General features: G+C 38.3%; 1 long non-coding RNA gene and 2 pseudogenes across 1 annotated transcript; 2 read left to right on the forward strand and 1 right to left on the reverse strand.

The window, feature by feature from the left end:
* Positions 1-16,324: 16,324 nt before the first annotated feature.
* Positions 16,325-16,424, forward strand: LOC113325481 (annotated as a pseudogene).
* Positions 16,425-30,214: 13,790 nt separating this feature from the next.
* LOC113324274 lies at positions 30,215-40,777 on the reverse strand (annotated as a pseudogene).
* Positions 40,778-58,900: 18,123 nt separating this feature from the next.
* On the forward strand, positions 58,901-61,818 carry LOC113320200. Its single transcript, XR_003345954.1, has 3 exons — positions 58,901-60,247; positions 60,957-61,041; positions 61,588-61,818. It is a non-coding gene; the product is annotated as an uncharacterized LOC113320200 (long non-coding RNA).
* The last annotated feature ends 10,271 nt before the right edge of the window (positions 61,819-72,089 follow it).

Here is a 72,089-nt window from a genome sequence, read left to right on the forward strand (position 1 = left end):
TACGCTCCATGTCGCTGCATTTTTGGCTATGTGGTTATCCAGAGATATTCTTGATGATGGTTTTGGCAAGAAGGAGATAAGACAGGAGCTCATCAAACTGGATATCAAATTGGCGAAAGGTGTTGTCCTCCCCATCGGCGACTTGTTTCTTGGATCTTTGTACACCCATCTGGATCACTTGATTGCGGACATGTATGCTTCTAATGGTCATATGAAAGTATACTCGTATGTCCACATCACTTTTTTAAACGTGGTTGTGGGAGCATTTCAAAAATTATGCTTCTAAGCCGCTAACTTCATTTCCTGACTCCTATGGTGGCTCCAGGATACTCCGCTGGTTGAACAAGCGTCCAAAATCTGGATCGAAGCTCATCGACTTCCTCGACAATGTGTATGCAGTTAAATTTCGTCCTTGGGCTCCGGTCCATGCGTCCATAGTTCAGCCGAACACTTTTGCTGATGCCCCAAATATGACTTTGCTTTCTGCTGGAGAGAATATGAGCGTTGGAGAAATCATATTCATGCGAAGCTGTATACCTGGACACGTGCCATATTTCTTCAGGGGATCTTATGACGCGGTTCCTTATAATATTGACAGGGCTGCTCGGCATATGGGTTTTGACCAATGAGTCTCATTTCTTCGTCAGTAGGCGAATCCGAAAGAATTGTTGTCAGCTGCTCATGACGCCAGTGTTCTTGCGCCGGGTAAAAGCCTCCCTTTCCTGCTCTCAGAACGAAATCCATCGACGACCTCCAAATACAATGTGTTCTGGCAGGATGAGTTTCTCGTCCTCCATGGATTTGTGAATGACGTGGTGAAAGATCCCTGTGGCAAGCCTTCCCCTGCGATTTTGGAGAAACATCCATTGTTGCGGGAGCTTCCTACGGCTAAGAGGAAATCTCCCATCCCGGATGTGGACAGTCACCAGGAAAAGGAGCGAAGGTCGAAAAACCGTGTCGGAGGCTTTCAGTCGGGTACGACAGCTCTGGTGACCTTTAATTCTTCCAACATACAGGTACATACCACCTTCTTACTGACTTAGCTGAGTTGCACAGATCTTTTGTTCCGTTGCTGAACGTCTTTCTTTGTTCTTATAACTTAAGGTCTTGACAGCACGAATGCCTTTGCCAGACTTGCACGTAGTCAAAAACCGACGACTAAGTTTTTTGAAGGTGAAGAAGAATTCGAAGAAGAGGAAAATTCGGGATCCAGTAATGATGATGGAAGTACTTCTAAAAGTAGCGCCGAGTCTTCCTCTAGTGAGTCCGCGAATGAGTCGGTAAGTTTCCACATGTTTCTCCCTTTTTTTTTGAACAAATACCTAAACCGTGACATTACAAGAAGAAGCCGTTCCTGAGAATGTCCTTGAGATGAAGACTCATCACAGTGAAGATGTAGCCTTATCCCCAACCTTGGAAGCCGCGCCTGCTGGTGGTTTGGAAATGGAGGTTGATCATCATGAAGATGTTGTTACGACCCAAATGGTGGAAAGTACTTCGGCGACTGTTGGCGCAATGGTAGTCAAGAATCCTCTGTCGGTCGTAGATTCAGTTGTGGGCGCTGTTTTCGCTCCTCCATACTTGGTTTCCTACCCAGATCATGTGCTGATCGGAGGCTTCAATGTTCCATCCAAGTATACGACATGATACACTAAGATATGGGAAAGGTACAGACATATCGCCACAACCGAAAAGATCACTATCCAGTTCACACTAGTCAAGCGCGTGGAAGAAGCCTTATCTTCGATTGACGACATGTGCAATGTGACTGGCCACACCGTTTCCGAGGATGTAATCTCGAGATGGAAGTTTCATAGGGACATGTGCGTAAATGTTGAGTTCAACGCTCTCTGGTTTATTGAGGGTTTTTCCGAGATCCAAAAGTTGCAGGCTGATGCGACTGAAGGCCTCTCAGCGGATGTAATCAATCAACAAGAAGCGGAATTGAAAGGTTGTCCAGAAAGTTGAAGGTGAAACGGGTGGCTCTCCAAAGCGCGAAGGGGGCTCTCTCTCTCCTAGAAGAGCAAGCCGTTTCTAAATGATTTTCCTTGAATATCTCATGTCTTCTGAACTTCCTTTGCTTAGTTTTTTTTTTGAAAGGAAAATGAAACGCCTAGCTTATGGTTTGATTTTCTGGATTTTTGGAGTGACAGATAATTGTTACCTATGAGGGTTTTGGATTATTCTTTGGAATAAATTATTTTAGAATAATGTCGTTTTGGTTATGACTATAAGTATCACAAATATTCTAGGGGATTCACGGAACCATGAATGTTGCATGACGGTGAAAAGTATAAGATGAAATTCGGGAATAACATGGTTATCGGTTTCCATTATCAGTGCGGAAACTCAAAGTAATAGGTTACGTACTTTGCTTAACAAGACTTACTCGCTTTTAGGTTCTCCCAACAAAATGGATCCTCAGGGACGCCTTCCTGATCGTAAGAAGTCCCCAATCATTCCTAGTCGTGTGATAACTGATAACTGAGTCGTTGATTCCCGAGCGGATTGTTTGCTTCTACCATCTTAAATCGGGTTGAAGAATGGAATTGGAAATTGGAAATTGATATTGCAGCCGAGAGATTAATCTCTCACTGTGGTCGCCAATTGTTTGTGGGTGAAAACTATTTCTGTTGGTTTTGGTAATTTCGTGTGTGTGGATGAGAAACGAGTCTAAACCCTAAACAATGTACTGCACGGGAGTACTTTTGATTCGAGAGATCAATTTGTACAAATCTGGCCTAAACCAAGAAATGGTCGTTCCAGACTTGGTTCGGTCACAAAGTGAAGGAGAAGGGTTGGTCTTAGGGAGGGGAGCGAATAAAGTGTTGATACCAGAATCGTTGATTCTGGAAGTATGGGTGTTTTATGACTTGTATCAGAAAATAGAACTGGCTAGCTGAATGAGAAGCTATCAAGTGATTTATGGATGTTGTATTTTTCTCCTAACCAAAACTTGTTCTTTGGTGGAAATAGGTGAGACCTGTTTATACAAGTCGCAACAAAACGTACCCTGATCTCATAGGAAATGGAAACAATTGAGTGGTGGAAGAGTAATGCGTAACATTGGGATTTATGTTTTCATAATGAGGGAGGTAGATCTGCTCACGCCATTACTCTTTGCCATTACTAACCGCCCCGCTTTATGACACTTTCTTGAAACGGGTGTATTGCACACCGCACGTTGTAAACCGCCAGACCAATACCTCGATGAGTATATCCCAGTTTATGATATGTTTGATGTCTCGAGTGTTTTCTGTGGAAAACATGTAGCACTTTGCTACGTGTGGCGAGCCAAAATCAAGAGACTTGCCGCAGGAAAATAGCATGTGATGTTGTTAGGCTCGTCTTGAATGGTCGTCTGAAACTTTCCACCAGTATGCCAGTTTGGTGGCGAACTCGGATGGCTGAGATTGCATCTCATGAGGAAGGGTAGTCGTTGATTACGGCTACCTTCTGTTGGCTCTTAGTGATGGCATAGCGGCGCTTTGAGCACGCGCCAGTGGCATTGCGGCATGGCTAGCATGTCTCGTGCATGCCATCGGCACGGTTGTGCAAGTGGCGCCTGACATAGCCATGACCACTGGATTTTGGCGGCTGGTCGCCTAAAAGTTGCCACAAGCCTGTTAGCTTGGTGTCCAATTTGGATGGATGAGGTCGCATCTCGTGAGTAAGGGTAGCCGATGATTATGGCTACCTTCCGTTGGCGCCTGATGATGGCATAGTGACGCTTTGAGCGCGCGCCAGTGGTATTGCGGCATGGCTGGCATGTCTCGTGCATTCCAGTGGCCCGATTGTGCAAGTGTCACCTGGCATAGCCATGGACACTGGATTTTGGCGGTTGGTCGTCTAAAATTTCCACAAGCCTGTTAGCTCGGTGGCCAATTTGGATGGATGAGATCGCATCTAATGAGGAAGGGTAGCCATTGATTATGGCTACCTTCCGTTGCCGCCTGGCAACTTCGTTTAAATTAGGGTTTGGTATGCTGAAACCCTAATTAGCACATATGGAATGCCGCATGCGGTAGGTGGCATGTTGTGGGCCCAAGGTGGCATAATTTTGTGCAACGATTAGAAGTTAGGGTTTTATCCATTTCCATTAGAGCATGGCCGCTCCTAGGGTTCAGGATAGTCAAATTGAAGTCCATTATGAAGCTGGTCACGCACGGAGAGTGCGCTGGAAAGTTTCGGCATGCCGTCACGGTAGGTGGCGCGCTTGGCATGTTTGGCATGCGTGTTTGGCATGTGCGGCTGGTATGCGTGCTTTGCATGTTTGGCATGTCGTTTGGCATGTGTGCCTGGCATGCGCGCTTGGCATGTCGTTTGGCATGTGGGCCTGGCATGCGCGCTTGGCATGTTTGGCATGCCGTTTGGCATATGGGCCTGGCATGCGCGTCTGGCCTGTTAGGCATGTCGTTTGGCATGCGCATCTGGCTTGTTTGGCATGCTGTTTGGCATGTGCGCCTGGCATGTGCGTCTGGCTTGTTTGGCATGTCGTTTGGCGTGTGCGCCTGGAATGCGCGTTTTGGCATGTTTGGCATGCCGTTAGCATATGAGCATGGTTTTGGGAAGCCAATTCGGTATGGAGACCTCTTGACACAATTTCCAACCCTTTTAAGGTTGTGGGAGGTTTAGAGCGACCTGATTGGTCGATGGAAGTAGGGCCGACAAGTATGGGCCCAACCACGATTTATGGGAGTGTGGCAGGTTTAAGGCGACCTGACTGGTCGACAAAGGAGTAGGGTCGGTTTAGGTAAAATGGGGGCGTGGCCAAGTGGAGTCAGCTGGCCTGTGGCATGGACACGCTTTTTCTCCTTATCTGCGGCTCCATTACTCTTTGTTTTCTGATTTTGGACAGGACTCTCTGCACCTTTTAATCCGCAGCGAATCAATTGCTTAGTTGCTTAAGCATAATTTCGACCAAATAGGGTCTAATATATTGCGCAGGGCGCAAAACCTTAATTTATGCAAATTAGTTAGGTTCATGAGTTTTTTCTGAGTTGTCACAATTATTGATTGGATTGGATCTTGTGTACTTCCACAAAATTCCTGTTTTTACAGAGTGCAGTGTGCTTTCTGTCTGAACATTTCGTGCAATGGCCTTAACTTTGGTACTTGGAGATCAGAGCTACTCTACTGCGAGTGAACATAAATCCATCATGCCATACCGATATTAAGGATTCTGCCGGGGAACATAGCACAGGAAAATTACTCAGTGAGTCTTATGTAGGCGAAATGTCGATATTTACAGAGTGTTTGGGATGGTTGCTATATCCGCCAGTCTGGTTAAATTTCATGTAAATATATTGAACGGCTTAATAAGTATGTCAGTGGAGAGGTTGACACTCATGGCTCTGTTTCCTTACAGAGTGACGTCACATCAGATGTAAGGTTTTACAATTTTAACCCTAAGCTAAAAACCACCGTCAACACCCTTTTAGACGATTTTCATTGACCCCCATTGATATTGTAATTATAGAGATCCCTTCATATACAAACTAAATAAATTGTAACTTTTCATTTTTCTTCCAAACTGTTAATTTTCCTGTTAAGTTAGACATGTGCATCCAAGTGTAGCCACAGATAGTCGAATATTGTTACTCATGAATGTTATCAGGTTGGAGATGTACCGAGATCATCTTTACGACGTTCTTAAAGCGTGCTTCGTTAACAAAAAAAAAATTGAGCTACGCAGGGAATAGCCGTTGACTATGAATCTGATGTGTTTGTTATGATGGGTTCATTTTTATGTACGAGAATTGTGATGTATATAGATTCAAAGAACTAATCTTGTGGAGCAGAGACAAGTCCATTTTTGTGCACACTCTTCTGAAGAGTGTATATTTGACATGTTAATTTAATTAGTTGAATGGATGGCCCATTACCATCTATGTATAGAATCTCGACCCCAGTTACATAACTCCCAGAATTATATCAGTGGTGGAGATAAAAATATCGCGTATGCACTTGTTAGAAAGTGGACACACAATCAAAGTCTTTGAAGATAATGTTTTATTTATCGGTATTAGAGCGTTTTGGTCAAGACGAATGTATTTCAGTTATCTATGACTTAAAATGGATGCACATGTGTGAATTAACATGGGAATTAACGGTTTTGAAAAAAATTAGGGTTGTGATGTAATTTCCACACGAGGGTCTTTGTATTATAAATAAATAATAGGGTATTCACAAAACCCAAAAGGATAAGACAACTTTTATGAGTGATAAAAATATTAAAGAAATTAGGGGCTACAATGAAATAATTGTATATGAGGTTCTTTATATTTCATATAATTGTCGTGGAGTTACCAAAATGGCACTTACAACAGCGTATACGTTAAGGGTATCCTCGCCAAAAAAAATGGCTCAATGAATAATGTTAACACTTATGGGTTGTATTGTGCGGTTTATCTATAGGATGTCAGTTCAGATTTGCAAAAAAAAAAAAAAAAAAATCAAGACAAAGCTCATAAGAGGATTTATTAATAAAGGCAACAAAAAGGAACGAGGGGGACTAGGCCAGAACCTCAAAAGAACAGAAGGGAAAAGATAAAGAAAATATGTTACAAGATATCGAAAACGAAATAAAGACAAACTTGATATATCAACTCTCAGCTGATCGGATAAAATCAGGGGGCTCGTCCCATCAATGAGATCGCATGGTTGCTCCCCACGTTGCTAATAAATCTGCCACCGCATTACCCTCTCTATAAATGTGAGAGTACCTAAACTGAATAGTCTATAAGAATTTCAAAGAAATTGTGGGGTGAATGGAGATGGGGTGTATACTTAGATTTATGAACTGGAAAACGAATTTATAAGGTTGTGTGTGATATGAGTTAATTTCATGGAGTTAATCTATCTTTCCATGTAAATGACGTGTTTTCCCTCATTTGATTTTTTTTTAAAGGCTATTTAGACTTTGGGTCCCGACTTTATGACCGGTTTTGAGTTTAGGTCCTAGCAAAATTTTAATTAGAGTTAAGGTCTCATGACTTAAGTTGACCGTCTTGACCGTTAAAAAAATAATTTTATTTTTAATTAAGTTATATTTGTTAACACCGTCAGTTAGTGTTGACACACGAGTTGCAGGTGAAATTTGAAAACACATCTAATACTTTGAGAAATAAAACCAAACACCTGATACCCATCAACTGAAACAACATTTAAGATCAACATCAAGTGTAAAACGAGCAGGTAATTCTACTACCGATGCTTCTACAAGCATATACACATCGCACAATACCCACTACTGTTAGAGCATTGCTCGACTGAACTCGCATGCGTTGCTATCTCAAGCATGTTTGTCAATGTTAGTGATCAAAACTATAAGTCTTGATTTCTAGTCTACTATAGCTAAGTCTCGGACTAGGATAGAAAGTGTAGTTGAGCTCAAGGACTTCATGGCAATTCATCATACAAGAAGAAGAACTACTCAAGGAACCGGTGGAACTTCTTGACAAAAAGGTATGTGAAGACTTGAAATTATCTGTCACACAAAAGTCTATCTACTATATCTCCTACTTCTTGAGACAAAAAGTCGTATGCTATATATAGACTTAGATTATACACATTTGGTATTTCAAGCCGGGTATACCTCGCCTATCTATATCTCGAAATATGTGTTAGTAAGCGTTTCTCTTCTACCATGTTTATCTTTACCTAGTGACGTAAGTCATGATATGTTTCAATCACTTTGAAAATTGCTTTGACGAGAAATAGTGTAACAACTATATAACATCCTCTAAGAATGTTTCAATGGTTGGAATGAGAGTTTAGATTACATAACCAATAATGGACATAAGTATTGTTGTGGAAACACATATGTGCATAAGTCCTATACCTTGAACCAAAGTTTGCGAACTTTGTTGATCAAGAGAAACCGGAAGAATGGCTTGTTGCCAAGACCGCGAACTCAGTCCGCGAACCGAACTTCTCATCCCGAGAAATTATGCTGGAGTTGACAAACTTGTTGCATGAGTACCAGTCCGCGAATCGGCTGAAAGTCTTTGCCGAGATTTTCTGCTGGAGTTTGTAAACTCTGCCCAGTTGCTTAAGTCCGCGAACCTAGTGTGCGAACTTAAGAAGGTTATATATCTGAAGATGATTTCTGAACTTAAACTTATAAAGATTAAGGAATGCAATTTGCAAACCGTGGCTATAAAGTTCATGAACCGATTCGAGTGAATCAAATCATCTTTGCTTCAATTGTGTCTTGTGTAGTACATAAGATTTCCTTGCAATTGAACAACTCTCTAACTAGTTCATTTGAGTCATTTGAACTAGTTATGGTGAATAAGAATATGGTTGGTATGAAATGCTCATACTGCTAACCTTTTGGTTAACTATTGTTGAACCAACAATGTACACGTTTGGGTACGGTTAACAAACCTAGAAGTATGCAGTTCATTTGCGTATAACAAGCTAAGTTCTCGATCCAACGGTTGAGAAATATTAGCTTGAATCTAAATCAGGTTTTCATCTAACGGTGGATATTGTTTGCTTTGTGACCAAGGCGAAACCCTGATTTGAAAGACTATATAAGGGGACATCTAGCAACTCTGCAAAACTAATCCTCACACCTCACGCGTGATACTAGTTGGCGTGCTAGAGTCGTTTCTCCTTTAACCTTTGGTTTTCTTCTTCGAAAACCAGGTTAACGACTTAAAGACTTCATTGGGATTGTGAAGCCATACCGATACTAATTTTATCGTAGTTGTGTGATCTGATCTTGCACCTTCTATCATACGAGTGCAATCAGATTGATTGGCTTGAGATTAATATCTCCGATAGGCAAGATATAAAAAGTAATCACATACATTTTTGTCTCATTGTTTGTGATTCCACAACATCTTGTTCCGCTACCATACGATTAAGATTGTTGTGAGGTGATTGATTTATCTAGGATGTTCTTCGGGAATATAAGACCGGATTATCAATTGGTTCCTGTTCACCTTGATTATTATCAAAAGACGGAACAAAAACTTTAGGGTTTTTCTGTGGGAGACAGATTGATCCTTTGATTGACTTGTCTGTGTGAGACAGGTTTGTTTATTATTAAAGCCTGTGATTTTGGGTCATAGCAACTCTTAGTTGTAGGTGAGATCAGCTAAGGGAATCAAGTGTGCAGTATCCTACTGGGATCATAGGAGTAGGTAGTACAACTGTACCTTGGATCAGTGGGATACTGATTGGGGTTCAACTATAGTCCAGTCCGAAGTTAGCTTGGAGTAGGCTAGTGTCTGTAGCGGCTTAATACAGTGTGTGTTCAGTCTGAACTAGTGATGTGTTTTTGAATGTTGTTGTAGTAATAAGATTCGTCCAAGACTTGTGAAAGCAGATTTTAGACTTAATTTTAAATAAAAAAATATAGGAAACTTAAGTAAAAGTGATTTGAAAAATATGGAGAAGACAGGGGCTATGGATTCCACTATACCAATATCAAAGTGATTCATATTTTCTAATTATAATTATGCAAATCCTTTATTCAAACTGATTCTTAATATTGCAAAAGTTGATTTTTTAGAAATAACAATTGTAAATCGAAAGTATGGGACATCAAAACCCTAGGCTAGCATGCTCCATCAATTAAAATAACAATTGTTTAACGAAAACCATTTTATCTATTTATTTATCAAGGCAAATAATCATATAATAATTGCATAAATTAAATAAAATAGAGATTACCACATTTCATTGGCGAAATAGCTTCCTCCGTCGCCCCAGAGGATGGGTTTAGCTCATTATTGTGTAAACTTGCTCAAAATATTGATTCATGCTCAAAATTTGTTTACAAAGATGAAATGGAGGGAAAATAATGAAAATCGGGTGTTTGCAACGTTTATAATTGTTGCAAAACACTGTTACAAAGAACAATAAAAAAGAACTGATGTTGTTGTATCTCTGCGACCCTCGTCTGATATCGTTGTCACTGTAGCATATAAGACTGCTCTATGTGCGTCTTATGTTCTTCGTGTTCTTGGTATATCAGCAGAAACAGAGTTCTGAAAACTCTTGATTCACGCCTCCTGAGCTCTCCTCTCGACCCCAAAATCTCGACTCCCCTCCAAAATTGTTTTTTTTGAATTTGAGAAGATGTCCTCCCCCTAATCCTGTACGGGTTTCCCTTTAGCACTTGCCTTATGGGGTGCAAATAGTGATTTTTGGGCGTAAATAGTAATTTTTCTGGGGTTTCTCCGGCACATTTTTGGGGTGCTTCCGGTGCATTTCTGGGGTGCCTTTAGTACTTTATCCCGGGGTCTAAAACACCACTTTTCGAGCCAATTTTTCCGCAAGAGCTTATTTCTCTATAAATACCTACAAAGACATAAAATAACAAAATAAATACAAAATGGAGCACTAACAATACATACAATTGAGACATATTAGACACATAAATGCGTCTATCAACACCCCCAAACTTATTATTTTCTAGTCCTCGAGCAAATCAAAACTACAAAATAAAAATGACTACACTTAGCACGTGCAGCAAGCCGTTAAACCGCTAGGTGGCCCTAGCGGCGGAGTGTTTTCTCCGGAGGGTTTACCAGAGGTGTACCCACAAAACATTTACTTCAAACCCTAGATATCTACGCAGAACCTTGGAAGGCACTAAAGAATCTCCTTGGTTGGCATACTCTCATTGACTACAGGAGGAAGTACCCTGATGCGAAATTCCAATTGATGTACACGAGATTGCACTCAGCATACTAAAATTCATATATAAGTAACAAAGCTCTACTCAGATAGTTTCTGTACATCATAAGCGGAGTCAACCAATCACATGGAAAGATTAAGAAGATGGATAAAGAGATGGTTAAAAGTGAACGGTGTTTCCCATATCTGTCTGAAGGCCTCTGCTAGGGTGAACCTATCCTAATGGACTGAGATACCGGTCTGACTAATATCAACACATCTGGCATATACAAGGGAACTAGTGGTCGATAAACCTAACTAAAGGTCAACACAACTGGCATATACAAGGGCATCAGTGGTCGACTTTATTGAATTTATTCCGGTTGGTCTAATGGTCTGGTCCCAATTTTTTTATTCATTTTTTTTTGTGTATCTCAATCACTCTATTCCACCCTAGAAAAGGTAACAACTTGAATCGTGTGCCCCACCAAATCACTTAAAAAAAATAAAAATAGAAGGATTAGGATTCAACGAGATATGGAGAAACTACCATGTTTTTTTTTAATTCTAATACCTGAGCTCTGTGCTTTTATGAATAGACTCTTTAGATGTTTCCATCTAATCAGATTGGTTCCTCAACTCCTATAACCAAGATGTTCCCATCCACTTAGATTGGTTAGTGCCAACCTTAATAAGAATAAATTTCTAGGCTCTGGAGTTTATTTATTGCAACTAAAAGTTAATAAAAAGTTTCTTCCCCACCCCAAACTTAAATCTAACATTGTCCTCAATGTTTCTAATGAAAGAGCAATACCAAACAGTAAAGTAACATGAGGAATTAGTAAAGAGAGAAATCAAAAACTAATATACAACATACAATCGCCTCGATGGTCAATCAAGGGTAAACAGGGTCCTCCAGAGGGACCTCCTCAATATCATCTGTAGGAAAGGGCTTTAAAAAAGGGTTTCAATCTCTGACCGTTAACCTTCGAAGAACTACTACCATCCGGTGTCTCGATCTCAACAGCTCTATGAGGAAAGACAGTGCGAACAATAAAAGGACCCGTCCACCGAGAACGTAACTTCCCAGGGAAAAGATGCAAGCGGGTATCATACAGAAAAACTTTTTGACCTGGAGAAAATGACTTTCTTAAGATATTTCTATCATACACAAGTTTAATTTTTTTCTTATACTCCTTAGCACTATCGTATGCATCTCTACGAATCTCTTCCAACTCATTGAGTTGCAGTTTCCTATGGGCTCCTTCCTTGTCGAGTGAAAAATTTAGCTGCTTAACAGCCCAATAAGCTCTATGTTCTAACTCAACAGGTAAGTGACATGCCTTGCCATTAACAATCCGATAAGGCGACATTCCAATGGGGGTCTTAAACGCAGTACGGTAAGCCTATAAGGCATCAGTAAGCCTAGACGACCAGTCTTTCCGATTAGGATTAACTGTTTTCTCTAATATACGTTTTATCTCCCTATTGGAAACTTCTACCTGACCACTAATCTATGGATGATACGGGGTAGATACCTTATGTGTAATACCATATTTTTCATCAAAAGCCTAAAAGGTCCATTACAAAAGTGCGACCCTCCATCACTAATTATAGCTCGCGGTGTACCAGAACGTGTAAGTATATTATTTTTCAAGAACTCAATCACAACCCTATGGTCATTGGTTTTACACGCAGCCGCATCAATCCACTTAGAGACATAGTCTACAGCGACAAGGATGTATAAGTTACCAAAATAATTAGGAAACGGACCCATAAAGTCAATACCCCACACGTCAAAGACCTCCACAACTAAAATAGGGTTCAAGGGCATCATGTTCCTACGGGAAATGGTTCCTAATTTCTGGCAACGTTCACAAGTCACACAATAACTGTGGGAGTCTTTAAAAAACGAAGGCCAATAGAATCCACACTGCAATATCTTAGCAGCAGTTTTCTTAGCACTAAAGTGACCCCCACAAGCATGATCATGACAAAAGGAAATAATACTAGACTGGTCACTCTCAGGTATACATCTCCTAATAATCTGGTATGGAAAATACTTAAAAAAATAAGGATCATCCCAAAAGAAGTGCTTAACCTCGGAAAAAAATCTAGAACTATCTTGTTTACCCCAATGTTGGGGTATTCGACCAGTAACAAGATAGTTCACTATATTCGCATACCAAGGTAATTGGGTAACAAAGAACAATTGTTCATCAGGAAAGCTATCCCTTATAGGAAGGGAATCATCAGTGGAACTAACAACTAGCCTAGACAAGTGGTCTGCTACAACATTTTCGGCACCCTTTTTGTCTCTAATGTCCGGAGAAAACTCTTACAACAAAAGGATCCACCTAATCAATCTAGGTTTTGTATCCTTCTTAGACAAAAGATATTTCAAAGCAGCATGATCAGTATATATGATGATCTTAGAACCTAAGAGATAGGGTCTAAACTTGTCTAAGGCAAACACAATGGCTAACAGTTCCTTCTCGGTAGTGGTATAGTTCAACTGGGTATCATTCAGAGTTTGCTAGCATAGTAAATCATATTAAAAAATTTGTTTTCTCGCTTACCTAGCACAACACCAATAGCATAATCTGAAGCATCACACATGATCTCAAAGGGTAGGTTCCAGTTGGGTGCCTGGACTATGGGGGCGGTAGTGAGTAAATTCTTAAGCTTCTCAAAAGCCTCTAAACAAGCATCATCAAATACAAACTTAACATCTTTTGCAAGCAAATTGAAAAGAGGTCTAGAAATTAGGCTAAAATCCTTAATGAATCGACAATAGAAACCTGCATGCCCTAAGAATGACCTAATATCTCTTACGGGTTTTGGGACCTATAAAGTCTTAATAAGGTCAACTTTGGCTTTATCTACCTCTATACCCTTAGAAGATATGATATGCCCTAAAACAATTCCTGAACGAACCATGAAGTGACATTTCTCCCAATTAAGCACTAAATTTTTTTTCATTACACCTAGTCAACACTAGTGACAAATGATGCAAGCACTCATCGAAAGACGAACCAAACAATGAAAAATCATCCATAAAGACCTCTAAGAACCGTTCTACCATGTCAGAAAATATGCTCATCATGCAACGCTGAAAAGTCGCAGGGGCATTACGAATCCCGAAAGGCATGCGTCTATACGGAAAGGTACCAAAGGGACAGGTAAAAGTGGATTTCTCCTGGTCTTCTGGGGCAATAACGATCTGATTATATCCAGAGTAGCCATCTAAAAAGCAGTAGTGACTATGTCCAGCTAATCTCTCTAGCATCTGGTCGATGAAGGGAAGGGGAAAGTGGTCCTTCCTAGTGACCTTGTTCAATTTCCTATAGTCAATACAAACACGCCAACCCGTGGTCACTCGGGTCGGGATTAACTCATTGTTATCATTCTGGACTACAGTAATACCGGATTTCTTGGGTACAACCTGAACGGGGATGACCCACTTACTGTCTGAAATGGGATAGATAATGCCTGTATCTAACAACTTAAGGACCTCGTTTCGAACTACCTCTTTCATATTAGGGTTTAGTCGACGTTTCATCTCCCTAGAAGTTTTCGTATCAGTCTCTAAATACATCTGATGCATACAAACAGTGGGACTTATACCCTTAATGTCAGCTATGGTCCATCCTAAAGCTTCCTTGTTGTTTTGAAGGACGGTTACTAGCCTACTTTCCTGGTCACTATCAAGACAAAAGAAATAATCACAGGTAAAGTCTCAGACGGGCCTAAAAACACATATTTCAGGGAATCTGGCAATGGTTTTAGGTCCAACTTAGGAGGCTCTTCTAACGAAGGAACTAGGGTAGACTTAGAAACTGGTAGTGGTTCGAACTTATGTTTCCATCCATTACTAGTATCTAACAAAGGGGTTGAATCTAACAAAGCATCCACCTCATTAATCACATTATCATCATCAAAATCAATCCCAAAGTGAGCTAGGCATTTCTCTAATGGATCCTCTAACAAAGTGTTTGGTAATGACTCCTCGACTAATGTTCCTATCATGTTCACCTCTTCTATGTTCGAGTCATCTAGTTCAGAGGGTAGCTTAATAATATTAAAAATGTTCAGCTCAATAGTCATATTACCAAAAGACAATTTCACAATACCATTTCGACAGTAGATGATCGCATTGGATGTAGCTAAAAACGGGTGACCTAAAATTACCGGTATCTGGTTCTCTGGGTCGGGGACAGGTTGGGTATCTAGGATAACAAAATCCAATGGATCAAAAACTTTTCAACCTCTATGAGAACATCCTCGATCACACCACGAGGAATTTTAACGGACCTATCAGCTAACTGAAGTGTCATCTAGGTAGGTTTCATCTCACCAAGTCCTAGCTTAAGGTACACATGATATGGTAGTAAGTTCACACTAGCTCCTAAGTCAAGCAACGCTTTCTCAAAACGGTATTTACCTATTGTGCAAGAAATGGTAGGGGACCCTGGGTCTTTATACTTAGGAGTAGTGGTATTCTGAATAATAGAACTCACCTGACTAGCTAGAAAGGCTTTCTTCTAGACATTAAGCTTTCGCTTTCGCGTACACATATCCTTGAGAAACTTGGCATAAGAGGGAATCTGCTTAACTGCATCTAGTAGTGGAAGGTTGATAGTTACCTTCTTAAAAACCTCCAATATATCATTAAAATTGGACTCCCTCTTAGTTGGAACAAGAAGCTGTGGGAATGGGGCTCTAGGGACAAAGTCGGGCTCAATATGACCCTCATTGGTCTCTTTAGAGACTCTATCATTCTCCTCAGTTTCTGGTTCAGAAGGGTGAACTACAGCATGTTCACTATCAGGCATGGAAACCTTGTTGTCTATCACTCTACCATTCCTAAGGGTTTTAATAGCATTCACATGATCAGATGGTCTTTCACCTATTTCATTAATTCCTCTAGAGTTGGGTTGAGTCTGACTAGGAAACTTACCTATTTATCTTAAATACTCATTTATCTAACTAACCTGGGTTCAACTCGGAAATAGCCTGAGAGTTAGCCTGACCTATTCTCTTATTTTCTTCTAAACCTTGAGCAACAGATTGCTGAAACTGCACAGTGTTACGAGTTAACAAAGCAAGAGACTCTTCTAAACTCATAATATTCTTATCCGAAGGGTTCTGAAACTGTGCCGGAGCTGAAGGATTCTTAGTATAGCCAAAACCTGGGGGAACCTGAGCGTTACTAGACTAACCTTGATTCTGGCCCTTGGACCAAGAATGGTTTGGATGGTTTCTCCAGCCAGGGTTATAGGTTTCTGAATATGGGTCAAACTTCTGTCGGTTATCAAACCTAGTGTTGTTATAAAGAGCATTGGCTTGCTCTTCAACAGCATGGCCTTCCCAAAAAGGCTCATTTCTTCCACTACCACTAGAATGACCTAACTCTAAGGTTTCTAACCTTTTGGCTATAGCTGCTATTTTGGCATCTGACTCATAAGATCCTTTTACCCTATTAACATTTCCTCTACTTAGAAGAATTGTTTTCTGTGGTTCCCTACTATTTTCCCATTGTTGGGTCTTATCCACGATTTCATTCAAAAATGTCATCGCTTCATCAACAGTTTTATTCTCAAACCCACCTGTGCATAAGGACTCAACCATGGTTGTTGTTGAATAATCTAAACCGTCGTAGAGGATCTGAACTAACCTAACCTTCTCCAAACCATGATGAGGGCATTGAGATATCAAGTCATTGAACCTTTCTAAGTACCTATATAAAGATTCTCCTTCTTGTTGGGAAAAAATACATATTTGTGTCCTAATAGACGATGTTTTATTCCTTGGAAAAAACTTATGTATAAAGGCAGAAGTAAGTTGGTCATAGGTTTCAATTGACTCAGAGTCCAAACTATACAGTCAAGATTTGGCTTTATCTTTTAAGGAAATGGGGAATAACCTAAGTTTCAACGCATCATCACTTAGGTTTTTAATTTTCAGAGTACTACAAACTTCGTCAAATTCCCTAACATGAAAATAGGGGTTCTCATTCTCCTTCCCTAAAAACATTGGGAGCATCGGTAAAGTCCCAGGTTTCAGTTCATAATTTGCCTCGGTTTCAGCTAACTTGATACAAGACAGATGAGAGGTCCTAGTTGGGTTTAGCAAAGCTTTCAAAGTTGTCATTTCTGGCACTACCAAAGGACTAGGAATAATAGGGGTACTATCCTCACAAAGAGAAAGATTCTCAAAACTGAAGTTTCCAAAAACGGGGCTCTCAAAAGAAGAGTCTTCGAGCTCCCCGCCTTCACAAGAAGAACTACTAGGTTTGTCACTAATCAAACGACCTAGAGTTTTTCTTTTCCAAGCCCGTTTAAAAACTTCGGGCATACACTAGAAAAACAAAATCAAAAAGAAAAGTCCTAAAAAGGAAGGGATATTCTATGCAAACACAAACAAGGCTGACTCCACCACAGCAAACCTACTGATTTCTAGCAAACAAAAAGCATGATGGCTCCACTTAGATTGTTTCTAGACCATCTTCTAATCCTTCGAACGAGAATTCGTTACAATTTAATCAAACCCCTCTGGAATCAATCCGAGTTAAAGTAAGTTGAATAGAGGCAAGGGAAGCTCGGTGGAGTTTTGATACCCAAGGCCTCACCGGTATTACAAGGCGGCGCAGTCACGCATTCAACTTACAGAAACCGTCAAGAACTTCGAAGTATGCTTAAAAGAGTAACCAATATTTTTCGAATAACTTTCCTGTTAAGCTCGTTACCCTATCGGTCTCGTTCTAGTCAAAATTTTAGCCTTAGGTTCGCGTTTGGTGTCATTTTCCTAAGGCGGGCAAGAAGAGAACGGTGATGAAATTCGAACCCTTATCTTGTATGTCCAGTCCTTGCCCTTTACTAGGAAATTAAAGCAGCCGTTTTCAAGTCCTCAACATATATGCATACGAAGGAAGACAGTAACTCGCTGACAGGGGATTCGCGAGTGTTTCGACAAACTTACCTCCCGTACCATACGGGGGATGAACCTTTGTAGTCGACTTGGTCCATGACTCCTATGTCATGTACGAACCCGAGGGGCCGAGGTGATATCGTAATCACCGTCCTTCTTTGCAAACAGTTTATATTTAAACTACCCTTCCGTAGGGTTTAAAAAATAATGTCCCAAAATTTAAAGTCCAAAGTCCAAAAATATAAAGTGCAAAAGAAAAAGAGAGTCTAAAAAATAAAAATCTACAAAAATAAAAATGTCTCTCTTTTTTTTTTCTCTCTCTTTTTTCTAAAAAAATAAAAAAATCTTCTTCTTTCGCTCCTTTCGCTTTGCCTTTTACTCGAAGTCTTTAAGTGTTCACCAAAAGCTTTGGCAAAATTTTCTTTCGCTCCAAATTCCGAATTCTGTAAGAAAAAGACAAAAACCCAAAAACGTAAAGAAGAACAAATAAAAATAAAAATCTAAAAACTCTAGCCTAAACACAAGTCCGCGTCGGCGGCGCCAAAAACTGATGTGTTTTTCAATGTTGTTGTAGTAATAAGATTCGTTCAAGACTTGTGAAAGCAGATTTTAGACTTAATTTTAGATAAAAAAATATAGGAAACTTAAATAAAAGTGATATGAAAAATATGGAGAAGACTGGGGCTATGGATTCCACTAATTACCAATATCAAAGTGATTTATATTTTCTAATTATAATTATGCAAATCCTTCATTCAAAATGATTCTTAATATTGCAAAAGTTGATTTTTTAGAAATAACAATTGTAAATCGAAAGTATGGGACATCAAAACCCTAGGCTAGCATGCTCCATCAATTGAAATAACAATTGTTTAACGAAAACCATTTTATCTATTTATTTATCAAGGCAAATAATCATATAATAATTGCATAAATTAAATAAAATAGAGATTACCACATTTCATTGGCGAAATAACTTCCTCCGTCGCCCCAGAGGATGGATTTAGCTCATTATTGTGTAAACTTTCTCAAAATATTGATTCATGCTCAAAATTTGTTTACAAAGATGAAATGGACGGAAAATAATGAAAATCGGGTGTTTGCAACGTTTATAATTGTTGCAAAACACTGTTACAAAGAACGATAAAAAAGAACTGATGTTGTTGTATCTCTGCGACCCTCGTCTGATATCGTTGTCACTGTAGCATATAAGACTGCTCTATGTGCGTCTTATGTTCTTCGTGTTCTTGGTGCATCAGCAGAAACAGAGTTCTGAAAACTCTTGATTCACTCCTCCTGAGCTCTCCTCTCGACCCCAAACTCTCGACTCCCCCCTATGTGATCCTAGGAACCTATTTATACATCTTTGCGACATTGAATCTCCCAAAATATCTTTATTTAATCCCATTATTTCTTTTATTCTCGAAAATATATTGTTTCCAAAAATCGTTTTCCTACGCGTCTGCAGCTGTATTTCTTTCCTTCTATACCTTGTTCACGCTCCAGAATATCGATCAACTCTTCCCAGCACGTGCAGTACATGTTTAAATTCCTCACAACTCGTGCAAGCTCATGTTTTTCCTCCAACTCCCTGTTTGGATTAAACCAAGTTATCCATCCAAATTTGATCGAATCAAACACCCATACTAGCTCTGTTAGGACATATCACAACTATCCACGATTGAATCACACAAAAACTCCTCCAAACATTCGATCGAAATTCTGCCAGTGAAGTGAAATGTCTTCCTGCCAAAATTGTTTTTTTTTTTAATTTGAGAAGAAGATGTCCTCCCCCTAATCATGTACGGGTTTCCCTTTAGCACTTGCCTTATGGGGTGTAAATAGTGATTTTTGGGCGTAAATAGTAATTTTTCTGGGGTTTCTCCGGCACATTTTTGGGGTGCTTCCGGTGCATTTCTTGGGTGCCTTTAGTACTTTATCCTGGGGTGTAAAACACCACTTTTCGAGCCAATTTTGCCGCAAGAGCTTATTTCTCTATAAATACCTACAAAGACATAAAATAACAAAATAAATACAAAATCGAGCACTAACAATACATACAATTGAGATATATTAGACACATAAATGCGTCTATCAACTAGGTCTCAGGGTTTTTCTGCATTTGCGGTTTCCTCGTTAACAAAAATTCTGGTGTTTGTATTATTTCTATTTCCGCATTATATTGTTTATCTTTATAATTGAAATAATACATGTTGTGCGTTGTAGATCATCAATTAGAATATCCAACCTTTGGTTGTTGATTTATATTGATTGATCCTTGGATATTGGTCTTTGGTACCATCCAAGTTATTCCTTGTGTTTGATTAAAGACTCGCTGATTTCTATTAGCTCGAGTAAATCAAAACAAGAGAGAGATATTAACTCCTTGAGATACTTTTACCTAGATTGAGTCTGACTGTCTAGTTGATTCTCTAGAAAGTATTTCGGAGTTAGTCCATATAGATTGCTAAGCGAAATATTGGGTGGTGTTCTTAGACCCTCGCCTTTTCAATTGGTATCAGAGCAGGCAAACACGTTCAAGACCTTACAAGTCTGTGTTTACAGCGATCTGACTCTATGGACAGTAGTGGTATCTCAATAAATGCACCACCAGATCCAGGGATTTCAGAATTCTCTTCCTGACTGATTTAATAAAATATGTAGAAGAAATTATATCTAAACCTCCATCGGGTTTAAAATCCCTTGAAGTGTTTTCAGGGCTTGAAAAGAAGCTCGGGAGCTTATTTCTTGATGTTGAGTTATACCTCCAGAAAGAGCAAGAATCTCTTGACAGGCTAAATCAAGTTATGATGAAAAATATTCATGTTGAGATTGATATTTATTTACTAATCAGTGAGAGCAATGCTCCTCCTCTGCGTAATCCAATTAGTTGTGATAAACTAAACGAATTATAAGAGGAGTTTAAATCTCAGTCATCTGAGTGTATCACCTCAAAGCATGAATTGATTCGTTGCTCAATTCCTGATACTTCCTATCAAGATAGTAGTATTGTATTCTTTTATGAAGAATCTAAGATGTCTCTTTTTATCAAAAGAGTTTCCCTTCGCAGTACTAAAAAATATCTGCAGAAACTGTTTTTTATAAGTTGGAAAACAAGAAATCAGAAACACAAATCTTTTTGGGTTCTCTTGAAGTTCTTTGATAGACTTATAGAAACAGTTCCTTGGGTGTTTCTCGACACTACAAGATTTAAGAGTTGTTGGAAAGAAACTCTTTCTTGGTTCCATGGTTAGCAAGACATTGTTCACCTCAACACAACTTGTTTGTATTGAAAGTGCATCCTCACCAAGAAATTCCCTGCTATGTATACGGTGAGGGAAGCACAACAACTGGGGCGCATAGATTATATTCGGTAAGGATGTAGAATTCAATTGGACTTTTCTAAAAAGGTATGTCTATAAACTTGAGCAATTTCTATGTTTTTATTACTTGCTTGAGTACTTATAATGATCCATGTACCTTGATTATCGTTCATTTCTACCTAACTTGATATGTGTTTAAGGTTCTTAAATATTTAGGTTTGAAAACATTGGTTCGGGATGTTTGGACTTCATGGTACACATTACAAGTATGCATAACATCATTTAAAACCAAAATCCAGGGGTTTAAGTTCGCAAACCTCGTCTGCATACTGCTCCAGGTTACGAAAATTCGTTTGCAAACCCGTATGCATACTTGACGTCGATATTCGGTAAACTTGTTTTGGACGTATATTCTTCGTCCGAACTCGGAATGACCTCATTCTTTTTGCACTCTCTTCCTATTTGAATTATATTAAAAATGGAGATGAGAAACCTTGAATTTGAATGATTTAAGATTGGTATTTGTCCTCACTCTTGTTTTTGAGTATTTTGCTCCGTTTCGTTGCACTTGTTCCACTTCTCTTGAAGTTGGACACTTGGATTCTTGGAGTACTACTCATATAAGATAATTTGTAGCTTTTACAAGAATGTTGTTGGAGAATAACAAAGAAGGAAGTTCAAGAATGGGCAGTAGTACGCATTACTATGGGATTCTTGAATGTTCACAATCATTTTATGTGAACTATGGTGCATGGTCGTTAATGACGTTGTATGTTCTTATTTGAAAATATTTTTACACGCCTTTGTTAGCTATTCTTGGTATAAATCCAGGCGAAAAAGATTGATTCTACTCTCAAAGGACAAATCATCTTATATGTGCATTACGAGTAGGAAACTTCTTGTGAGAATTTATTCTTCTTTTGAGAAGGATTACTAGAGTTTGGAATAGCCATTATTGTGATTACACATAGCTATGTCCAACGTTTTCATCTTCATGATTTTAGATTTATTTTTTTAAATTCTAAAACTGTTTGGAAGATGATTTTTGCAGTATTTAATCTTTTTGATTTTATATATTACAATTTGTTATGACAAATGTGTGTTTACGTCTGTAAACTTGATTGTCCCATACCTTGTCAAAAGTAAAGTCGTTTGTGATCGGTATTCATGTATTGATTAAAGAATGAATGAACTTTTGACAAATACAGATGTTAAGCCTATATGGTCAATTCTTTGATGGAAGATAGGTTAAAATCTTTTGTTTTCAAGGGTTATGTCTATTAATATCGTTATGCAAATAGTGATGGAAAATAGAATGAATCCTTGTGTATTCCGCAATATTGATCATCCCTGATCCATATTTTATGTATTATTGTGAGGCTCCGTAATGTATCTTATGTTGAGCACTATACAACCAAGTTGATTTTTTAGCTTAGTTGGTGTTCCGTGAGATATGTTATGTCGAGCATATTGAACTAAATTAATCATCTTGTTTGGTTATTTAGTTATTGCTCCGTAAGATTTCTTATGTCGAGCAAAACAAATGACAATTAAATTAATTACTTTTGTGATTAGTTTGGTTGTGTATTTCGATTAGATTAATTATGGGTTCTCTTGTAATTAATCTAGTTGAGTATTTTCGTGTCTCCATAAGTTCTCTTATGTTTAGCGTACAATCAATTGAATTGATCACCTCTTGTGTTTAATTTGATTGCGTATTCCGATTAAATTAAATATGGGTTTACTTGTGATTAATTTGATTGAGTTTTTGGATATAGAAAATCATTCTTATGATTTTTGGTGTCCAATAAAAATCCTTCTTTTTTTTTGAAATTAAGGTCGCTCTTGGTGTTCTTTCGGGAATGATATAAAATGGGGGAGAGTTCTTTTGAACTTGTGCTTAATGGTCATATCTTGAGGGGTGTGCGGATGTAGAATTTGAAAGTGGTTATCTTATATATTTAAACTCCTTGATGAATGTTATTAGATTAGGCTATATGATTGCATCTAAATTAGATGGTATGTATTTTTTCTTTTAGTCATGAAATGTCTCTTACGGAAATTTCATTATGATCCCGTTCTTGTACCTTTGCCAATTTTATTGACAAAAAGGGGGAGAATTAATATGTGGTTCACACTACAAATACATATGGTTTTCGGATCATTGTGTAAGGGGGAGTGGTTTCCATGTGAAATGGAGTATTGACTAAGGGGTAGTGATACATATCACCATAGTATTATTGTTGAAGTTGTGATACAATTGGACTTTGACACTGTGTAATAATACTATGACACTGTATAACAATGATCGAGACCGATGCTTTATCATTGTTATAGCTACGGATCTTCAACAACGGTGATGCTAAACTTACAACCTTTGGGATCATTGGAGTACTTGGAAGTGACGAAGATTTCGAGGAATGCTGAATATTAGACATGTGGAATAGGAGCTATTAAAGTTTATTTATCTTTTTTGTATTCCATATGTATTGATAGTTTTGTCACTAAAATTGACAAAGAGGGAGATTGTTAGAGCATTGCTCGGTTGAACTCGCATGCGTTGCTATCTCAAGCATGTTTGTCATGTTAGTGATCAAAACTATAAGTCTTGATTTCTAGTCTGCTATAGCTAAGTCTCGGACTAGGATAGAAAGTGTAGTTGAGATCAAGGACTTCATGACGATTCATCATACAAGAAGAAGAACTACTCAAGGAACCGGTGGAACTTCTTGACAAAAAGGTATGTGAAGACTTGAACTTATCTGTCACTCAAAAGTCTATCTACTCTATCTTCTACTTCTTGAGACAAAAAGTCATATGCTATATATAGACTTAGATAATACACATTTGGTATTTCGAGCCGAGCATACCTCGCCTATCTATATCTCGAAATATGTGTTGGTAAGCGTTTCGCTTCGACCATGTTTATATTTACCTAGTGACGTAAGTCATGATATGTTTCAATCACTTTGAAAATTACTTTGACGAGAAATGGTGTAACAACTATATAACGTCCTCTAATAATGTTTCAATGGTTGGTATGAGAGTTTAGATTACATAACCAATGATGGATATAAGTATTGTTATGGAAACACATATGTGCATAAGTCCTATCCCTTGAACCAAAGTTTGTGAACTTTGTTAATCAAAAGAAACCGGAAGAATGGCTTGTTGCCAAGACCGCGAACTCAGTCCGCGAACTGTTGAACTTCTCATCCCGAGAAATTCTGCTAGAGTTGACAAACTTGTTGCGTGAGTACCAGTCCGCGAACCCAGTCCTCGAACCGGCGGAAAGTCTTTGCCGAGATTTTCTGCTGGATTTTGTAAACTCTGCCCGGTTGCATAAGTCCGCGAACCTAGTGTGCGATCTTAAGAAGGTTATATATCTGAAGATGATTTCTGAACTTAAACTTATAAAGACTAAGGAATGCAATTTCCAAACCGTGGCTATAAAGTTCATGAACCAATTTGAGTGAATCAAATCATCTTTGCTTCAATTGTGTCTTGTGTAGTACATAAGATTTCCTTGCAATTGAAAAACTCTCTAACTAGTTTATTTGAGTCATTTGAACTAGCTATGGTGAAGAAGAATATGGTTGGTATGAAATGCTCATATGGCTAACCTTTTGGTTAACTATTGTTGAACCAACAATGTACACGTTTGGGTACGGTTAACAAACCTAGAAGCGTGCAGTTCATTTGCGTATAACAAGCTAAGTTTTCGATCTAACGGTTGAGAAATATTAACTTGAATCTAAATCAGGTTTTCATCTAACGGTGGATATTGTTTGCTTTGTGACCAAGGAGAAACCCTGATTTGAAAGACTATATAAGGGGACATCTAGCAACTATGCAAAACTAATCCACACACCTCACGTGTGATACTAGTTTGCGTGCTAGAGTCGTTTCTCCTTTAACCTTTGGTTTTCTTTTTCTAAAACCAAGTTAACGACTTAAAGATTTCATTGGGATTGTGAAGCCAGACCGATACTACTTTTATCGTAGTTGTGTGATCTGATCTTGCATATTCTATCGTACGAGTACAATCAAATTGATTGGCTTGAGATTAATATCTCCGATAGGAAAGATATAAAAAGTAGTCACAAACATCTTCGTCTCATTGTTTGTGATTCCGAAACATCTTGTTTCACTACCATACGATTAAGATTGTTGTGAGGTGATTGATTTATCTAGGCTGTTATTTTGGAATATAAGACCGGATTATCAATTGGTTCATGTTCACCTTGATTATTATCAAAAGACGGAACAAAAGATTTAGGGTTTTTCTGTGGGAGATAGATTGATCCTTTGATTGACTTGTCTGTGTGAGACAGATTTGTTTATTGTTAAAGCCTGCGATTTTTGGTCGTAGCAACTCTTAATTGTGGATGAGATCAGCTAAGGGAATCAAGTGCGCAGTATCCTGATGGGATCAGAGGCGTAGGGAGTACAATTGTACCTGGATCGGTGGGAGACTGATTGGGGTTCAACTACAGTGCAGTCCGAAGTTAGCTTGGAGTAGGCTAGTGTCTGTAGCGGCTTAATACAGTGTGTCTTCAATCTGGACTAGGTCCCGGGGTTTTTATGCATTTGCAGTTTCCTCGTTAACAAAATTTCTGGTGTCTGTGTTATTTTTATTTCCGCATTATATTGTTTATCTTTATAATTGAAATAATACAGGTTGTGCGTTGTAGATCATCAATTAGAATATCCAACCTTTGGTTGTTGATTTACATTGATTGATCCTTGGATATTGGTCATTGGTACCATCCAAGTTATTCCTTGTGTTTGATTAAAGACTCGTTGATTTCTATTAGCTCGAGTAAATCAAAACAAGAGAGAGATATTAACTCCTAGAGATACTTTTACCTAGATTGATTCTGACTGTCTAGTTGATTCTCTAGAAAGTATTTCGGAGTTAGTCCATACAGATTAATATTGGGTGGTGTTGTTAGACCCCCGCTTTTTCAACTACTAATACAAGTATACAAACTCCAACCACAGAAAATGATAGCAATTTTATTCAGAAACTACAAGGGACGAAGATGAAGGTACATCTCAATCGCGTAATACCGTTTACGTCTTGACCCAACTGCATTAGTATCCATATTTTAATATCATCCAATCTATTAAGCCAATTTTGAACAACATCTTCGATAATAATCGCGACATCAATTTCTTCATCACCATCATCATCGGATTGCCCAATCACATAACCCCTAATTTTTTTCACTAGTGTTTGTACCGTGTATAAAGCACACGAAACTCCCATTAATCAATCCCGTAAAGAAGACTCTGGAAGTTTCCATAAGTCTTGTTTCCCAAGTTGCTTGTATATCAAGTTTACATCAGAGTTAGGGTTACATAACACTATAAATACATGTATCCTAAACCCTAAGAGTATATGGAATTTTAGGTTAGCTAATCCGGAGAAAACTCTTGTATCCTATAATCAATATAATATTTCTCTGTTCCTCTGTGGATGTAGGAAACACTTGCCGAACCACGTTAAATTCGTCTCTTTGTTCATCTTTAATTCGTTTCTTAACCCTAATCGCATCATCATCATCAAATCATCGTGTTTAGTGTCTAAAAGTAATTTTGCACCAACATCTTTTGGCGCCGACTAAGGGGATTCGTGTAAAACGATCGTGTTTTTCCATTGAGGTAGGTGCGTCAAAAATCTTAAAATCAAGCACGAGTTCCATGCAAAATCAGCAACAAAAAAAGAAAAAAAAAGTTAGGGTTCAGAAAAACTGTTGCGAAAATGAAGAAACTGTTATAAAACATATGAATAAAGCGTTGCAAGAGTCCTTGATCCATTCACAACGACGTCTATTATAGCACGAACTCTTCATGAAAACTTTATTTCGTGCATAACTTCTTCGTTTTAAGTCTGAATTGAGTGATTTTTGGCTCGCTAGAATCGTCTTTCGATTCCCTACAACATGGTAACAAAAATTCCAGTATTCGAGAAGCTTTTATATGCACTTGAGCAGCAACATGATCGAGTTCGAGGTTCGTGGATAGTGACATGATCGAGTTTGAGATGAGGATTGCTTAGACCCTTCAATATTTAGCCTTGCATCACATCGCAAACACCTAAATCCTCACCTTGCACGTGAGCACATAAATCTTGCTCTCATTGCAAGCATAAAATATCGCCTTGCACGCGAGTATAAAGACTTGCACCTTGGCAATCATAAAGTCTCGTCTCGACCACGAGTCGAAAGCCCGATGTTGGTCCACACAAAGTCCCTTCTTGGCACGAGCCCAATGCCCGATATTGGTCCAAAGACTCGTACTCAACACAAGCAATACAACCATCATGCCCGAGCAGCGAGTGCTACATCCTTGTTACGTTGCAAGAAAAAAGCCTTGCCCCAGTCGCAAGCACGCACACTACATACCTCTCAAAACTCGACTAGCACTCGAGCATCACAAGTCCACTATGTGGAAAAAAGTCTCGCCTAGCACGTGAGCAAATTTGTTGCAGGTAATTACAGTTGGGGGCGTCTTCGTAATTTCTCTACAAACGCCTGGGGGCGAGTTTCATCATCAACGATCGATGCAAAAGGAAAAACAAATTTCTTAACCACCAACAAGTTGGAGGTTAAGAGGGGGCGATGTTTGTACCGTGTACAAAGCACACGGAACGCCCATTAATCAAGCCCGCTAATCATGCCCGTAAAGAAGACTCCAGAAGTTTTTCCAGAAGTCTTGTTGCCCAAGTTGCTTGTATATCAAGTTTACATCAGAATTAGGGTTACATAACACTATAAATACATGTATCCTAAACCCTAAGAGTATATGGAATTTTAGGTTTGCTAATCCGGAGAAAACTCTTGTATCCTACAATCAATATAATATTTCTCTGTTCCTCCGTGGATGTAGGCAACACTTGCCGAACCACGTTAAATTCGTCTATTTGTTCATCTTTAATTCGTTTCTTAACCCTAATCGCATCATCATCATCATCATCATCATCAAATCATCGTGTTTAGTGCCTAAAAGTAATTTTGGGTACAAACAAGTAATAACACCTAATTCCTTCAAAGGGGTCTCAAAATCCTCATCCAAGTATCTAACTCCATCATTAGATACCCAATTGGATCGAACACTTATATTCCCACTTTGTATGGTTATTCAACTTTCCATCTCCACCGTCTAAGGTTTCTTCTGTAATGCGGTAAAAGTTCTAATCTTTGATGATTTAGGATCTTTAAGAAAATGAGAAGGACGATGATATTGGAAATTGTTCTGCGCATTATTGTGATGATTTATCCCTTGTTGTTTTGTTTTTCTACTTAGATAACACTCATACCTGGATCGATGCTCGTCTGAAACATCAAAAGCAGTAACTTTTAATAGAGTAAAAAGGGACAGAGTTAGTAAATAAAACGAATCCAAGATTTTAGTTGGTCATTTCCATATATAACAAACATTTATAACTGTCAACACGGTCAACTCAAGTCCTGAGACCCAAACTCTAATTAAAAAATTTCCAGAACCCAAACTCAAAGCCGGTCACAAAGTCGGAACCCAAAGTCTGAATATCCCAACAAAAAAAATCATGAAATTTTAGGTCCATTCATAGAAAAGCGTGGACTAAAATATGTATTTAACTTCGCTGCATGGAAAATATTTACTTGCATCCCCATGATACCGATTTCATGGGATATATTTTCCAGGGAATTGTTTCCTTTCTCCCGAATCAGACACAACATTAGTTTAAACTAACTCAAGAAGTACTCATCATTTCTTATTAAAAACTTATTACATTCAAATGATTAAACACTATAGAAAAAATCAAGGGTTATTTTGTTTTTGGTACTCAGGTTTTGTCCAATTTTTGAGTTTGGTCTAACATTTGTCCAGCTTGGTGTTTGGTACATGGAAATCACGTTGACCCGGGTTGACCATCTTATATGTTGACTTCTGTTAACAATTTATTTAAAAGATTTACATAAAATGGAATTATTAAATAAATTTACTATTACACCCTTATTCATTCATCAACCCTAATTCTTTCAAAAGAAAGAAATCCCAATTCTTCTTCTCCTAACTCTTCACCGCCGCACCACCATCACTTTCTTTCTCTCTAACCAGAGAAACACTGTCACGATCGCTTTCTCACTTTCTTCGTTTATTTTTCCTTGCCAAGCCCTTTTTTATTCTATCTACAAGAAATCAACGTGGTTTGAATTGATGTTGTTAGATAAGCTGGGAAGAAATAATAAGTTTGGATTGAGTCTGCTGGTGAAGAATTTGAAGCCAAAAAGAAGAAGATTGAGTTAAATGAAGTCAGGGATTGAGTTGAAGAAGAAATGAAACAGCTAGATGGGAGTCTGTTGAGATTGCAAAGAATGAGTTTTATTTGGATTTGATTTTGAACCGAGAAAGAAGATGTTGTTGTTAAGAATGGAAATTAGGGTTTGACAATGGCTAAGTTCAATGAAGAATTAGGGCTTGTGGTTGTTCAATTCAGGGTTTCAATTGAAGAATTTACAGAGAACTAGTAAAGAAGAAGATGGGTATTGGATGCTGCTGTTATATGGAAGAGAATTAGGATGAAGTTCATTGTGCAGTAGTGCAGTACAAGCCAATTAAGATGGGTATTCCATTTTAAGACAGAATTGAGTCAGTCTGATATGTTTGATCCTCGTTTACAGGCTAAAATTTTGAATTTTGTGGATGTTTCTTATGGTGGTGAAAATGGGTTCAATTAGGCGATTGAACTATCTTCAGAAATTCTTGCCAATGTGAAGTTTTTCCAAGAGAAGCGGTTGATTGGGAAGTACTTTGAGGACATGTATTGCTTCGTTTTTAGCTTCATCACCTCAATCATTATCAATAAAGTTTGCTCATGTTGATTGTGATAGTGGGAGATGTAGATTAAAGAATGATCAGAGTCCTTGAAGAATCAGGAGAAGTGGGTTTGTTTTGGAATCCAAATTGACAGCACAGACAAGAAGTATGAAGCGAATCGATTGATTTTTTTGGGAAAAGTCATTAACGGAATGGTTGTTGTGATTGATTCTTGGGCAACGAATGCGATTGATATTTTTTGGTCTAGCCATTATCCTACTGCTCATAATCGTTAGGTAAGACTTTATTTCTCAGATTGATTTAAACGGGGATTTTGGGGTTTTAATTTGAGCATCAATTTACTGAAGTGTAAAGTGTTGCTGCGGATTTGGGTTGTTTTTCAAAGTACAATGGGTTTTGGTGGAGGTGACGGACGGTGACAGAAATCAAGAGACGGACATTTCCAAACATAATATTTTTCGTCAATATTTGTAAAGTGGAAGGATATTACAGTAAACTTGTATATTAATTAAATTTTATATAATATTTTTAATAATTACTAAACAGAAGTCAAAAGTTAACCGAGTCAATGCGGGTCAACGTCTTTTCCAAATACCAAACACCAAGCTGGACAAATGTTAGACCAAACTCAAAAATTGGACAACTTGAGTACCAAAAACAAAATAACCCAAAAATCAAACTAATTAGCATAAATTGAATGTGGAACCCCTATAAGATCGATTCAAACAAACTATATATCCACCGAAAACCCACCAAGTATTACCATAAGAAAAATTCCTGCGACCATTTTCATGTCTATGAAACTCCCTCTCTTTGTTCTAGAAACCGAGCTGGAACTCTCTTTAATATCGGCATCATCAGTACTGTTACCCGTGCTTTGTTTAGGGTCATTAAAATTTGAAGAAACAACCGTGTCTGGATTAGGCGTTGAATCATCAGCATCATCGTCATCTCCAGACGCACTTTTTGTAGGAGAGGGTGATGGTTCCGAAGCTGATGGTGTTTTCATACTTGGCGGTAATCCAGATCCGTGTAATACATTAATCTTGAAATGTTGTCCATGTTTACATTGTTCACCATCGTAATCACTAGAAAAGAAATATGTCATGCCTTCTTTCGTTAATGGGATCGCTACAGTAACGGGTAATGGTGCAGTCGAAGAAGGATCTGCAGATGACCATTCTGTTGTATCATCTACTTCAGCATCGTCGGAATTGCAACGTTTGTATGTTGTTACATTGTAGGTTTGTACAACTGAATGATTACTGTCAGTGTTGAATACTGCATTCACAATGAAACAAAAAATTGTTTATATTAGGAAATAATATATGAGAGTCTATATTTAGGAGATATGCACATTAAGTTGTGAGAGTTATACTAGGAAAGTGTTTATGTTTAGAGTTTGATCTTAGTTAGGAAAGTGCCTTGAGTGGTCGTCAAGTTTGTGAACAATATAAATAGGTCGTTGAGTCATGAAAGTTACCAGACCGAATTATTATCAATGTAGTCTATTGCTTCCGTGCGTTTATGCTCTCCTCTCTCTTGCTCGATCCTTAACATGGTATCAGAGCAAGGTGAGAGGGAGAGAGGAGAGCGAGAGAAAGTTAGAGAGTTTTCGGTTTAGGGTTAAAAAAAAAAAAAAGTTTGCTGTTGTAAGCAAGCACGAGAAAGAAACCTAGGTTGCGGGGGTGACTGAAGTCTTACGCTTTCAAACAAGAAGGCGAGAGAAAGTTTTGCTGCCGTTGCTACTACAATCTTGAGATCAAGAAGAATAAGGAAGAAGAGAACTGTTTAAAAAAAAAAAAAAGTTGTGAAGTCGTTAGCTGTGAAGAAGACGTATGGTTTCCATCGTAGTCCAGCTATTCTTGTTTGGAGATTTTGTTCGTGGAAAAGAAGGGATGTTTTGAAGCCGTGAAAAAAAAAAAGTATTTCGTTCTATAATAATTACATGAAGAAATTTTTGCTGTTGATTGTTTGTGTGAAGCAAACAAGGGTAGTCTGTGGTTTGAGAATGGTGGAGATGATCTGGATGTGATGGTATTGGAAGATTGCTGGAGATCAAGTGTAGAGAGACGGTAAACTGTGATATGAAGGGTCTGTTAATAGAGTTAGCTGTGAGAATGAGCTGCTGGAGTTTGATTGCTCTTGAAAAAAAAAAAAAAAAAGTTGATGGAAGACAACTAGGGGATGAGCTTGGCCTGTTCACAATGGTGCTACTGTTGGTGGATTGCCGAAGTGAAGGAGAAGTTCGGAGTTAAATTGTTTTTTGTGATTGTTGCCATTGTATGATGGCAGTCCAAAGACGTGTGACGTGTTTTGGTGGGTTGACTTATGGTCACTGTTGGAGAAGCTGGAACACGATTTAAAAAAAAAAAAAAGGCATTGATTTGTTACAGAAGTGTTACTAAAGATTTGTCACAGTTGGACAGAAGTGTTACTAAAGGGTGTTACAGTGAGCGATTGTGACAGAAGCGTGACAGAGGGTTGTTACAGAAGAGTTACAGAAGAACTGTTACAGATTAACAGTTAAGTGTTACTGAAGAATTGTTACAGAAGCGTAACAGAAGAAAGCTGGTGACAGTAGTGTGTGTAATAACAGTTGGAAGAAGTGAAGTGTGGTTGAAGAGTTTGTGGCAGAAACTTAGAGATCCTACAAAGTGTGGCAGACTTTGTAAAGACGACAAGATTGTGAGAGAATCTTGAAGAACAAAGAAGTGTGAAGGTTTCGCAAAAATAGCGTGACTGGAATAAGAGAAGAAGAAACAACATTCATGTTGTGAAGAAAGAAAAAGGAAAAAAAGAGAGAAGAAAACAATCACCAAGAAGTGATGAGAAAAAGAACAACAATAATAGGTTGAAATCCTATGAGTTGTCGAGAGAGTACAAAAAGTATTCTATTGAAGAAACCAAGAAACCAAGAGTACAAGAAGTATTCTACGAAGGGAACCGAAATGTTCTAAAACTACGAAGATGGGACCGCAATGTCCTTAAACTACGAAGAGAGGACCGAAACGTCCTTAAACTAAGAAGATGGAACCGAAATGTTCTAAAACTACGAAGATGGGACCGCAATGTCCTTAAACTTGCATTGGGACCGAAATGTCCTTAAACTACGAAGAGGACCGAAATGTCCTTAAACTACGAAGATGGGACCGAAATGTCCTTAAACTACGAAGAGGACCGAAATGTCCTTAAACTACGAAGATGGGACCGAAATGTCCTTAAACTTCCAAAGAGGACCGAAATGTCCCTAAACTATGAAGAGGACCGAAATGTCCTTAAACTATGAACGGGACCGAAACGTCCTTAAACTACGGTCTGAAGATTTTTTTTCGCAAAAGCGTTGAAAAAAGAAGAAGAAAGAAGAAAACCGAAGTTAAATTTCTTTGGTCCAAGATGGGCATTCGTGATCTACATGCTCCATCTTGAGGGAGGGTATTAGGAAATAATATATGAGAGTCTATATTTAGGAGATATGCACATTAAGTTGTGAGAGTTATATTAGGAAAGTGTTTATGTTTAGAGTTTGATCTTAGTTAGGAAAGTGCCTTGAGTGGTCGTCAAGTTTGTGAACAATATAAATAGGTCGTTGAGTCATGAAAGTTACCAGACCGAATTATTATCAATGTAGTCTATTGCTTCCGTGCGTTTATGCTCTCCTCTCTCTTGCTCGATCCTTAACAGTTTAGTCTAATGTAATCAAGTAAATATCAGAATACCAATAGAAGTAAGACATTTCCATGACCGTCTCTGATTCTCTATGACCATCAGAGAAAGAATTGTAATGCCAGCCTTTAGTTTTCAATAATTAGCTCCTGCATGATTACTCCAATAATTCTCTCTTAATATCGTCATGTTAGTGCCTAGCTAGTGGTCAACATAAAAATTGTTCCCCATTGATTTTCCATCATCTTAGGCCCTACAATGAAAATATCTATTCGCATGTCACCCCTTCTTTATTTCTTCTGGTGAAATGTCTGTCAATTCACATTTCCCTGCTTAGATGGTATTGGTATGTTAGTTGAAAGATGAAATGCTTAGAATGTGACCATATTTCTACCCGAGTTGAAAGAAGAAAAGTGTACTAGTCAAAGAATACAGAGATCACCATTCCTTTTATCTGCTAAAGTATGATTCAGCCAACTCTCAAAATATATGTAGGGTTTATTTTCAGCATCATTACCACGGAAGTGGGTCAACTGCCACCTTTGAGACAGGATATCATTTCTTAAAGAGTTCGTATAACATTTTGCTTTACTTTCTCGCATATGAAAATCACGTGTTTACTCGAGCTTCAACTTATATCTGGCATATAGTAGCTTCCATTTTCCAACTACTTGTCGGTTAAAGGGAACCCTACAATCCAGTGGCCACTATTCTGGCTATAGTGCTTAATCATTGACTTGTGATTAAAAATTCGGAGTTATCACTTACCTCCCTTTCCTTGTTCACCTCACCTAGGAAGTGTTAAAAACCACTTTTATACTTGGACTTTGAGTCTATGCATTTTTCTTTAAAAAAATTAAGAACACAAATATTTTTTTTAAGGAATTTCGTAAGAACAATCATTCAAATAATTCTCTCATTGAGGACCAAGAAAAAGAGATTCAGGCAGAATCTCAAATTTCCTTAAACGAGTAATCAGAACTTCTTTATCTCTAACTTGAAACTTGCCAATTAACAACAATCATGACCAAAAAAACAGATACAAAATAGAAAGGGAAATATTAAGACAAACTCCATAAATAGAAACAAGGGATATCATAAAAAGGCATGCAATCAAAGAACATAATGCATGTATAGAAATAGAAGGGGTGATGATGGAACTTACTGAGGAAATCTCCCAAGCTAAATTCTTTACCAGATACCCATTTTTGATAATTGGCATCAGGTTTCATAAGATTATCATACCAACCCAACTTTCCTCCAACAGTATGGTTAGTAGCAGCTTCAACTACTAGCACAGATCTAGAAATAAGATCAGAGAAATAAAAGACGGAGATAACTGAGAATATCAGGGGAGTATTGTTTCTCTGTTTCATCGTTTTTTTTCTTTTTCTTTCTGTTGGTGTGTTGGGAATCGGAGAATAGTTGTTTTTTGGAGATTGGGTTTTTGTGTGAAGGAAAGAATAAAGGTACTGAGTACTAATGATATGAGTTGAGTAGTTATATTTGTACATAGATATCGTTGCCAGAGCAGTACTGCCAGCTTATTCACTAAATGACTAATTTAGATTCAGAGTATAATTTACAAAAATGGTATTCTCTCCTTGTTTTCTTTATGTTCTGTAAAATACTCACATGGATGATGTAACAACTGCGTAACAATTTGGATGACTCACGATGCTTTTCGGCTTAGTGTTATCGGAAATGCTAGACGCCCCCACTTTTCCCCCATACAAAAACCCCGGTAGGTGCCATCATTGTCCACCATTAGATTAGTAACCTGGCTCACTCGGGGAACCTTTTTTAAGTGCTGTGAGTGTGGGGGAAAACCGGGGGGAGGGATTGGAGGGGCGTCAAGCATTTTCGGTTATCGGTGGTCACGATTCAGGGCTCGAAATGGTATCTTGAATTATAATTCAAAGTTAAATTAAGATAGCCCCGAACAATTTTGCGCGGAGCAGTTAGACTTCAAAATTTAAAGAAAATATAAAAGTTGTGATTTAAAGCTCCGAATGGTTGGCACAAAAATTTGAATCATTAGATTTTAATTTGTAACATAAATCTGATGGTTGAATTTAAACCGTCAAATGGTTTGGCACATACGGTAAATTTTTCGGTGCCAAACCATTTGACACCGCAGTGCTGATTCTATATTATAATATGTAATATGAAAGAGTGAGTTTTTGCCATGTCAATAATTATAATCCAATTCCACATTTATCAACAGCATCATGAAAGCTAGCATCAATATTTGCTTTAACAAAAGGAAATGGAGGTGCACATCATCTAAGATTTTATTGACTCTAACAATTCCAAAAAGCCTATTAGCAAAAAAACAAGCATGGCATTTCTCCGAATCTTAACTAAATTGCTTGATCTGATTAACTAAAGTAGCTACTTGTATAAGAGTTTTCTCAAAAATCATCGTACATCTACTCTTCTAGATGTACAACATACCTACCGTTGCGAATTGTACTAATTTTTTTCTTTGTAATCTACGTCTTGGCATAATAGGAAATCATTCACGTAGTAAAACATAATTATCATTATTGTGGATATTGTTAAAGAAACCAGGTTAAATAAGGGTCCAATTTTTTTTTAACATGGTTACAATCTAAAAATAAATATTACATTCTCTCATCATAATTCCTGTAAAATGGGAAGATAACATCACTACACACAAATCGAATAATGTTTACTCTAACAGGGAGACATTCCTAAATGCATTTCCAAAGAAAAATAAGAATTACATGAGCTAGATTAATCTTCCAAAACATATTCCAATGTATCATATTATTAGGCACAACATCCAAATCAATCCTATTATTCAACATAGTTATGTATGCGTATTTTACATTAAAAAAATTCGCCATCAGTTTGAATCTATCTAATTTTTTCAGTTTGCTGAATTGAGATTCTAATCTGTTATATTTGAACCATCGTTTGATCATCAAATATGGATTTAAAATATCAATTTTTTAAAAATTGATATCTTTGTCTTTAAGATGGCTTATAGTTTTCGTATTCATAGAACTCATTTAGGAATCAACAAACGCGTTTAGTTTGGGAATCCATTTATGTTTTCACATACCTATACTAATATCATCAGGGGAAGCTATTTCCCAATAGTATTTATCTTTAACTTGTATAGAAATATCATCTTTGAGCCCTATCCAAATCCAACAACTATGAGTTGGGAGCTCATACCTAAACGGGTCAAGCTTTAGGAAGTAATTATGCTTAAAGACAGTTTTCCATAATGCATATAGCTGATGCAACATCCTCCAAGCTAAATTGATCCATAATAGTTTCATTAAAAATGTCAAACCTAACCTTTAGTGCCACGTTCCTAGTTCTTTCATAAACACATTTGGATAGAATGAGTTTTGATAGTGAGTTTTTTTTTTTTTGCATGAATAACATAGTCATATGATGGGAGGCAATAGAACCTATGATAGTTTCTGTAAGAACAGTTTTACCAGCACGATTCAAATACTTGGTCTTCCATATTCCAAGTTTGTTTCTACACTTCCCTAGAATGCAGTGGCGGAACTGGAAATGTAGAACATCCCTGGCTTGGCAACTTTATACCCCTGGCTTAAGCTTATAATTAGTTCACTGAATTTGAGTCCATCAAAATTAGTCAGTCAAAAAAAGTTTTTTTGTGGCCTTTGGGGTGGCTTCGGCCAGGGGAAGCCTGGCTGTACCTCCGCCCCTGCTAGAATGGGTTCAAAGGATTACATGTTTCTTCCTTTATATAAGAGCGGAACACCTAGTTATTTGTCTTGAATTCTTATCTTCTTAATTCCCAAAAATGATGACAATATCATTTTTGATTCCATTGTCATTCTTTGGGCTAAGAGCTATGCCCAATTTATCAAAATTAATTGAGTAACCTGATATGGAACCAAACCTACCAATAGTTCTTGAAGAGCTCTAGATTCAATTTTTTTAGCCTTAATAAAAATTAGGCAAGTCATCTATAAAAAATCGATGACTTATGGAAGGACAATCGCTAGTCACTTTTATGTCATGTATCAAGCCTTTGCTTTTTCAACGGATAACAAGCTTTTGAAAAAAACCATACACAAAATAACCCAATAGGGACTTAAGGGGTCTCCATGCTTGAGACTCGATGTAGGGTAGAAAATATCACTGGGAGAACCATTGAGCATAATAGAGTAGGTACTGTCGAGATACATTGTTCCACAAGCCTGTCAAATCCTTTTGAAGTCTAGTTTTTTGCGAGAGTAAATTACAAAAGTCTCTTCGACTCTATCGAAAGCCTTAGAAATATTTAATTTTATTTCCATTAAACATTGTTTGGGTTAATGTACTTTCATACTGTCAACTAAATCATGGGAATGGTAATTTGTTATCCGCCTTGACTGCAAAAAAGTGGCTTGGTTGGGAATAAAATTACTTTTAAGAATCATTCGGAAAAGGAAATAAAACTATTGTGAGCTTAATTTTGGTACCAAAAAAGAGAAAAGAAAAAAAAAACCTAAATTATCGAGTAAAATGCGTTAGAGTGCCATTATACTTTTTTGGTTTAGTTTTTTTTCCTGGCTGATTGGAATATACCTAATGAGACAAAACCTGGGTTATTTTGAAGTAAACCAAGCCACCCCTTAACCATGTATTTTCTAAATGGCTAAATTACTCTTGTTTAATTAACACTAAAATTCTGATTTGATTAATTAATTAAGTTTAAATTGATTGAATAGATTAAAACTTATGAATTTAAGTTATGAAATTTTGTTTTTTGATTGAATTTTTGTGGGATGATTTTTGATAAAAAAAATATGAGAATATCTCTTGCAATGAAAATGAAAGCACACAACCGAAAAACTTCTAAAAAGGAGATTGCAAATCTGTTGTATGAAATAATACTCAAATCAACTGAAAGTATGAAAAGTCGGCAAGGTCGACTAGTGAAGATCATGTCGACCAATAACGGCCGGCAAGGTCGACGAATGAAGAAAATGCCGACTTAAAATAGTCGGCAAGGTATACGAATGAAGACAATGCCTTCTTTATTATTTTTGACACATAGAAGACTGTTATAAATGCGTCAGTATTCGACATGGTATTGATTTCTTACCTTGCCGGCTATCTGTAGTCGGCAATTATTAACTTTCTTATCTTTCCGGCTAGCATTTAGTCGGCACTGTAGTAATCTTACAACCTTGCCGATTTTAGTTATCCCCAAAAAGAAAACTGAATTCTGATAGATGCAATTCACTTTATTCATGCAATTTTGGTTACTACATTGATTGAAACATAAAATCTAACTCCTTGTCGACGAAAAAATGAATGCACTTAGCATGTGCATTAAGCCTTTGAACCCCTAGGCGACCCTAGTGGACGAGTTATAGTCTCGTGAGGGTTTATATAGAGATCTACTCACAAAACCTACACTAAAACCATGAATCTTCGTTGGAGGAATCCTAGTCATCTCCGGCCTGCATGAAGTCCGGGGCATACTGCGGGATTTTGGATACCATGAATTGATAGCTTGCATCGAATGAGAATGCTTCCCCCTTTTCCTCCAAGTAGTGCGCTTTCACGGCTTCATGCTACAAAAATAAAACACAAACTTACTTTGTTATTGGTATTTAGTAGGAAGATCAAACAACATGGATTACGTAAAATAAACCACAAACATACTTACAAATTGTTCAATGGACAAGTTGAAGTGAGTAGCGTTAAAAATATGAGGTTGGAGAGCTAAAAAGACAAGTATCGCATTTTCGATGACTAGGTGCCTATCATGGACTTGTTGAACACTTCTTCCATTAGGATTCCCAAACTCTTGCCTAAATTTGTTGTGTACCCTAGCCCAAAAGGTTACGGCATCCACCCTTACAGAGGACTGATATCTAACTCGAGTTTCCGCGTATCACGCTTTGGTGATTTCCGAATCTTCATTTGAATCAAATGATGTCATTCTTGTGTGTAGAGGTATTGGGAGAGTTAGATGGAGTGTATGATGATATGAGCTTTGGAGAGTACATGCAAATAGGTGTGTGTTGTTTTGTAGAGAGAACTAGTGTATTTATAGGACGATGCCCAAATTTGGCCATTATGGTGGTCAATCAATGAAGTTGTACTTGCAAAAAATTTAATTTTGAATTCACCGGCTGGGTTTTTGTTTCACCAATATGCCGACTAAGTTTAGCCGGCAGGGTCATAATTCTCTTACTCTGCCGACCTTATTATGATTTTAGGCATCAGGAGTTCATTTTCCTCTGTATAACCGTCGGAATGGTATTTGGTCATTAGTGTGCCGGCTTTCTTATAGCCGGCAGGGTCATAATTTTGTTACCTGCCGACCTTATTATGATTTTAGGCATCAGGAGTTCATTTTCCTCTGTATTACCGTCGGAACGGTATGTGGTCATTAGTGTGTCGGCTTTCTTACAGCCGGTAGGTTCATAATTTTCTTACCCTGCCGACCTTATTATGATTTTAGGCATCAGGAGAAGGTATTTTCTGCAACACAGAGTCGGCAGGGTCGATAACATACTACCTTGCCGGATGTAAAACATCCGGCTTGGTATTAATTTTCTTACCTTTCCGACTATGGTAACTACACCATTTCTTCTGTCAGGGCCGACAGTCTGACAGTTCACAACCTTGTCGGCCCTGGTTTAATCGGCAATGTAACTTAACAAAAGCATGCCGGCGGAACTATTGAAACTTTACATAGCTAAACAAACCATTCATTCAACAACTAGAAATCCAACATTTTTTGTCCAAAATACGAAAACATGTCCCATAAACCTTAAAAAAACACTTGTCCAACCATTAACCTTAACATTTGTCTACCACAACATAAAGAAATAAACTAGGAATGCATTAATTCACCACCACGACCACGACCATGGCCTCGTTTAGGAGCACCACCACTACTACTACATTCACTACCACTGGAACGAGCCCTATTTTTGTCAGCATTCATCTTGGTTTGTGCTTCTCTCCTGGCTTGTGCTTCCCTCTTTACTTCAGCATCAGCTTTCTTGAACAATTCGGTGGCATCTTCATTGTCAACATTGCTAGCAAAATCAATGTGCTTGCTTTGCTATACAATTGACAAAGGCTCTCCTCTTTCTCTCGTGCAACACATCACCCTCTCAAGGCTCTTCAAATGCTCCTTCTATTTTTAATTAAACAACAAATAATTAATGGAATGATTCGATAATCTAATGTTAAAACAGTAAGAGCAACTCAAAAATACTTACAAAGAACTTAAGACTTGTTGCTGGGTCTTTCGCTGCCAACTTCCTCTTACGAGCCAATTCTTCAGCAGTCTGTTCCCTGATCACAGTAGAACGAGCCCAACCCAAGTACCACGGCATGTATCTCTCATGAGATTCATGACCTTCTCTCATCTCGTCCAAAAGACTCGTATCGACTTTACATTGAAGTCTTCCGTTCCAATGATCTTTAACTGGCGCTGGAGCGTAAGCGACGTTAATACTTTTTTGGGACGTGGTGCAGTCATCCCGTACCACTTTAAAGAACGGCTCAGCATCGAAATGAGGTTCTTCTTGGACGTAACCCAATTATCGCATTACCCGAGGTGGATCGTACATTGAATATCCATGGGTGAACAACAAGGGACCGTAGTATAATGCAACATCATCTCTCCTTCGGATTAAACCTTGATTTCTAGCATCTCGATAGGGATCAAATGTTACCTCATCTGCAGTCAATTTGTCAATTCGTATTTTGATAAGCTGATGCGGCATTTCCTTATCTTGAACACCCTTAAAACTATATCTTTGTCCTCTTGGCTTATCAATCGCAACATTCTCATTCACTTTGACGTAGGAGTTGACTTTCAATAAAGTAGGGAAGTGCTCATATATCCAAACCTATGCAAACACAAAGTTTAGTAAGAATCTTACATTACAAGCATTTTGCAAATATAAATGATTTACACAATAAAATTACTTGGAAGAGACATATATTTCCGTTAACTTGCAAAGTGAGTTCCCTTGAAGCTTTTGTCAACTCATTGTTCAAGAAGGCGACCACCGAAGTACCCCAAGAATACTCATGCATTTGATCTAAGGGATGCAATAGTTGAATAAACATGGCGTCGACCAAGCTTCCGGAACTTTCCGGGAAGAGACATTTTCCCAGGATGTATAGCAAATAACCTGCTGTGGTAGCATTGATTCGCACCAAGTCTACCCTTCCTTCCTTATCATAGATTTCCTTGGTCCTAGATAATGTATCCTTCAACTTATTCAGATTAAACTTCTTGCTTAGATGACCATATTTCACCACAAGCATAGACTCCGTCTAAATCTGATTGCATCCAAACAAAATTTTGGTCAATTTGTAGATTTCCGCCCAAGAAATACTATTATCGAAGCCCTCACTTAGTGTTTTTCCCTCAAACTCGAGACCTAGAATTTGATGAGCATCATTAGGAGTTATCGCCATCTCACCGAATGAGAATAACATAGTACCAGTCTCTCCGTAGAACCTCTCACAGAATGCAGATACGGTAACTCTATCATACCCAATATTCGAACTCTCCACCGCAAGACACAACTCGGAGTTCTTGACAATCACTTGCACCTCGTCAACTTCCTTGTAAAGTGACCAATTTTTCATCACTGAACATGAAGTTTGGCGCCTCAATAGACGGATGGCATGCCTGTGATCCTAAATACCAAAACACAAAATGAAAAGAAATACAAACATTTGAAGCAAATTTAAGATAGATACACTTGAATAAAAAACAAATACGGATTGAGATTACTTACGACAGTATTTTGGATTTCACATGCCCATGAGTCTTTGTAACCAAAAATAACATGTCCACCATCTTCTGGGGTTCCCTTTAGATGTTCACCTGGTTTCAGTTTAACCTTCAAGTGAGAGGGAGGAATGTGGGAATCAGATGGTTTAGTGATAACCCTCTTCGGTCTTTCGGAGGTTGCAGTTGCATCTTGGGTTTGTTCTCCACCTTCTTCTTCTTCTTGTTCCTCTTCCTGTTCCTCTTCAAAAATTTCATCTTCTCTATCCTTATCTTTATCTCCATTACCATCATCATCATCATCATTACCTCCTCCAACATTTGGCATGTCTTGATCACCATTATCATCATCATTTTTACCTCCTCCAGCAGCCGGAGTTCTTTCAACATCATCATCATCATTATCTCTTCTACCAGATGGAATTGATTGGTCTTCATCTGGAGTTTCATCTGAATCATTTGGTTCCGGTGGTGGTTGAGAATCATTCATTAGACGGATCTTGAGCGTTCCCGGCACAACGAATGCCCCTCGATGTGTTGCAGTCAAGAGTTTCTCACCAACATGAGGAGGTCTTGAAGGAGGAGTACAGCTTTCTTCTTTTCCCTTTACAACCTGAACAAGAACAATTAAGAAAAAGTTCAATTGTCGGCAGGGTCGACAAACATAACCAACCCGGCGGAACTAGGTCGGAAGGGTCAATATCTAAACTTCATGCGGGCTAAAATATAGTCGGCAGTGTGTTATTCAAATAACCTGCCGTCTTATAATAACTATGAACACAGGATTTTCAACATCAATAGTCGGCAGGGTCGAAAATCAAAACAATATCAGCTAACATAAAGCTGGCAGGGTGGTATTCAAACACCATTCCGACTTTTAATATTTAAGGCATCAGGAGATACTAAAAAATTGAAAAACCGCCGGCATGGTATTTGAATTATAACCGATGAAAAAAAATGCCGTCGGCAGCTCTTGGGTTGAATAACTTGCCGACCCTGTAAAAGCAGTTACAGATACTAAACAGCCGACAAGATCTTCAACCTAAGAGCTTGCCGACTAACTCTAAACATGAAAAGTCGGCAAGGTCGTGGAACAAACACCTTGCCATCTAAATAACTGAAAAATTCAAACATTCTATTTTTCTGACCTAATTTGACATGCAAACATGAAATTGAAGTACTGGAGTGAGTTTAAGTAGGCCCTTACTTTCTTAATCGCATCATTTCTCCTTTTTCAGCGGCTATGATTTCTTCTTCTTCAACCGTTTTTTTCTTCTCTTTTTGTTGAACTAATTTTGCAAATCCATGATTGTATTCATTGGGTTTTCTATTAGCGTCTTTCATACGACTAGCCCTAGGTCGCGGCGGATCCATTTTTGAAGATCAATCGGAACTTTTGAATTGACGATTACGACGAATTAATCGACGTGTTTCGATACAGGGATGGAGGAGAGCCGTTAAGGTAGAGGTGGAAGAGAAGAAGAAGATGAAATGAAAAAATGAAAACTGATTTAGGGTAATAAAATTATAAAGGGTAAGGATAGTATTGTAACTTCACACATTAGGACTCCCCCTTAGTCCTTAAAAAGAATCCACTTAAAATTGGGTATACCCAATCAAGCCAGTTTTTTTTTATGTTTTTGATTTTTTTTTTATTTCGACAGGCTACACCTACACCATGATATCAATCCAAATGACTTTCGTGTTTGTTAGGTTAAAACTGACAGTTATGCTGATTGCATATGTTGGGGATCACATTAATATGGGAATTAGGAATAAGATTATTAGCAGTAATAATTAATATGGTCAGGTCAGGTGGGACGGTTTGTTGGCTTGATTAATTCTTGAAAGCTGGATTTTATTTTTGAATATTATGTGTACGTTAAGAGAATAATAGATATAAGTAGTAGTTGATTAGTATCTAAAGTATACTAATTAATATCCTATCTTCTTCAGTGTCAACTGTCAACATGATAAAGAAATATTAATGTCGGTAGTTTACAGGTTTGAACATGTGAAATTGCAGCTATCTCATAGCTTCCCTTCGGATTGCTTGTATGTCACCATTACTCAACAGCCGAGAACTAAACCATGAGAATTAAACCCTGTATGATATGATATAGCCAAATACATGAACGAGACGAACATTGTCTCGTCAGAAACGGGTGAACGAAAATGAAGAGCATCATATCATACGTATGGTCAGGGTCCACTCTTCCATACCGTAGTTATCAACTAATATTATCCACCCCTCTAATTTGGGTCTGTTCCAGTTATTTGTGGCCTATCAAATTCCTCTTTCACAAAAGCTACAGGTATCAGATTTGACAAAACGACTAGTTTAGCCCCAAAAATTATCCCTCTATTAATCCATGTTGATATTAATCCTTATCATTTTTGGTAAAAAAAATAAAAAAATAAAAACTAAATCAGAAAAACCTTCCAAATTTCATAAACCCTATCAAAAAAAAAATGATCTTCTTCTCCGACGATCTCCGATTCAACCAAGAAAAGGTAAATCTCCATCAACCCAATCTATGATTCGCATTTCTTCATTGATTTACATGCTTGAAACTTCGATTTTGGAAAATCAAAATCTCTAATTTTCTCAGAATCGGTTTATGTTGACATATCATATCAACCGGTTCTGGTTTTTGTTCTTCGGCATGAAGAGCATGCAGAGGAATCGGTTTATATGATAACTAGCATCGACCGATTCTGAGTTGAAATCAGAATATGAAAAGACATCACCATAATCTTTTTATAAGTGTATTCTCATAAACCGGTTCTGGGTATAACTTTTTTTTTTGATCCCTGTGCTTTTACAATCGGTTTTTATTTACGTGGTAATACAACGATTGTGAAGTTGTCTCTTCAGATTCCATTTTACAATCGGTTTTTAATATGTACCACATAAATCAGTTCTTAATGTTTGAAATTCTTGTATGTTTTTGTGGTTGGAATCGGATTACATGTGTTGCTTTGTAAATCGATTCTGTGGTTTGATTTTTTGTTGTAAATATGGACTTCAGTCATCCGAGCTTCTTTAACCACCTAAAGGAGAAAAAGAATGGTGCAAGAAAACCGGAGATTGTGGAAAGGAGCATGTACAAGTTCGCCTTTGGAAGGGAGACCAAGTCAGAGAAGGCGTTGAAACTTTTGGACCAGATTTCAATGAAAGAGTTGATTGAGGCCATCCGATTTTCCAGAATGGGGAGGAATGAAACTGCATCACAGATGGAGGCGGACACTGAGGATGATATCCTGTGGGAAGAAATGTCCGTTGTTGTTGCAGCGGGTGCTGCTGAAGATGTTGCTGCCGATGTCGGTGATGTTGCTGCTCCTGATGCTCCATGATGCTCATGATGTCTTTTAGATATTATATGTTTAAGTTTTAATTTTTTAAGACTTTGGATGTTTTAAGTTTTTAACACTTTTTTTGGATGGTTTAATGTTTATTTCTTTGATGATCATGGTTTGAACTTAAATACACTTAAAGTTTTTTAATTATAATTATGTGTATAATGGGTTTATCGTAAAACAAGTTTATGCATGCTCAAAATTCTTTTTTGCAAACACAGGCCAACAACCGGGCTATACGACTTTTGACATAAACCGATTGTCTAGGTTCCATCATGGAATCGGTTTATGTGGGGGTTAGTATAATCCAATTCTCCATGTCTTAGAAATGCTTTTTTCTGTATCTTCTTCTAGCGTGAATCGGATTACATGCGAAAATATATAAACCCATTATAGTCGATGGAAAGTTATTTTTTTTTTTTTGTTGATTTTCAGACACAATCGGTTTATGTTTCCATATACAAAGACCGATTCTTTTGGCCATGAAAACATAATCGGTTTATATGGACATTAGAGAAGACCGGTTGTTCCAAATTATTTCACTTTTTTCGAAAAAAATAGTCGTTGGGGTCTTTCTATATATATAGACCTCATCTTTGGACCAATTTTTCCCCAAAATTGCTCATTATGTTCCCTATCACTCCTTGAATGATCATCACATGAGAGTCTGGTGCCACGGGTCTTGGACTGTGAAACTTGATGAAGGACTCAGTGTAAAGACCTGGTGGAAACCAATCGACCGTGGAAGTTATGAATCCCGCATAAGAATTGTTGTTTGCATGTTGTATGCTCTAGAAGCTGTAGAAACCTTATACGATGCCGAAATTCGGTGCTTGACCCCAACTTTTGAAGCTAAGAGACTGAGTTATCACATGAGGATAGAATCACTCAATTTGGAGTTGTAGAGGTCAGCCAACAAAGCTAGCACATTTGTAATTTGTAATCCAGTACAAATTTTTCAGATTTCGTAGACCTGACGGTAAAGACCATATCTTTCAGCTCGTATGTCCGATTGATGCACCCTTTTGGTATGTTGTAGAATAGACATATAAGAACATCTTTCGTTCAGGAGGAATTTTCCCATTCCTCGCCCATTGGTACGTTTTTGTAAACCCATGGCCTGAAGTGTGTTGTATCTCAGTTATAGAGGTGATGAGAACATCTTGTAGAAGACTTTGAATTGTGCCTGCCAGTCATGCAAGCTTTGGGAAGACTTTAATGTGAACATGTTATCATGTCTACACATCTTGATATGAATCATTAGTTCTTGGAAAAGTCCGCTTCATGTGTAACACTTCAGAAAATGGCTAGTTGATGAAGCCCTGTCATGAGGATGTTGCTCCTGGGACCGTTGTTGATGCTGAGATCACGATTGAAATTTCTTCAGAAATTCTTGTTGATGCTGAGACCATGAATGGAGTTCCTCCACGTATCCTTATTGATGCCGATACTATGGTTGGAGTTACTCCAGAGACCGAAAAAGGCTGGAACCATGATTATCGATATAGCCTTTGCTCCTTCATCCAGTGAGCCTTTTACATTCACGAACTAGTTGGTGAGTTGAGCATTCCTAAGATGAAGATGTACTAGGATTTCAACCCAAATTCTCCTGAATATGACTTTACTGTGAAGTGGCTTCGTCAGGGAATCGATGTTGTTGTGGCAGATAACATCGACAGTCTCCATTCTGGATGTGAGGAGAAAAGTTCCTTGGTCGTGCAAGGCTTGTGATGTAGAGAGGTTCCGTTGATGAAGTTTCATGGAATCAGATCAGATTGCAAATTCTAATAAGATCAAGTCCCTTGTGTATGTTGAAGGAGTTTGTGCCATCCATGGATAAATGATGTTGCATCTGCTCCAGAAGTCTTATCATGGGATAGTGAAAGCTTATCGATTGATCGTGTTGGTGTTGAATCAGCCCGTCATCGTCGAGATATTTGTGCTGAAGCCATAGGCGCCAATAAAAGGGTGTACTCTTTGATTGGGAGTACAATTTGAAGACTTCTTAGATGCTTGAGTGTTGAAGCGTCGTATCCGTTAAGTTTTGAATTTCTTAGGCTTGATCATCTCATCCCCATGTATCTTATGTTGATTCAGTATTTCTTTCGTTGTTGTAGTGGAATTCAACACTTGTGCGGACATCAGAGCTTTCTGATTTTGTGGCACACAAGGACACTCCTGCAAGGCTATGGAGAAACGGTCAAAGTGTTCTTTGCCATGCTTGGACATCATCTCAGTAATAAATGTCACATTGCTCGATTCGGAGAGGTGTCAGATTCAACCACTTAGTAAAAAACTAATACGGTGAATCTACCATTCATAACGTCTTGCAATAGCATAATCGTTAGCAGGGTTCAGTCACCATGCTTGGATAGCATGTGAGGAAATAAATGACATAGACATGGGAGGAACGAGACTTTCCTGAGTGCAGGACCTTTTGATGAATGTCTATGCATATTTTGCAGGTTCTTGTTTCAAACTCATCAAAGTTCAAAATTCCTCCAAGTGCTTTGATGATGGAACGTCCGCCAAATCTTCTGGATCAAAACTTTCTTTGTTGGAGAGATGTGAAAATTTGACAGTACCCATCTTTTTAGTGTGGATCCACGCTCTTCTGAAGAACATGTCATATCCTGGATCTTCCTGATTATGTGAAACTTGGTTTCTGTCCAGGTTAAACTTATGTTCACTTTGAGAGTGATGTAGCCATAAGTATTTCCGAGCGTTCCTTCAAGGTCTCTGATTGAGATGGGATCACTAGTATCTTCTTGTCGAGTGATGCCTGCGGCTCTGAGGGTTTCAGTGGAATCATGTTGATGGGGGTGTCAGCATCGATCATCATTCTTCTGAATTCATTTCCTCTGAGATGGACTGTGGTAAGCAGTCTCCAGTCATGCATCTTCTTGTCCGTGGATGAAGGTCCAAGGAGTATTTCCGGGATGGACAGACGTTTGATACAATGTAATTCGGTGCTGTGAACATGTCTTTCCTTTGTGCCTTAGACAGATAGAGCAATTTCACAGATATGCTTGATCAACGATTGAACTGCTCCTTTGACTGGTTGTTCAGAGAGTGTGAAGGTTCTGATTGGGAGATGATTCTTGCGTACTCCTTCAGTCCTCAGTTGAAGCTATTGTGGATCAACCTTCTCTTTGAAGATGTGCTTCAAAATATTGCAGTTACTCGTTGGATGATTGATGAATCTATGAAGGTGACAGTACCTGGGATTCTCCATTTTTTCTTCAGTTTGCTCTCTCTCTCTGATGAACAAAAATTTGATTGCATCATTTTGAACCCAAACTTCCAGTAACTCGATTACTTCTTCAGTGGGAAGAGGGAAGTTTGAGTCCTCGTTTGACCATTTCCCCGTTCGTTGATGCCGGGTCGAGGTTTGTGCAAGATTGGTTATCTTTTCTTTGTGATTTCCGAGGAGATTGGGATGTTAGAGAAGCGTTCTTATGTGGCTGCACTTCGACTTTTCTCTTGCTCCCTTCAGCAACATTCATGGAAGGTTGGATATTGTATTGTTTTTAAGCGCCTGACACTGCCTCGAGTTTCTCGCGGTCCCTCGACTTTTGTAGATCTTGTTCTTTCCAGTAAGGCCGGAGCAGTAGCTATTGATCGCTTGGATGCTTCATGAAGCTCTGAGAAAGTCTGGAACCAGATATTTTTCAGCAAGGATCTGTAGACTGGGATCATCCCGTTGATGCACGATTCCACCAATTTTTTTCAGTGACATTAGGGTCATGACAATCCAAAGCTTGAACTTTGAATCTCTTCACATAGTCGTTCGGATATTCAATTCTCTTCTGATCCATTCTTCCATGTGTATTCTCGGACTGTCAGCGATTTCGAGTACTCCTTCATACGGACAACATGGTTGTGTTCGTGCTCACCTAGTGCTTCCAGGAATCGAGAGACATGTTCTCGAGCATTCCCCGTTTCGTTGTACAGTGTGAACGTTGGAGAGGTGTAGCCCTTCGGGAAATGAATTCTTTGCGTAACAGCAGAATATGGAGGTTGATGACGATGAACAGATGATGATTTGTCTTTTCCTCGATCCTCCGTGAATCGTTCCAGGTCTTCACGGGTGATGAAGCCTGCAAGTTAATTTGTTGGTGAGTTATCTACAGCCTTGTGGATTTCATCATCATCTACTACATGGATCAGAGCGACTTCAGGATCAGCAGCCGAAGATGTTTCTTTGTCTTTTCGCTTCTCCCGAGTTTTCTCTGACATCTTGTCAGTGAGAGTTTTGAGATAATTGCGCAGCTCCTTCTGTGTGTTAGCCATGTCAATTTGATTTTTGGAAATAGTTTCTTGTACCTTCATTAGATCACCTATGGTAGGTGGATTTTCTCCGATTTCCTCGGGAGACTGGCTGAAGAGAGGATGATTTTCGATGCTGGTTTGAGGAGGTGTGATATCACCAGCACCGTTGTTGGAAGCAGGAGTAGTTTCTGGAATACCATCATTGTTGCTAGTACTAGCGTTGTTTGTGTTAGGATTTGTAACTGATCCTGACCTAAGATCAACCATTTTTTAAAAGTTTGAGATTGCAATCAAGAGATTAATCTCCCACCGTGGTCGCCAGTCTGTGGATGGGGAAAAAACGATTCGCTGGTTTTTCAAGGAATTGAAGAGACGAGCGTGTTGTCGAGACTCCTCAACCGAGCAAACTGTTCAACCTCACACAGATACACTATAAAGGGAGTCCTTATATTCGAGAGATCAATCTGTAGGACTCCGGCCTAAACCAAGTCAATTCGGTCGCAAGTAGGGAGATGGGTTGATCTGTAGGAGGAAAGCTGAGAATCGTGTGGGATCAATGATGATCAGGGATTGTGGATGTGTTGAAGATTTCTACAAAATTGATGAACTGTTGAGTTCGAATAAGTTCTAGTCGATTGATGAAATTTCTGAGAGTGATTGCTCGAAAAATTGTTGTTTCAATCATGGATCCAGAGACTTATTTATATTGTCATAATAAACACCTTGATCCCTGTAAGAGTGACGGTTTCTTGAGTGAAAGAGTGGGAAAGTGGAAAATCGTGGTGAAACCAGTTCCAGGTCGTGCAGAGACTTGGTTAACCGTACACCCACTAGTTTGTTAACTTCTTCAACCGTTTTCACGACTTACTTATATTTCTCATCGTGGATGAATCCACGTGCCGTAGGCAGCCATACCAAAACCCTAATTGATATCCCCCATGTGACGTGATTGATGTCTCACGAATCGTAGAGTCTGCATGAGAGACGTATATTTAATCAGTCAGTTGTTGACTGTTTAGACAATAAGTCTAGGTTTTGTTGAATTGAGCATGAGTAACGAATGCTCAGTGATTCATGGATCGAACATGTCTGTCGAGACGTAGCTCTTTGAATGATGTTGGCGTTGCGCGTACTAGCAAAGATTGTAAATTCGACGATGAATTACTGATAGTTGGAAAAGTATTCAAGCAACTGAGCAAGTATTGCTCAATTCGACGAATTATTGATAAATTGATAGTTTGATCAATATTCGAACAATTGAGCAAAAGTATTGCTCAATTCGACGAATTACTGATAAATTACTGAATATTGATAGTTGGATCAATATTCGAGCAACTGAGCAAGTATTTCTCAATTCGACGAATTATTTATTGGTGACGTGACCCAATAAAATATTAATTAAAATATTGGTAGATTATGGAATATCATATGATTAATCCAAATGATGATTGCTGAATCAACATAAATTCATTAGTGTTTGAATCTTGCTCGGAATGATGATTTGTGGAACGTTTATTCGAAACCCTAATTTTTAATCAATTGTTCGTCAATTGATGAATCACTGAAAATAAATCATGAGTGATATAGGGACCGACCACATGGGATGATGAACGTCCATGTGACGCCCAAGTGCTCGAGTGAGCATGCACAAGGTCTTTAGTTGGCCAGTTGGTGAAAGAATGATGATTAAATGCCGGTTTCATCATTTACTGAAATAGTGCTTGATTGAGCATTAGGTGATAAAACCTAATTATTGAAAAGTAAGGGACCGACTAAGAGGGCATGAGACCGGCCCTTGGTGGTCGTGGGATCTGATGGTCGTTTGAGCAACTCCAGGTTGGTGGAAAAGAGTTTGGACCCAGTATGAGCGCTTGCGCAAATTATGTCAAAATTATGAAAACGTGTGGGACCGGCTCGTTGCAAGCCTCAGAGCTACCCTTGGTCGGTCAAGGAACCATGCTCGTGTCAGCATAATGCCCATATCTCAGTCATAAGGGTTTCGGTATTTTCTGGTGTGCGTTTGAGCAATATGTTGAATTTTCAGAAGAGTTTGATCTTTGACTGAAATTCTTGATTTTTGCTCGAATGAGCATGTGTGCTCATTTGACCAATATTTTGTAAATATTAAAATAAGGATATTTTAACATTTAATATTTTCTTGGGAAGCTAGCCGGTCATGTGACCATGTCGGCTTTTGGCTTTTCATGATTTGAGCAATATTTGAGAAAATATGAGGAAATCATGATTTTGCTCAAACTGAGGAGTTTCATGAGATGAGGAAAATAATAATTGTGAAGGACTAGGGATTGTAAGATGTGTGACTAGCCATGGCCGGCCGGACAGGTAGCCCGGCCTCACGACACCTTTCCTGGTTTTATGTTATTATTATTCATGAAACCGTGAAACTATGGAGAAACCATGAGTTTTGTTGAAACAGAGGAGTTTCATGAGATTAGGGAAATAATAATTATGAAAAGACAATGGATTGCAAGGTGTGGGACCGGCCACGACTAGGGCATGACCGGCCGGCTAGGTTGCCCGGTCCCGCAACACCTTTCCCTATTTTATATTATTATTTCTCATGAAATCGTGAAAATATGGATAAACCGTGAGTTTTGCTCAAACAAGGAAAGTTGCTAGAATGAAGGAGTTTTCATGAGTTCATGAAAATAAAAAATTAAGGAAAAATAATGGAGGAGGCATGGGACCAGCCACGGCTAAGGCACGGCCGGCCAGCTTGTGGGCCCGTCCCATGAGCGCCTCTTTATTATTTTAATGTTATTATTTTCCCTCTCATGTTTTTTGCAGGATTCCTCGTTTGTCCATATTTTAGAATGCTCGTTCGTGCATTCGGGTGCTCGGTCGTGCATCATTGTCGAGTGCACTTGCACCATTTTATGGGGATTACTCAGTGATGGTCCAGCTGCCCGATTGTTGAGTATTTATTACTAATTTATGAAATTCAGTGGATAATGATTCATGAAACTGAGTAATAAAAGTGAGTAGTTTTTTTTATTATCAATCCATAGGATCAGCCGTGGATTCAACCATCAAATAGGAATAATAAAACGAGTATTACCATTCCATGGGATCGTGGATTCGACCATAGAATCAGAGTAATGAAAGTAGTTATTACCATTCCATGAGGTCAGCCGTGGATTCGATCATGAAATCGGAGTGATGAGATTATCTATTACCATTCCATGAGATCAGCCGTGGATATGAAATCGGAGTAATGAGAGATTATCTTCTAGGAATTCAGTGGTGAATGTCACGGTAGAATTAATCTATCACAGAAGGGATATTATCCAGTTAAAGCGTCATACCCATTATGAAAGTTTCATAGTCAGGAAACAACGAGTGTTGCCGAAGTCCTGAAGGCGTTATTGCTCTCAATCTTACGGAGAACCGCATGGATCTATACACGGTCTCTCTACATAGTCAGTGAACAGTGAGTGTCATCGATGTCCTGAAGGCGTTGTTGCTCTCAATCTTACGGAGAACCACCCAATCGTTCTTCTATGTAAAGGTGGGTCTCTCTATGTAGTCAGGGAACAACGAGTCACTGACGTCCTGAAGGCGTTGTTGCTCTCAATCTTACGGAGAACCGCCCAATTACGTTATTTTAGATAGAGGTCATGATGAAATTTGAGGCATCGAACGCTCAGCTAGTGGAGGCCTTTCGAGAAACATATTCATCATGGCTCGTAAAATATGAATCGTCACATGCCTGAAATCCGCGTCAGAAACATGCAGTATCATGATTTTATGATTTTGACCTTTGTTGAAAATCCACCATTTACAAAGCTAGAGTCTATTCTCCTTAAACCTTAGGTTTCTTCTTGAGACCCTGTAGGTTAACGACTTGAAGACTTCATTGGGATTGTGAAGCCAGACCGATACTACTTTCTTGTAGTTGTGTGATCTGATCTTGCTGATTTTATCGTGTTGAGTACAATCGTAACGGTTGTCCTGAGATTGTTATCTCTGATAGGCAATACATAAAAGTAGTCACAAACATCTTTGTCTCATCGTTTGTGATTCCACAATATCTTCTTTCGCCATGTCCATTAAGATGATTGTGAGGTGATTGATAATACTAGACTGTTCTTCGGGAATATAAGTCCGGGTTATCAATTGGTTCCTGTTCACCTTGATTTATCAAAAGACGGAACAAAACTTGTAGGTATTTATGTGGGAGACAGATTTATCTATTATCGTAGACTTTTCTGTGTGATACAAATTTGTTTATTAAAGTCTTCGACTTTGGGTCGTAGCAACTCTTAGTTGTGGGTGAGATCAGCTAAGGGATTCAAGTGCGTAATATCCTGCTGGGATCAGAGACGTAAGGAGCGCAACTGTACCTTGGATCAGTGTGAGATTGATTGGGGTTCAACTACAGTCCAGGACGAAGTTAGTTTGTAGTAGGCTAGTGTCTGTAGCGGCTTAATACAGTGTGTGTTCTATCTGGACTAGGTCCCGGGATTTTTCTGCATTTGCGGTTTTTTCGTTAACAAAATTCTGGTGTCTGTGTTATTTATTTTCCGCATTATATTTTGTTACATAATTGAAATATCACAGGTTGTGCGTTAAGATCAACCAATTAGAATATCCAACCTTTGGTTGTTGATTTACATTGATTGACACTTGGATATCGGTCTTTGGTACCATCCAAGTTATCTCTCTTATATTTAATCAGACTCGCAGATTTCTATTTGCTTGAGTAAGAATTAAATCGAGAAATCGAGATATTATAACTCTTTGATATACTTTATTAAGATTGAGTCTAGTTGATTCTCTTGAAAGTATATTGGAGTTAGTCCATACAGATTGTTAATCGAAATATTGGGTGTAGTTGTTGTACCCCCGTTTTTTCAATTGGTATCAGAGCAGGCAAACACGTTAAAGACCTTACAAGTCTGTGTTTGTAGCGATCTGACTCTATGGACAATGAGAATATCTCCGATAAAGCAACATCAGTTCAAAGTCACCCTTGTGAGTTCCAAAGTCCTGGATCTCTTAAAAAAGACCTTATCTCTGGTCCGTTGTCTGAATCTTCATTTAACTGGGAGAAATCTCTTGATGATCAGTTGGATGAGTTTTCGGATGACAGTGATTCATAAGAATGACAAAGTCTTGATGAGGAAGTCTCTCAGTATATCAAGTTGTTTGACCGTGACTTGAAAGAAAAAAAGTCAACAACTTACTTGAGTAAATACATGGCTCCTCTTTGTCAAGAAAACAGAAAATTGAGAAAACTCTTTAAGGGATATGATTGTGGATATAAACTCTTACAATATATTGTTAAAGATCATGAAGAAGATGTACGCTCGAAAAGATCTGAATGTGATAATCTTCTACGAAATCTCTTTGTGTTGAAAGAAAAACTTGCAGAATCTGAAGCAAGATATGACTCTCAACAAAAATGTTTTAATGACAAAGAACTCAGTCTTCTCGCCAAAGAAAAATCCTTGGAAACTGACCTTGCTGCTGCTCTTGATAAAGTGAAATCATTGGAAGAGAGTTTGAGTAGATTCAATTCTAGCTCTACAAAATTATCCTCTATGATTGGAGCATGTAAAGAACATTGTGATACACGTGGTCTGGGCTATAAAGGAATAGACGCTCCAAAAACTAGTAAGATCAATTTTGTTAAAGCTAATGATAATTCTTCATGCGAGAAAACTTTTGTAGCTTGTAATGATTCTGAAAACAAGGATTTTGCTCCTTCTAAATCTACTCACACGAGAACGGTAAAGAACAATTCTTTTAACTGCTATTATTGCGGAAATAAAGGACATTCTAAACGAAGATGTCGTTTTCGTTTAAGGAATGAAAAAATTCACAACATTCTTGCATGGATGTCAAAAGAAGTTATTAAACCCGTTTCTCATATTGTTGGAGTAAAAGGCATTGTCGACAATCAATAAAAATTCTGTGATAAGACTTTTCTTAATTGTGTTTTTGAAACAAAAAATATCGACAATGGCAGAAGGAGAACTGACTTCTTAAATAAATCTGAAAAGAGAAAAAGGCATAGGAGAAAGAAAGAAAAGTTGGGTTCATTTTCTGTCTCTAAAGAAGACTGTGGATTCAAGTCTTCTGTTCCAGATTTCGTTCATATCAATAATCGAGTCTCAGAGCTTAAGATCAGCATAAACAGACTCAAACGGAGCATCAAAAAGACAAGGAAAGCGGCTGGCTCAGGTACTTCTTGTTCCTCTCTTGATAAAACTCCTTCGAGTAAGTTAAGTGATTTTTCTATAAATCCTCTTGAAGGAGAGAAAAATAAGTCAAATTGATGAGCAAATTGCTCATCTGAATACAACATGACTGCTCAATGTAGCATTCTTCTTGTAGTCTAAGAAGGATGCTCATAGTCTCAAGAAGTGTGACTTGAGAGTGCTATCAAGGTTGTATTTTTTCCTTTCCTTCTTCTTTTTGTTGTTTTGTTGTTGATGATCTTAAAAAACTGTTGAGCCTCACTCCAATTCTTCCTTCTTGAAGATAATTCTGATCATTCTCTTCAGAGAAAAAATTCTTGTTTATCGTCCTTCCTCCAAGTATTTGCTTCTCAGCAATTATTCCCTTGGAATTAAGTAGTTCATCCTTTGTTCAAGCTCGACTTCTCCATTCCCCTTGGTCACCTAAGAGTTGTGACCACGAGTGCACGTACACCTGACCCACACGGACATATACAAGTTTCCTAAGGTTTTTATGGAACTTATTTTTGTATATATGTGTCATCAATTGATACATTGTTCCATAAGGTCAAAAGATTCTATTGAATTTTTTTGTGTGTTTGCACGATGGATGGAAGCAACAAAGATGATGAAGTCAAGAAGGGCAAGACTATCGAGTTTTACAAAAATCATGTTTTCATAACATGCTATCATGCTATTGATCATGAAAACAAACTACCAGTTCATATTTCATCACAAATGGTAGGAAATCTTCTTCGAGATTTTGAGGTCGTACGCGAACAACTCGGAATTGCAACAAGGAATCTTGATTTTATGAAAAACGAACTGAAGAAAGCAACTGATGAGCTCGTCCATATTCAATCTCTAGTTGCTGACCGAGTTTAGTGTTTTTCAAATCATGTTCTCTAAGAGATATTTTGCCTAGTAAATCTTCGGATAAGAATTTTCTTTTCTTGTTTTGTTTAGAAGAATAACTAGAGTTTGGAATAGCCATTATTGTGATTACACATAGTTATGTCCAACATTTTCATCTTCATGTTTTTAGGTTTATTTGTTTGAATTCTAAAATTGTTTGGAAGATGATTTTTGCAGTATTAATCTTTATGGTTTTATATATTGCAATTTGTTATGGGATATATGTGTTTGCGTCCGCGACTGTGATTGTCCCATACCTTGTCAAAAGTTAAGTCTTTCATATGTCGATATGCATGTACTGATAAAAGAATGAATGAACTTTTGACAAATATAAAAGTTAAGCCTATTATTTCATTTTTTGATGAAAGATATGTTAAAATCTTTTGTTGACAAGGATTATGTCTATTGTATATCATTGTGCGAATAGTGATGGAAAATAGAATGAATCCTTGTATATTCCGCAATATTGATCTTCCCTGATCCATAATTTTATGTATATACTGTGAGGCTCCGTAAGTTCTATTATTCGAGCATAATCAATTAAATTCATCACTTTTTGTGGTTAATTTGATTGTATAATTCCGATTAGATTAATTATGGGTTCTCTTATGATTAATCTAATTGAGTACTTTTGGATTCAAATTCATATTCGTATGTGATTTGTTATATCCAAAGAAATCCTTCTTTTCTTTTGAAATTATGGTCGCTCTTGTTTTTCTTTCGGGAATGACATATCATGGGGGAGAGTTCTTAATTAAACTCGTGCTTAATTGCCAAATCTTTGTGGGGAGTGCGGCTGTGGAATATTATAGGAGCTATCTTGTATCTTTATAAACTCCTTGATAAAAGCATTTAGCTTCGGATTTATGATTGCATCTAAACAAGTTGATATGTGTTTTTTTTTTGTCATGAAATGTCTCTTTTGGAAATTTCATTAGGATCCCGTTTTCGTACCTTTGCAAATTTTATCGACAAAAAGTGGGAGAATTAATATGTAGTTCACACTACAAATACATATGGTTTTCGGATCATTATGTAAGGGGGAGTGGTTTCCATGTGAGATGGAGTATTGACTAAGGGGGAGTGATACATATCACTATAGTATTATTGTCGAAGTATGATACAATTGAACTTTGATGCTGCATAATGATACTATGACACTGTATAACAATGATTAAGAAAACTTGTTCTCTCATTGTTATAGCTACAGATTTTCAATAACGATGATGCTGAACTTACAACCTTTCGGATCATTGGAGTACTTGGAAGTGACGGAAATTTTGAGTAATGTTGAAGATTAGGCATGTGGAATAGGAGCTACAAAAGTTTATTCATTTATTTTTGTATTCCATATGTATTGATAGTTTTGTCACTAAAATTGACAAAGCGGAAGATTGTTAGAGCACTGCTCGGTCGAACTAGCATGCGTTGCTATCTCAAGCATGTTTGTCAATGTTAGTGATCAAAACTATAGTTCTTGATTTCTAGTCTACTATAGCTAAGTCTCGGAGTAGGATAGATAGTGTAGTTGAGCTCAAGAACTCCATGGCGATCATCATACAAGACAAAGAACTACTCAAGGAACTGGTGAAACTTCATCGACTAAAAGGTATGTGGATACTTGAACTTATCTGTAAATACCCTCAAGCTCGTCAACGCTATTAGACCGGCCAAGTTCGTTTTAGCTGATAATAACCCGATTAGTTTAACACGGGCGATAATTAATAGGAATTAATATAACAATGATATAGTTAAGAAATTAGTATCACTGAATAGGTCTCGAAAAGTTATGCACAATGAACTACTCGCACGCGTTATTCGGGCACTGGGTGAAGAAGATTTATCTATTTGTTTTCGGAGGGTAAAATATTAATTTTGGGTATTACCCTTGTGGCTGCATCGTGTCGAAGCGAGTGGGTTTGTCAGCAAACTGGGTCGGCCTTATCATCACCTCGAGAGGATTCATTCTTATTTCTTTCTTCATTCTTATTCCCTCTTCCTCTTTCTTCTTTTTCTTCTTCTGCTTCTGTTCGTCGCTCCGGCAATTTTGTGAGTTGTTTCTGAGGTTGAATTCGAAAAGAAACTTAGGGGAAACATTAGGAATTGACGCTTAGTGGTGATGTTGATGTTAATAGAGCTCGGGAGAAGAAAGAGTGGACGTTGTTGTAAGATGAGAATTAGGGTTTATAGGATTGATTGACGTTCTGAAGATTTAGAGGATGAATTATGGAGGTGTTGTTGATGAAGAGTCATGGGTAGATGTTTAATTGAAGTATTGAAATTGATTCTGTGACGAATCATTGAGGATATTAGAACTAGGGTTTTGAGAGATGAAGTCGAGTGAGGATTTATGTGGTTCTGAGGATGATGTTAAGTAATTGGTGAGTATTTTGAGTTAAGAGCAAGTAAGAAGAATTAACAACTGATTTTCATTTCACAGTGAATAATCAAAGAATTAGGGTTGTAAGATGAACTCAGAGAAGATGTGGATTAATCTTTAGAAGTTAAATTAGAAGATGGGTTTTCTTGGGTTGAGGATTTGAATTGATGTTGTGAACTAGAATTAGAGAAAGAAAGGAATTGGGAATTGGTTTTAGGGTTTCAGAGAATCAACGTTGGTGATGAGGATTATTAGGTTGATGATTAGTCTTGATACAAGATGCTGAATCGAATTAAATTGTTTGAGTACGTCTAATATGAGGTGAGAATTATATGTTCGAGATATAGAAGTTGATGTCCTGTGTTGGAATGGATGTGTGGTTTAAACTATGAAATGATTGTGAAGCTAAGAACTGAATGGTCATGATGAGTGTGTTGATGAACTGTTACAGGTGTGCAGATTGTTGGTACTAGTGGTTATCTTAATACTAGATAAACATGCATTGTAGCTGTATTTGCTTGTGAAGAAGAACATGTTGATGTTGATGGTGTTATTGTGTATGTAAATGTGTTTTGAATTAAATTTGTGGATGAGATGTATGGAGAGTAAGTTATGAACAACCTGAAGTGATAACAATGTTTTTGTTGGAATTCAAGTTGATTGTACCAAGTTTTCAGAGTTGGTATTGCTCAAGAAGAAGTGACTAGGGATTACGGTTGAACGAGTATGAATCGAAAAAAGTAACGAAGCTGCAGATGCAAGTGTTGGAATTGTTTGGCGGTGAACTGAGTTAGAATTACAGATGGTTGTTAGATGTAGCTGTAGAGTTTGGTGTTGGCAGTGATGTTTGATAGAATTAATAGTTTTGGAACTGAGTTCAGTTGAAGTAGTTCATAACTTAGCTGCAACTGTTGCTTTGTGGTTGTAGAAAGAGTATGGCTTAGTACTGCAATTGCAGGTAAAGCTTAAATTACAATTGTACTTTGAATTCTAGAATTATGTTGAAGTGAATATTTATGTATTGATCATATTGGATAGAATTGAGTTAGTGAAACTAAACATTAGAGAGTTTCCTTGTTGAACTGGTGTTAGAATTCTTTTTGTATCAAGGGCTGATTATACGGATTGCCCTGAATTCCTTTACAAGTCAGATTCTGACTAGTTTAATCTTGTGTGACTCAGTTAATCTGACTGAGTCGAGTTAACCCTATTAGACTGAGTTGAATGGTTTGACTCAGTTGACCATTTGACCAGGAGCGGACTTTTGACTTTAGAGTTGACCTGACCTTGACCTTGACTTTAGACGTTGACTGTCAGTTAATTCAGTGGACTGTTAGTGACCGTTAGTTGACTCCGATGGACTGGACTTTAGTTTATGGGCTTGTTTAGTGGACTTGGGCTTATATCCAGTTTTCCTAATGAAGATGAATTAGACCATAGTAGTCTGAATTAGCCATTGGCTTCTTCTACAAAGTTGTAGATACTCATTTGACCTAGCTAGTTGATTATAGAGTCTACCTAATTGGATTAGTAAACCTTAGCTATGTTAAAGAATGGAGAATGAAAAGGTGTAAAGTAAAAGATGGGCTTCGAACCATTAGATAGACTTGTATGATTCTTATGTGAGTCTTTTGGCTAGATTCTTAGACTTCTTGTGTGATTAACAGTTAGTTTATATTAACAACGATCGATTCAAAGGATGAACCAGTGGATCGTGTATCTCAAGGTAGGCGTGGCTTGTCATCAAAAGAGGTGGGAATACATTTGACTCTTTGGTAACCATTATTCTTTTCCTTTACAAAAGTTTATGTTTAACAAACTCATGTATTTCTGTTTGTGCGTTCTATACATTGTTTAACTTGTTTTACGATAATTTTGTTGATTCTATTAATCTTTCCATGGTTTGGAAAGGACCTGTAATATGTTTTGGTCAATATGAATTGTTATGGGAAATAAGAATTTCCACGTGTGGTATATAGGATACACTCCTTCACATTTATACCTAGAGCTTTTATGATATATTGATCGACAGTTTGCGAGTTCGGAATTGTCGATATCAATACTTACGATTAGGTGTGGATTTGCGAGTTCGGAATTGCATAACCATAGTATACATTGTTTGAAGAATGAGTTTGTCCATATACATATGTGTTTATTTCAGTGACTTGGTCACTGTTTAATGTTTTGGAAAAACATGTATTGTTTTCCAACTCTTGCTTATGATTACTTGAAAGTTAAATGTTATTTCTACGGGGCACCCCTTTTAAGGATGATGTGCTCACCCATTCTCACTTTCAGTTTCAGATACAGATCAGAGTTGCGCAGCGGAAGCTTCAAGGTTCGAGTTCGTTAGTTGTTTAACTTCTGTTATGTTTATTATGTTGCGTATTTTATTTGTAAACCAAACGACTATTGTATATGCATCATTTGAGAGAAGATCTTGTATATATATATAATTATGAGCGGGTCTAGTTTTGGGTTAAGTTTTTATAGCATATTTCTTAATTGAATGCTTAAGTTTTTGATTTAGATTCGTAGTGTCTCTTTATTTAGTTAATTTCTTGGATTAGTCATCTGCTAGCTTGGGCGCTACATTATCTATCACTCAAAAGTCTATCTACTCTATCTCCTATCTTGAGACAAAAGTCATTTTGTTATATAGACTTTGATTATACACATTTGCTATTTCGAGCCGAGTTTATTTCGCTTATCTATTTCTCGAGATATGCGTTGGTAAGCTTTCTCTTTGGCCAAGTTCATATTTACCTAGTGACGAAAGTCATGTTATGTTTCCATCACTTTGAAAGTCTTGTAATTTGTTTATCCATATGATGTAAGAGTTTTTCACTAAAATTGACAAAGGGGGAGACTGTTAGAGCATTGCTCGGTTGAACCCACCAAGCGTTGGTATGTCAAGTTTGGTTGTCATATTTTAGTGAACCAAAAATCATTTAAAGAGTCGCTTGATTATTTACTAAAGTCAACTTCGTATAGGTTAGTTAGAAAGTTACTAGGATATGAGACTTACAAGTATTACATGAAGACTTAAAGAATGTGAAGAAGTAAAGAGTTACAACGACGACATCATCCTTCCTCTTGAGGTTAGTAATATTTGACTTGAACTGTTTCGTTCCTAAGGTATCTTTCAAGTCGTGCATATTGAAAACATAACTGCGAAGTTGTGAATGACTATACTCCAGACATAATATTAAGGAATTACAATACGAAGTATAACGTCTATCTTTTGAACTTCGTATATAAGACATCCACATAATCGTATGAATGTTATTGTGATTATATATGGGTATGGGTGAAGGTTTCGTCGTAGGAAACAATGTTTTACATTCGTTTAAAGGAAGTACAATTCATAAACTTGTTTTATGAATCGAAAGGGAAATCGCTAGGCTTATTGGTATTGTTACTCATTGAAATATGTGTGTTTAGTATCGCCGCTCATAACTTGTTTATGTATCTTAGTAAAACTATTCACAATGCCTGACTTTTGCCTTGGTATGACCTTTATTAGTGAAACCGATCCTAAGTAATCACCTGAGATGGTATGATCGATATTTGTAATTGGTGTGACCATTCCTAGTCATTGGGTAACCGATCCTAGAACTTGGTTGGAACTAATCACAAGATGTGTAATCGATCTTTGTAGTAGGTTAACAAGTTTTAGTAATTGGTGTAACCGATCCTATAACTTGTGCAACCGATCACAAGTAAGTACCATAAATAAGTAGTAACCGATCCTGGTACTTAGTGAACAATGTTTTGGAAACTAATGTGACTGATCCTAGTAGCCACTTGGAGGTAGAACCGAAACATGTTTTGGTAGAACCGTTAAACCCATGAATGGTGATTGAATGTTTTTGATCAATCACGTAGTTCTTGGAAATCAGATGAACCAATTCTGAACTCGTTTGGAAGTGTGGAAAATCGGTTTCAAGATGGTAAATATGACAAAGGATTTACCAAGTAAAGATGTCGACATACTTTGAACATGTGCAGTAACTCTTATCTTTTATTGTTCAAAGATACTCCTTAATAACTAAAGGAGAATCCCGGATCGAAATAAATTGAGAATCTTTTAATTAAGATTTTTAATTTTATATGCTTTTAATTCCAGCAATTAAAATATATATCTTTAGAAAATAAAAATGGTAATGTGCATTTACTAATTGGAGATATTCTACTGAGATTTTGGTCAATATTTGGACAGAGCATTTCCAGGAATTATGAAAACCGAATTTGGAAATATATTGCATATCTTGAGAATATTTTTGGTTTTGGAAATTCCTTGGTGTCCAAACTTCATTGGTCTATAAACATTGAAGTTTGCATTTCGAGCAAACTAATCCTCAGAGCCAGTAAAACTACCTAGTTGTGTTGTTACTGGTGGTGTCTGCCTATTCGGAGAGGAATGTACCCTAATTAGGCGAAATCTCTTACGACTGCTCGTTTTAAAGACTTCTTTGGGACTGAGAAGCTCTATGAGTACCGTTGGTGGGAAACTAGATAATTGTAGTTTATTATTAGTTTTCAATTGATTTGATTGACTAACGGTGGTTGAACTTTGATTGCACCTAGTTTGTTTATACTTGAGAATCTTCTCTTCTGATATAAGATTCACTCAAACTAGATCGAAGTTTCGACGGGGATCTTTAGACTATTTGTAGATCTAAAGACGTCTTGAGATAATCCATTGTTAACAGACTCTGTTCTGTGTGATTGATCACAAGAGATTCAAGTTGGTTGTGTACAGGCGTTTATTGAAGATCTAAGAAGATTTGAAGACAAAGAAGATTGCTTGTTTGAGTTCATAATCTTTGGTGTGCACAAAACTTGATCGGCTAGGGATCCAACTGTAATCGGTTTATCTTCGTGATAACCTTGATTGATTAGTTGAGTAGATTGGCATCAATATATTGTCTTTGTGACTAAGAGTATTGATTGCAAAATCTAGACCCAACTACTTTGGTAGTTTTATTTTTAGATAGATCTAAGAACCTGACAAAGGAGTTTATTGGGATAAATGGAAGAGCCTTTTGTCAAACTCATATCACTTGTTTGAAAAGAGTTGTTACCGAACATATTTGTTGTTCCTTTACTGTTTGGAATATGAACCAAAGGAATTGTTCCAAGTGTGTGACTTATTGCAAGTTGGAGGCGCAGGGATACTGATGAGTGCCAAATATTGTATAATTTTATCCCTTTTTGTTGGCATTTAACTCATCTTTTGCGCAGTAATTCTACATTTTATCCCATATTCTGTATTTTCATTGTTTTCAAGAATAAATATTTTTCTTACTTAATTTTGCATTTTTAGGTAATAAATAAAGTTTGGATGAATTGCGGAGCGAAAAGAGAAGAAAAGTAGTGAAAAGACGGGAGGAATTACGCAAGGAAGCCGCGAAGAATGTCGTGCACAAGACCAAAAGGCTAGAAGTGGGCTTGAAGAGGAAGAATTGTTCTTAAAGAAGATATGGGCTTGGCATACCCAAGGCCCAAAACCCTTACCCAAACCCATTTTCTATATCCAAGCCCGTCTCGGATTTCAGCCGTCAGATCGAAGCATTTCAGCATCCTACGGTCGCTCCATCATCGCACATCAAACTCCGAAGCCCCCGCTTTACATCACAACGCCCATCTCCATCTTGGGTCGTCCGTTTTGCTACATCCCTTCATCTGACGGTCGCTACACGCTTACCTCCGTATCGCCGTTGGATCCACCTACCATCTTCCCATCCATCGCTCCTTGTCGCAGATCATCAAACCTCGCTGAACCCGCCTAACACCCAAGTATCGAACACCCTATACCCAGCCAAACGCACCTTTCTTCTTTCTTCTCCATCTCTTCTTCCTTCAGAACCCGTACCACCACCATGTCCGTCTCCATCACCACCATCTTCTCCCCAAATCACTCCACCATCTACGCCACCAAACCAACCTAAACCTAAGCCCATCATCACCATCACGTGCTATCTCTTTATCAACCACTAATTTCTCCAATTTCTCATCTCTCTTCTCACTGAAACCCTAGGTGAGAAATTGGGGATATAAGTGATGTTAAAGCAATAATTGGAGCATGAGATGAACGAGAAGAAGTAATTGGAGAGTGGGTCGACGAGATGGAGTGAGTATCTCAACACATTAGGTAAATCAATTTTACCTAATTTTCTGTTTTTGGGGAAAAGGGGTTGGAACCCTAATTCTGATAGGGGGAGTATATATTTGTAATGTTTTGTGTGAGAGAAGGGAGGGGATGATCTCTGGACTAGCCAGGAGAGAATTAGAACAAATTTTATGCAATTTCAATTCCAGTTCTCTTTATCACAGTTGATAGTTGAATGTTATGTGTGTTGTGTTTGAACTATTTTGTTTGATGAATGATGTTGTTATACTTATGTTGAGCATGAGCTAAGTAGCACTAAGCTAAGGCTCAGTTGAAGCCTTGTGCACTGTCAATTGACAAGTTGCTAGGATAATTATCCTGATGTGTGTTTTGATTGAGCAATGAGAAGAGACTAATGCTCTTAGTGCCTGTGATTGATTGTACTGTCAAAAGACAGTCAATGCTAGGGGCAACCTAGTGAGCAAATTAGTCTTCCTCCCATTCTAGATGTATGCATAGGATTTTTAACTCAACCTAGAAACATGTTGTTTGATTAGGACACAAGGTGGACCCTAAGCCTTGGCCTAACCACAAATCCCTTTGCAGTCACTTAATTTCAGTTCTATTTTGTTCCCTGCTAAATTTACTGTTTTTCTTGCCTGTTTTCCTTGCAATTTGTAGCTGTTGTGCACTGAAGTCAGTGCACAATCTCACCCCTGCCCTTGGCTTACAGCCTTGGTTCCTTGCTGTTGTTATTTTATATCATCTGCCATCTAATCCTTGCTGTGCTGCCATCTTGTGTTAACTGTTTTAGTTCTTTGTATCTGCCTTCATCCATCACTGGTCACTGCCATAGTGCTTTGCACTCATTGATAGCTTAGGAAAACTTCTTGTATGCTCCCACTCCCTGTGGACAAACCCCTACTCATCCCTATACTATAAAACTTGGCCTTGTATACTTGCAAGTTTTGTGTGTTTTCCATTGGCACACCAAGTTTTTGGCGCCGCTGCCGGGGAGTTTGCTGCCATATTTTTGAAGTTTTCATTGCTGTTCTGTGGCCTTGTTCTGTAACTGCATACTCTGCTGAAAATTGCATCTTACCTTGTTGTGCTTGAAGCTGTCTCCTGATATCATTGCACTCTTGTTCACTTGCAGGTGCCACTGAGTTGCTGCTGCTGTTGCTGCTGCTAAGCCAAAGCCTGCTGCTGCCAAGCCTGCTGCCAAGCCAAAGCAACTGGGTTGCTACCTGCTGCTGCTGGGCTCTGCCTTCTACTGGTGGGCTTGTACTTCTCTGAACTGGGCTTCACCAACTTCAACTGAACTGGGCTTGCCAAGTGCTGCTGGGCTCTGCCTTCTTTTGTTGCTGGGCTCGTGGTCTTCTGTGAGCTGGGCTTCGTCGCTGCTGCTGCTGGGCTCTGTTCCACCTGTTGTTGCTGGGCTTGAGCGTGAGCTGCTAAGGACGATCCTAAAGCCCAACTGGGCTGTGCAACTAAAGGGAACAAAAGCCTAACTGGGCTTCCCTCCTTAACCAAGTAAGCCTAAACCATGAGTTAACCCACTTGGGCCTCATTTAAATTCAAATTCGGGCTTGTAATAATTAATTTAATTATTTATTTGGGATTGTAATAATTTTTATTTATTTTCTTTTTCTTTTTTTTTTATATATTTGGGACTGTAATTATTTTTTTTGTTTTTTTTTATTTTTCTTTTATTTTTCTTTTTTTTCTTTTATGGGCTTGTCTTAATTATTATTATTGTTTTTATTTTCTTTTATGAGTTGTGCTAATTTATGCTAGATTTAGTTCAAAAAAAAAAAAAAAAATTCCAAAGCCCAATTTTAAACCAAAAACCAAAATCCCTTGTTAGTCCAACACCCATTCAAAACCAAATCTTCATAACCCTTGTGGGCCAAATTGTTTCCGATTGCTCTGTCTGACCAACATGTTAGTTAAGGTACCTACTAGGACATGATTGTGACCTACAGAGACCAGACAAACCGACTTGTTAGAATTAACCCAGACGAACCTATCGAAATTCTAAGTTCTGAGGGAGACAGTCCAGATCAACCAGAAACAATAGGAGAACCCCGTACCCTCAAGGATTATATGTACCCAACTAGAGCCAGTCAACCTTCTTGTATTGTGCTGCCCGAGGCTAATGGCCATTATGAGCTGAAATCAAGCACAATACAGATGCTTCCTATTTTTAGAGGTGTTGAGAATGAAAACCCGTACCACCACGTGAGAGAATTCGAGGAAATTTGTGGAACTCTGCGTTTCACTCAAATGTCCGACGAAACCCTGAAGTTAAGGCTTTTTCCTTTCTCCCTGAAAGATAAGGCAAAGGCCTGGATCTATGCTTTACAGCCTCAATCCATCATGACATGGGATGACCTCATAAAGGAGTTTTTCAAAAAGTTTTTCCCGAATCACAAGACTGCGACAATTCGTCAAAGTCTGAATAGCTTTGTGCAATTAGAAGGTGAGACCTTAGCTAGATACTTGGAGAGATTCAATGAGTTATTGCTCCAATGTCCCCATCATGGTTTTGAAAAATGGAGACTTGTGCAAATTTTGTATGAAGGTCTAGATGTGTCCACTGGTGGACCCGGGAAAGCGTATAAAATTGAAGCGTAATAAAAACGGGCCTACAGTAATACCGCAAGTGCACGGTCGTCGGTTGTAGCTCGTGCAAGTACGGGTCGATCCACAGAGACTGGGTGTGTTTGGAGTTTCTAGCTATTTTGGGTTTCTAAATTGCTGTTGTTGGGCTTTGAATACCCTTTGAGTAAATTGGGTCTAATGGGTTTGTTTTTAACAATGAAATGAACTGAGCTTGGGCTCAGTTGGTCTTGAAATGCACTAGGCTTTGGGCCTTTGATTGAGTTCAGGCTTTTGGATTAAGCCCACAGTTGACTGAATTGGGCTTTGAGCCTTAACCTAAACTGTGGCTGGGCCTTAATGAACTGGGCTTCAGTTTGTACAAACAATGGACAGTGGGCTTCAACTTTTGGTTCAAACCTGGGCTTGGTCTTGAACTGAGAACTGAGCTTGGGCTTTTGGATTGCTGTGAGCCAAGCTCGGTTGCAGCAGCAGCAGTGGCTTCAGCAGCAGCAGAAGGGTTGCAGCAGCAGCTGCACAAGCAGTGGAAGGGAGGCAGCAACAGCAGGGTTGCACGGCAAGGAGAAAACAACAAGGGGAAGAAAACAGTGGGGCAATAATACAGAGGCAGTTAGCCTAAGTCAAAGACAATGGAGGAAATTTACAATGGAAGCAACACAGGGCAACACAGGGCAAAAGCAACACAGGGCAAAAGGATTATGAGAAGGTGACAGAACACAGCAACTACAAGCAGAGAACAATGCAAGTGAACCAAGGCCTAAGCCAAGGGCAGGGGATATGGTGAAGCTAACAGTGATGACAATGCAAGGCCAAGGCAGTGGCTCTAGGCATACAAATGGAATGGAAAGAGAATTAGCTTGCTATGAGCACTAATTTCTCCCGTTGCTCAATCAAAACAATGCATCCTAAGCATACAAATGGAATGGAAAGAGAATTAGCTTGCTATGAGCACTAATTTCTCCCATTTCTCAATCAAAACAATGCATCCTAAGGCTCTAACCTAGCATTCCACTATCTAACAGTGAATTAAACCTAACAGTGAACTAAACATAACATTAAACATTTACAGTGAACTAACATGGCACTAACATGACATTAAAATTAAACATAATTAACACATTGCATGAGATCAAATATCCTAAACATCAGACAAAACAAACAAGATAGATAGCAACAGAACAATACATGAACATTTAAACATTAACAGCACACATTAACAGGAATTGATTTGAAACTGAAATTGAACATTAACAGAACTAAGTTCTGGACACTGGCTATTCCAGCATGAAAATTACACACACCACAGTCCCCTTTTTATACCCAATTTACATTTTAGGGTTCTTACACCCAATTCCCAAATTACAGACAAAATTAGGGTCTGTGAAAAGTTAACCCTTACCCTGAAATTGTCTCCTCTGTCGAACCCATCTCCCCTTTGCTTCTGTCTCTTCGAGCAACCCCTTCTTTTGGTCTCCTCTGTCGACTGTGGTGAAACCCTAGTTTTATCTCTCTCTTGATTACAGCACCTAGTGTGTGGGGGTGCTAAGAACGAGAAAGAGATGCAACTAGGGAATGGGTTTATGGTGTCTGTGGTGAGGGTGGCGCAGGCGGCGGTGGCAAAGACTGGTAGTGATGGTGGTGGCAGGGAGAGGTGGTTGCAGAGCTCTCTGCACACGGTCGGGGGACAAGGAAGAAAAAGAAATAGAAGAAGAGAAATGTAATGCGTAGTTCTCGATGGTTTTTAGGGTATGGGATGTTCTGGTGTGAGGCGGGTGCATCAAGAGATGATGTTTCGCGAGCTGGGCCGTGGGATGTGTAGTTAATGGATGATCTAACGGCGAGATGGGGATAAATCTTGAGCGACCGTTAGATTACGAGATACAACGAAACTGACGGCTCCGGATGGAGTTAGGTGTTGTAGTGTTTGGCAGGAGCTTCAGACTTCGATGAACGATGATGGAGCGACCGTTAGATGATGAGATGAATCTGATCTAACGGCTGAGAATGGAGGCGGGTATGGATATAGAAAATGGGTTTGGGTAAGGATTTTGGGCCTTGGGTATGCCAAGCCCATATCTTCTTTAAGAACAATTCTTCCTTCTTGAGCCCATTTCTACCCTTTTGGTCTTGTGCACAACATTCTTCGCGGCTTCCTTGTGTAATTCCTCCCGGCTTTTCACTACTTTTCTGCTCTTTTCCGCTCTGCTATTCATCTAAACTTTATTTATTACCTAAAAATGCAAAATTAAGTAAGAAAAATATTTATTCTTGAAAACAATGAAAATACAGAATATGGGATAAAATGTAGAATTACTGCACAAAAGATGAGTTAAATGCCAACAAAAAGGGATAAATATATACATTATTTGGCACTCATCATCCACCCGAACAACGGTTGAGTCGATGTGTAATGGTTTATTCGTAGACAAAACTGCTGATGCGTCTTGGGACTTCTTGATTGAAGTAGCTGAAAAGACGCAACAGTGGGAATCCATCCGTGAAACCAGAAAGACTACATCCGAAGCAAAGGCTTTTAGGATTGAAGCGGATTTTGAGGGAAGAGCAAACATGGCATCAATAATTAGGAGATTAGAAGAGTTAGAACTACATAAAAATTCAAAACCTTCCACCACTACTCTCCGAGAACATGTCGCTTCGTCTGTTTGTGCCGCTTGTAACGATCCCAACCATCAATTCCAAAATTGTCCCGATTTGCTTGCAGTCCAGGAATCTAGGCTTGAACAGGCACATGCCATGTTTCAAAAACCAGAGCATAACCCTTATTCACAGACCTACAATCCAGGATGGAGAAACCACCCTAACTTTTCATGGTCCAAAGGCCCCACTCAGGGAGGACCATCTCAACCCAAATCAGAGCTATCAAAACAATCAGGGATATCAGAACAATCAAAGTTATCAACACCCGAGAAACCCTCAACAACAATCAAACTCTCAACAACAATCACATCCTCAACACAATACCGACAAGAGATTATCCACCCTAGAGGAAATGTTCCAGAGTTTGATGCAAAGTCAGAAAAATCTAGATCAAAAGATGGATCAAATGTGTGAGAGAGAAAAGGATAAACTTCCTAGCCAACCCCAACAAAATCCAAAGAGGATATTTCAAGCAGGCACAACATCCTGCACTGAAACCTCACCCGATCAAATCCATGCCATTACCACCTTCCGAAGTGGTAAAGTCATCGAGAACAACGTGGGCGAACCTAATGAATCTGATACAAATTCCACGCTGTCTCCACAACCCCAGAAAACCAAAGAACCTGAGCAAGTTGGAAAATCTGACAATTCTACTGCTGTGAATGTCCCTTTGCCAACTCATTCTCCTGTTGCCCTATTTCCTCAAAGATTGATCTATCAACAGAAAAGTACCCATTACAATGAGATGTTAGATCTGTTCAAGAGAGTCAACATCAACATTCCTTTTCTTGAAGCAATCAAGCAAATCCCTGCTTATGCCAAATTCCTCAAAGACTTGTGTACTCAAAAGCGCAAGCTCAATGTGCAAAAACGTGCTTTCTTAGCTGAGCAGGTGAGTTCCATCATTCTGAACAAAACTCCACCCAAGTTTAGGGATCCAGGATGTCCAACAATTTCTTGCACTATAGGAGAACACACGGTCAATAAAGCGTTATTAGACCTAGGTGCAAGTGTTAACCTACTGCCATATTCTGTTTATGAGCAGTTAGGTCTTGGGGAGTTGAAACCAACATCTATCACTCTACAACTGGCAGACCGATCTGTCAAGATTCCTCGTGGAGTGGTCGAAGACGTTTTGATCAAGGTTGACAAATTCTATTTTCCCGTAGACTTCATTGTCTTAGACACTCAACCTGTACAAAACCCAGACTGTCACATTCCTGTCATCTTAGGACGTCCTTTCTTGGCTACGTCCAACGCGATCATAATTGTCGGAATGGAGTGTTAAAACTGTCTTTTGGTAACATGACGGTAGAATTGAATGTGTTCGATATTAGTCAACAACCTGTGAATCTTGATGATGATGATGTGCATGAAGTTAATATGATTGAAGGATTAATGC

The sequence above is a fragment of the Papaver somniferum genome, chromosome 11 (assembly GCF_003573695.1).
Source record: "Papaver somniferum cultivar HN1 chromosome 11, ASM357369v1, whole genome shotgun sequence".
Classification (NCBI taxonomy): domain Eukaryota; kingdom Viridiplantae; phylum Streptophyta; class Magnoliopsida; order Ranunculales; family Papaveraceae; genus Papaver; species Papaver somniferum.